This window comes from Thalassophryne amazonica, chromosome 9, assembly GCF_902500255.1.
Source record: "Thalassophryne amazonica chromosome 9, fThaAma1.1, whole genome shotgun sequence".
In the NCBI taxonomy this organism is placed as follows: Eukaryota; Metazoa; Chordata; class Actinopteri; order Batrachoidiformes; family Batrachoididae; genus Thalassophryne; species Thalassophryne amazonica.
The window spans coordinates 15588369-15649316 of NC_047111.1; the positions used below are offsets into that span (position 1 = coordinate 15588369).

General features: G+C 41.3%; 5 protein-coding genes across 6 annotated transcripts; 3 read left to right on the forward strand and 2 right to left on the reverse strand.

Moving 5' to 3' along the window:
• Positions 1–15478: 15478 nt before the first annotated feature.
• Positions 15479–24816, reverse strand: LOC117516777. Its single transcript, XM_034177632.1, has 3 exons — positions 24684–24816; positions 18968–19078; positions 15479–18937 (listed from the first exon to the last, which is right to left on the reverse strand). Exon 3 carries the CDS (start codon positions 18928–18930, stop codon positions 16339–16341), a length of 2592 nt encoding a protein of 863 aa, XP_034033523.1. The 5' UTR covers positions 18931–18937; positions 18968–19078; positions 24684–24816; the 3' UTR covers positions 15479–16338.
• A 2932-nt stretch (positions 24817–27748) lies between these two features.
• Positions 27749–28189, forward strand: LOC117516791 (histone H4). Its single transcript, XM_034177647.1, has one exon. It carries the CDS (start codon positions 27752–27754, stop codon positions 28061–28063), a length of 312 nt encoding a protein of 103 aa, XP_034033538.1. The 5' UTR covers positions 27749–27751; the 3' UTR covers positions 28064–28189.
• A 638-nt stretch (positions 28190–28827) lies between these two features.
• Positions 28828–29270, forward strand: LOC117516787 (late histone H2B.L4-like). The gene has a single exon (XM_034177643.1). The coding sequence runs from the start codon at positions 28847–28849 to the stop codon at positions 29222–29224; it is 378 nt and encodes a 125-aa protein (XP_034033534.1). The 5' UTR covers positions 28828–28846; the 3' UTR covers positions 29225–29270.
• Positions 29271–32417: 3147 nt separating this feature from the next.
• On the reverse strand, positions 32418–59402 carry LOC117516796 (insulin-like). Of its 2 annotated transcripts, none has more exons than XM_034177651.1 (3): positions 59387–59402; positions 37720–37912; positions 32418–32883 (listed from the first exon to the last, which is right to left on the reverse strand). In XM_034177651.1, exons 2-3 carry the CDS (start codon positions 37892–37894, stop codon positions 32711–32713), a joined length of 348 nt encoding a protein of 115 aa, XP_034033542.1. In that variant the 5' UTR covers positions 37895–37912; positions 59387–59402; the 3' UTR covers positions 32418–32710. The 2 variants fall into 2 exon arrangements, with proteins under 2 accessions (XP_034033542.1, XP_034033541.1); XM_034177650.1 differs by lacking the exon at positions 59387–59402 and adding an exon at positions 45025–46241.
• Positions 53314–55000, forward strand: LOC117516795. Its single transcript, XM_034177649.1, has 2 exons — positions 53314–54498; positions 54571–55000. Exons 1-2 carry the CDS (start codon positions 53438–53440, stop codon positions 54944–54946), a joined length of 1437 nt encoding a protein of 478 aa, XP_034033540.1. The 5' UTR covers positions 53314–53437; the 3' UTR covers positions 54947–55000.
• Positions 59403–60948: the final 1546 nt, after the last annotated feature.

The following is a 60948-nucleotide window of genomic DNA, read 5'->3' on the forward strand; positions in this document are numbered from 1 at the left end:
TGATGGCTTTTAGAACTAACTAATTTAATTTTAACGATCAGCGTACGAGGTTGGACACAAAAGAAATTATTAATAGTGACTCACCAACAGATCGCGCCTCTTCATCGTGGCGCCGTGCCTTTTTCCACTCACACCTGGCTGCAGGTGTCTGTTTCCGTGTGACAAACACAGTTATGAGTAGTTGTTGGCGCTCTTTTTTCTTCTGGGCAAGAAGATTCTTATAAACAGACACGCAGAACACAGAACACTGTAAAAAAAAAAAAAAAGCATGCAAAATTGGACTAAAAACTCCGCGAAACTCCGAGGCCGCGAAATGTGAACCGCGTTATAGCGAGGGACCACTGTATTCTCTTTTCACATGTCAATAATTCTTGACGTGGATATTTGCTCGCTCAGTTAATAAGACATGCCTAATTTTTCAGATTTCTTTATTCTTAAAATGTATTTCTTTATTTATTTTATTGTGACAAACGAATGGAGACGACACACCCTGGTTGCAGCACGGGCGAAGGGAATGACAACACTATAGTTGTAATTATCAATTTCATTGTCTAAAACGATCACACCACATAAAGTTAAGCTCAGCGCTGCTCTGGCTCCAGGCTCGAAGTCTGGAGAAAAAGGCGAGCAGTGCTTTCTTTGCAGTCAGCGCTGTGGCCACGGATCGTGCTCGATAGACCAGCAATCCCGCAAAAGCAGGATTTGTATTAATTATTATGTAGTATAATCAGGAAAGTGTTATTTATGTAACATATGCATTGATTTATATGATGGCACTGTTTATCATGTTGATCATCTTCATTTCTATGTGGATTCCGGTGCTGGTTCATTTTGGTGTATAATTCACGCCACCTCTCGACCTGGTGTATATTTTCAGCGCAGCGTACACCAACAACCACATTGATAAATGCCAAGTGGCGCAGCCGTTTTGGCGTACACCCCATATACGCTCAAATATCGCTGTACGCACGTTCATACATGAGGCCTAATGTGTCAGATCAGTTTCCTCACTACATGCATTATATAACTGTGATTGTTCATCATATATTCACTATATATTATTAACATAGCTGTAATTCATACTGGGACATTTGTCATTTTTGGCCATTTTTGTTGCGGACGACAACGAACGCCCGCAATTTGTATACTCAATTCATGTGCAATTAATCCTCTCTCCAGTGGGACAAAGTTCCACCAACCAGAGGCCACGACACTCCACTGGCAGCTGATCAATTATCTTCATCGTCGACCTCAGTAGGTCCATAGTCGGTCTTGGTTGTGGAAGACTCCTTGACCAAAGTAGTTTGAGTGTATCTGGAGCAAAGACTGTAGAATCCACTGAACACTGACCTCACCACTAACTCCTGGTGTGGACAGTCTTCTTCACGTTGGGGCAAATGATATCTTCAGTCAGCAATCTGATGTTCTTTAAGTGGATTTCACTAATAAGCTTAAGAATGATGGGAAGCATGTTTTTCATGGGGATTTTTTTTCCCCTCCAGGATCCAAAGTCTGTTTATGTGGGACATGGGCAATTCCACAGTGACTGACATTACATTCAGAGAGGAAGCAGGTCTTTTGAAGGACTTAAAACATACAGCCCCTGAGTGTTCCTATGTTGTGGAAGACATAATAGGGACAAGGTCTACTTTGTAGGGGAAGGAAACTTTGTTGGTGCTTAATGCAAGTTGGTGGTAATCAATACTATGAGTGTGACTGATGTTACAAAAAAAGAACCATTAACAAAATTCAGAAACTTTATTGCAACTTTGTCTTCAATCTATACAGGGTTAACTACTCTTTTTATTCTAGGATATAAGGTAGCAAGCAACTGTCATTCTGCTGCTCTTTGCCATGTTACAAATCAAAGGCATAACCTGAATGACTGCATAATTGTGTGACTGACATTACAGTATGTCACTCTATATTTAAAGATACAAAAAACAAATTTCTGCTGATAAAACAATATACCTTGATTGCCAATTGCCATATTCTGTAATTTGACATCTTAATTTATTTTTCTGATTGCTGGGCCAAAGCAGGTGAAGTGCTGGCAAACAATTTCTCACTTCAACTCAGGTGTGAAATGTTCTCATTAACACAAAACAATAATATGCTTATGCAGAGGATGAAAAATCAGTTTATGCGATAGATAGAAAATGAGCCCAAATCACTCACATTTTGATGGGAGGAAAACATGAAAAAAAAAACCCTGCTTTGACATGGTACCTGTTCAGTCAGTTGACCTGTTGATCTTCTCAAAGGGTCCAAACATTCTCTATCAACAACTGATGTCAGCTGAGATCAACCACTACCCATAATGCACTACAGTTTAGACAGTGAAACCAATGAGCCGTCAGCATTTCGTCCATCCGTCCACCAATCCCGCTGGTCTGTGTCGTCCATGTAGCGGTCCTCACTGCTCGCCAGCTGGCCTCTGATGACTCTGGATAAATGGTGGCAGACGTTGCATCAAATCACATCATCACAGTAAATTACCCACGAGTCTCTGCTCATTTGTGTTCCGCTGTGTCAGATCTGTTCGTCTGACTCCGGCGCTCCCTGTGGTCTCCACTGTCAGGCCTGACTGGTTTCTTTAGCTTTCTAACTGGACCCCCCAAAAATATTAAATCGAGAATCCTCTGAGTGGGACACTGAGGGGTTAAAAGCGTTAAATCCCTGTTTGAGTTTGTGTCTGTGTCATTGCTAAGCGTCGCCGCGAGGCAGTAAGACAAAGTGTGAAGACAAACTGAGTCTAAATACTCTAAGTGGGTCACATGTCCCGGGTCTGTGCTCCTTTAAACAACACTGATGCATAGTGAAAGAAACAAAACCACAACCAGCCTGAGCCCGGTCTCAGAACAACCCACCCAAGACATCACACTCCACACCATCGCTACGTGCTCCTGTTTGTCAGCGGGAGCGCTAAAAACAACAAACACAGCAACAAAAACTATTGATTCCTGCCGCTGAGAACACCTTCTGTTTACTGGCTGAAAAAGACGAAACACACAAATAACCAGGTGGGTTTACCAGGACTGACTGCCCCTTGAAGACGGGGACCCGCGGCCCCATTGAGACGAGGACCCGCGGCCCCGTTGAGACGAGGACTCACTGACATCATGGATAAGCATGAAAACTTATTACTATAATAAATAATATTAAATAATAACTATTATCATATAATAATTATTTTTATCATATGATAATTATAATAATAATAGTTATCAATAGCAAATGTGTGATTTTTCATATATAAGTTATTCTGGAGTATAAGTCGCAGTGCCTCCTAAACTAGTAAAAAAAAATGCAACTTATACTCCAGTAGATGTGATACTTTATTTGTGGTTATCGTCTTATTTAAAACGTATTAGATTTTTTATTTCGGAATACGCCACGGGTTACAAAGGAGGTGGAAACACGTTGGTCTGCGAACCTCGGAAAATTCAAGCAAAAACAAATGTTGCACCCCCTGTGGCGGTACATAAGAATCTATATGCGGCAGGAAAAATTATTATTTGCATATGTTAAGAAATAAAACTCTACACCATCATTAGGCTGGTTTGCATCTCGTCTCTCTGAATATTGTTTGTTTCTTCCTTCGGGCCACATGTGTTCTGAAGTTCATTCCAGCCTTCACTTTGTATTTTGCGAACCTCCACATCTTCATCCTCCTCACCCTCAGGCCACGCAGCTGCAGATTAAAAGGCACGGTGACCTCTGACCTCCAATCTCTGATCATTTTAAGGCACACCGACCAGACAGCAGTGACCCGACCCTCAGTTCTCCTTACTTACGTACTCACTTGGACTGAGAAAGCATTTGTGCGTATCAGATCCAGAAGAACATGTTGTCCAGATCGTTTTAATTATTTAGAACAGGCCTGTTTTTTATTTCAAGGCTCAGTGCCTCTACATGGCACGTGTTCCTTTTCTAGGTCAAAGGTTGCACAGAATCACATCATTAAAATCTGACCTCCACAGCACAGATCCTCATTAAAGGGACGCAGATGCTGTTTCTTCTAATTAACACTGATGGATGTCTCAGACCAGATTTGGATTAAATTAAACATGAATGCAATAATGTGAAGCTCAGATCAGCCGCGCCAACAAACAAAACAGGAACAAAAAAATCTCACCTGTACTAAAATACAGATTTGTGCTGGTTATGATGACGCCACACTTTGGTTTCTGACATTTCACTATGCTAGAACCTCCAAACCACTGAGCATAGTCCCACTGCAAAGATGGGACAATAAAGTCCTCACAAACGTTTATCCGCCTCGGACAGGTTCATCGATGCTCTGAAGAGCTTTTAGTACCAGTCAGGAACTCTGAATAGATCCAGTCAGCAGCATGTTCACCACCTCATGGAGCCATCTCAGGGTTCTCCGGTGGCTCCTCTCTGAAGAACGGCAAGATGGGGAGAAAAAGAACTCACTGAAAAGAGAGAATATATAGCAAAAAAAAGAAAAAATTCAAACTAGAGGTGAAAGAAATATGAACCTGAAATGATGAAATAAATCTGAGGTCTGAAGTGAAGTGTCATGATCCACCACAGAAGACCGAAAGGAGAATAACACCAAACCTGACAACCCATCAGAGAGGAGCGAGTTTGACGGAAGTGAAAAGCTGATGTGAGAGAATGAACACGAGTCCAACTGATGAGAGTGAACTGAATGAGGTGTAGACAGACAAACCAGGTCACCAACACATCCCAACCCACAACCAGACCTTCCATCCCAACATTCCAACGTCTTCTATACCGGGTTCCCCAAACACCTCTGGATGAACACTGTCAGAATTCATCCCAGTCAGAGGCCTGGACCATCTCAGCAGGTCCTCTAACATCTACAAAACATGACAGATAGAGTCCACCTTATGATGTCACAAAGACCCTGGTGCTCTCTCTAATTGGCCTGTTGTTCTTAAGGTGTAATAAAGGCTAAATCAGGCCAATCAAGTTCTTGGAAATGCATCAAAGGACAAACTACACACAGATTTCTGATTTACTGTCTGTGACTGTAGAATACTGAGATTTGGTGGAGTACAGGGACTTTGTGTCTCGTCCCCTGAGGACTGAGATTAGCTGCGTCTCTTGCTCTTCCTGGCAGTCAGTTTGAATTTACTGATTAGCCTTCAGCTAACCTGTGGATGACAGGATCCACTGGCCCACGTCTGAGTGGATTAGCGTCATCTGAATTCACACTGTTGCTTAAAGGTTTTTTTTTTTTTCAAAGAAAGAAATCCGTGTAGTTAATATGTGACCTCAAACCTCTCTATGTTCATACTGTTTTTAAAACATTTTATTAATCTTGTGTGTCTCTTTAAGTTTCACACTCAGTGACATTAAAGGCAAAGTTTCCAAGATGTCGCTGAAATGGTAAAATATGAGTCTGTGTTCAATTCAAATCTGGTACAGACTGAATTTTGCAGAGTAAAATTTACTCTGCCAGGATAACATTTAGTTCCAGTCCAAATAAAGTTGTATATACTCTATCACAGTGCTAAATTTAGTCCCAGTCCAAATAAAGATGAATATACTCTATCACAGTGCTAAATCAGTTCTATCACAGGGTAAAAATCAACTCTCTGCTGTCAGTGAGTCTTATTGGAGATGAAAATTGTGATTTGACAAGACAGAAGAGCTGATTTCACTCTATAATAGAGAGTATTTAACTCTGGACTGGGACCAAATGTTGTCCTGGCAGAGTAAATTTTACTCTGCAAAATTTACTCTGTACCACATACACAAAATCATGGAACCACCCCGGGTCCTGGATGGCAACCACCCAGGCAGACAACCAAGAGGCCCACACACAAAATACAGCACCGCATGTCAGCAATTCGAAAATAAAATAAAGCACATGAAAGCACCATAACTGCAAAAATGAGCTTATCAAGCATAAAAACTGTTTCCATTAATTTTCTTAAAATATTTTTTCTTTGCATCTGTTTTTATTTATTTATTTATTTTGACTGGAGGGGGAGATGTGCTCCCTCCTCCCCCAGATCCATCCCTGGTTACAGTGTTTCCAGAAACAGGATCAGTGCTGACCTGACTCCTTATTAAATGATGTTACAAACATTTTATCTCTTCTATTATTTTTTTATCTGCTCCATAAAACACTTTTAAGTTCCAGCGCTCATGTACAGATCACCCCCCCCACACACACACACGTCAGCTGATAGAGCAGCTCAGCAGTCCTCACATCACAGATCACAGTCCATCTAAAACATTTGGTGTGAATCTCAGTATATTCTCTTTGTGAGGATCAGCTGAGAGTCATCATGTGTGTAAAGTCTTCAGGAGCAGAAAAACAAAAAGAACCTGCCTGCAAGGTACATTTTTCAAAGATGTGAAATTTTGGTCTGAGTCTGACTTACCTTGAGTCGGTTCATCCTGGCTCAGGTTGTCTGCAGTCGGGATCCTCCGGTGTGCGCCACCAGCACCTGTCAATCACCAGGACGAGCTGTCACCTGGCCCAAGGCTCGAAGGAGACGGATGACGATGACCATCTGCAAGTCACAGGATTTTGATAAGCTATGAGATCTCATCGCAATTATAAACGCTGCCCCACACGGGGCACACCATGTTAGATTATCCACGGCCACATCACTGCAGAATGAAGTGTCAGTAACGGAAACAAGCTTTAAATATGACTGTAAACAGAACAGTTGATCGATACACACAAAATATATGACTGTGCAACAAGTTGAATCAAAGAAAAACATACTATTTATGTTATCTAACAGCAGAATGGACTCAGACAGAGAGGGTGGCATACGGATGGTAACTACATGTGAAGAGTATCATTTATGTTAAACCAGTGCATTGGGAATGCCAGTCCCAACCCTGGAAAACTGAGGTGGATTATGTCAGGAAGGACATCCGGTGTGAACTTTGCCAAACCAAACAAGCAGGTCACAAACAGCACCACCATAGGGGATGGGTCGAGGCCCGGGTTACAGTGAACGCCAACAGTGCTGCTGTCCAACAGCGTACCAGCAGACAGAGGGTTAATGCTGGATGAAGGAGAGGAAGAGAGAACATAGACAGTGGGAGAGGAGGAAAGTTACAAATGTGGAGTTGAGCAGCCTGGTAGCCTGTCCAAGCTGCACCCGGCCTGTTGTCCAAAGCCTGCTTGGAAAGGCTCCAGCTCAGCCCGACTTTTAACTGGAATCAGTGGGTTGAGAAAATCAATGAAATGTCAGAATCAGAACATCTTTATTGTCAATGTGACAGTGTGCAACAAAATTTGGCTGCCGTCTCCACAGTGCAGGTATGTACAAAATATAAAGAGGTAGACAGATAAAAAAATGGGAATGAAAACCTAGACTATGTTCATACAACCATCCAGTCAAACATTTGTCAGAAAAATGTTGCACATTCAGAAAATATATGAAAAAGTGGTACATCTTGCACATGGTGATGATTTATTGCATGTGATACACTATTTAGCAGCATTTAGGATTCAATTTAAGATTTTATTGATGGCATTTAAGGCTGTTAACTCTCTGTACCCCATATAGCTGATCTCATCCATTTCAAGGTAGCGCTTACAGCCAAGGTCTCCTTCATGTCCCATGGTGCCGGCCTACACAAAAAGGTGACGGACGTTTTGCGGTTGTTGGAAATTAGAAATGCCCCCTCATTCAGTTTTTAAATGCCAGGCTCAAAACACATCTTCCTCTGGCTCGTCTTACCTTGTTATGTCTGTACTTAACTGTTGTCTCTCGATGTCAGTTGAATTTAGATTGTTGTAAGTGTACTTTTTAGTATTATTTTCTTACTTAATGGACTCTGTACAGTGTCTGTCCAGTGTTTGATGAGGCTCAATACGCTGTCACTGAACACCTCCAGGTCTGGATGTTGAAAAATACCCCAGTCAGCTCTCCTGAAAGTGTCTTGTAGCTGCGGAGAGGTTCTCTCTGGCCATCTTTAGACTGTCTTTATGGTGGTGGGAGCATCTCTCCTGAGTGGGCTGTACACTGGGATTAGAAAGAGTGATATGTGATCAGACTGGCCAGGATGCGGTAATGATTTAGCCTGTAGTCCTGCTTGATCTTCGTGAAGACCTTATCCAATGTGATGGCTCCTACTTCACATGCTGGTGGAATTTTGGGAGCACTGGTTCAATATCCACATGGTTAAAGTTCCCTGCGACGATATGCCAGGCATCAGGGTGCTTGGTTAGCTGACTGCTAATGCCACGGTGTACAAGTCCGGTGGCTGTGCTAGTATTAGCATATGGTGCTATATAAAGAACGGCAATCAGAACCGCGGTAGACTCTCTGAGAAGATATATGGGTCTGCATTTAACAGTCACATACTCCAAGTCTGCTGTGTTTGTACATCAGTTGTTGTCCATGTACAGACACAGCCCCCCACCTCGGCTCTTCTCAGAGTCGCTGGTCCTATCCTGGCGCTGTATAGTGTAACCTGTTAGCTCTATAGCAGAGTCTGGAATTGATGACCTGTAGCCTCAGTTCATCAATTTTGTTGACTAGGGATGTGGCATTGGTAATGAAAGTATTTGGAAGCGGTGGTTTAACAGGCTACCTCCATCGTATCGCTAGCACACCAGCCTATGGGTGATTCTTAGACTACGGGCACTTATGTCCTTTGATCATATTGTATGAAAAACAGAAAAAAAGGGGAAATTTCACACTTTTATGGTTATCTTTACAATGAAAGTGTGTTAAGAACTTTGTTCTAGTAGTCTATGATAACTTTTTCACCTTTTTCAGCATCATTATATGCAAATATTGCCGTTTTGTGCTTGTCCCACACGCAGACTTTTGATCTTCAATGATAAAAATGAATGGTAAAGAAACGTTTTTTTCTAATGTTTTAAAATATCTCTGAATAAAATATCAGTAAAATAATCAAAACATAACTGGGCTATTCAATGTCATACAACTGTTGTGATTTTTTTTTAAACAAAATGTAGTTGTCCCACACTATTGCCGTAATTTCCACCACAACACTGAAATGTCCCTTTAAACAGTTTGTATGAAAGATTGTTTGGGTAGTTTCTATGGAGATAAACTGTGACATCAGAGCACATGTATATAGCGCCAAATCACAACAAACAGTTGCCCCAAGGCACTTTATATTGTAAGGCAATGGTGTGGTGGAAATTACATTTACAAGGCCAATAGTGCCCGCAGTTAAAGAATCACCCCTATACACTCTCACTTTTGCTTCCTCTCCCTTTGCTGTCTCCATCGACTGCCCATGGTGACCCATGGTTCCCACCCTGACACATTTTTCCATGTAATGTGGAGTTGCGTCAGAAATGGCATCTGGCATAAAACTGTGCCAAATCAACATGCAGATCTGCCTTGGATCTGCTGTGGCGACCCCGAGTGAAAACAAGGGAGCAGTCGAAAGGACTTTCTTACCATATAGTTCAAAAAATAAGATGAATCTGATTATAAAACACTCCCCTCTCTACCCCCATTCAAGATATATGTTTAGAATTTTTTTCTGAAAAACTCTTTTTAATAATAATAAAAATGTTTTCCTGTCACACTGTTGTTTCTTGGCTGTTTGAGAGTTGTGTGATTGTTTGATGTCTCTGGTGTATTTATCACCATGAGCTTTAAGTCTGCATCATTAACTTCTCCTCACACACCCTGTGTTTAAAGAAGGTCCCACCTTTTCAAGGGTCTGTGTCTGTTGTTGAGACCTTAAAAAAAAAAAAAAAAAAAAAATCAGAATTCACCAAAACTGTTGCCATGACAACAGCTTCCCACTTTCTCCTCCATTGTGACTGGTTGCTTGCAGACACATAATGAATAAAGTGAGCGTCACTGAGCTGAACCGGTCCAAACCGACGCCGTACGCCCGACTGAAAATGACTCAAATCATCCTTTCAGGTGTCGACACACTTCAACTGATCAACACTGTTTGTTTTTTCTCTGACTCTTAACAGTGTGTGTGCGTGTGTGTGTGTGTGGGGGGGGGGGGGTCCTGATTCTTACTTAGAGACCAAGAAAAATTTCTTTGATTCCGTTTTTCCTCCAGTTCAGCATCACTGACAACAGTGTTTTCAGATTACAACGGGAAAAAAAAATAAATAAAATAAAAAAATCAGACATCCAGCTGTAACCATGGTAACCAGCAGCCTCCGGATGTTCAGATACAGTCTAATGAGTTGAATCATTAGATGGAAAAATTGCTTTTCTCAGCTGTTTTTTTCGTACTTTTTCAAGGCCACATGTCTGAGATAATAATCTGGTTGTTTTGGGGGAATTTTGTCAAAATGCTGTGGCCTTCTCGCTGGTTGTCCTCCTGATCACTGCGGGTGGGCTGATGACAAGAGTCACTGAGCCCAAATGAAAACTAACTACAGTGTCAGTGAAAGACAGGATTTTATCCGGTGTGAGCAGATAATCCATTAAATAATGCGTTTTAATTCAGATCATTTTGAGATTGTGCAGCTGCATCCTGGATCATGAACAGAGAAACGGACCACAGGTCCAAATGTGGTGTCTGACACTCCCTCACAGCGGGATCCAAAGATCCTGACCTCGCCCCACTGGTTCAATCCCAAATCTAACAACCAGACCACAATCTGAATGATGGACCGTTTGGAAATTAACAAAGTTGGATATTGAAGAAAAACATTTTACGCTCTTTTATCCGGATTAATTTTGGAACTTAATGGTTCGTTTTCCATGTCTGAATCAATGTTTGTGTTTAACTTTGAATAATCCTCATAGACTGTTTCTATCCGGTCTCTGCCTGACGACAGGTCGAGGTTTTCTATACAGACCCGGATCAGCTGATATGAGGCACGTATCCGGGCGTCGCTGTGTTGGCAGCAGCAGCGCTGATTCACGATTAACTCATTAATGCACAAAAGGGTGGAGCCTGGGTGGCTCTATGCGTGATGAAAATGTTTGAACACGCCCCTCTCTTCCATTCCGAACCAGCTAACAGGCTAACCTGGATTCAGGTGTTAATTAAATCATATTTTTGGGGACTGGTTCTCATAACGGTTTGCTTTAGTTTGGACAGTTAATTAATGGGACCAAATGATGACGCTACTGACAGCTGCTACGAGTGCTAACACTGTTAGCACACAACATTAAACCCACTAAGAGTTTCACTCAGAGTGAATATTCAACCAGACACGTCTTTGATGACCTGTTAGGACATTTTACCACAAGACAAATTATTGCAGGTGTTCGCAATAAAATGCAACAAACAAAGAGACGCAACAACAACACAACTGCTAGCAGACGCACCGAGTGGACTCTGAGCTACCGATGTTATGAGAGGTGGAGACACTAAGAACACTCAAGACAACCACCCCGTTTAAATAAAACAGTATGGTTTAAAATGTTTTAAATTAAGAAGTTTGAAAAAATTCACCCCCTATCCAGTTTTCATGGAGGAAACTATCTACAGAGAACAAAACTGTTTTTATGTACCAGGCTGTAAACATGCTTATTTCTACTCTAAAGCTGGACATTTTAACATGGACTTGAATGGGAACCTGTTCGCTTTTGGGGCCTCAAGTGGCCAGTCAAGGAACTGCAAGTTTTGTTTCTTCTGGGTAGAGTTCCATCGAAGACCATTGAAGATCGCAGCTTGACAACACTGCTCAGAAAACAGTAGCACACTCTAGACAAGGACAACGTGGTCACTCGGTAACCGTGACGGATGGGTTAGTTTGCAGGTATTATTAGTATTTGGAATTGCATTTATTTTCCAACAGTTTAACAGTTGTGTTAAACCGGACAGAAGGACATAAATCAGGATTTCAGTCCGGATGATGTGTTGAGGATCTGATCCTCCTTGGGTTCCTCCTGGGCACTGGGAGCCGGTGTTGTCCCTTTCCCGGACAAAAACAGGTTTGTCAGTATTTGGACGTGCTGTGGTGAAGGAAGCTGGTCCCGTTGGATGATGTCAGCTGAGAATCTGAGCAGATGATGAATCAGGGATCTGTGTGGGAGCGCTGAGGAGGTGATGAGTGTGTGTGTGTCCATATGTCAGTGCAGATGAGGCTCTCCGCGGAGCCACAGTGCCGCTGCCTCCGGAGCTCAGGCTTCTCTTGGAAATTGAAGACAGTTTGTCAGTTTTTTCACCATCTGCAGTACAGAAAAAGAAGATCTTCATGCCATTAAAACTGAGTCAGTCTCAGGCTCCACCAGTCCCGTCAGTTTAATGACTTTTTGACCTTCTAGCAACAAATTACTTCATGAGCCAAGTGGGTCAGTTTCAGTTTGTACAGCAGTCAAAAGTTTAAATAGCCTAAATTTGAGTAAAGGTTTTTGCAAATTATTGGTAAATAGGATTAATTAATACATGAAAAGTTTTGTTAGATGTTTGGTCTCCAAAGTAAAGGTCAAACAAGGTCAACATCCACTGGATTGACACCTGTTACCCGCTAATGTGTTAACATGACACACTTTTACACTTTATGAAATTGACCATCACAATTTATTGCTGTTTTTACCCCATAACTCCAGAACATTCAGTCATAGACAGTACAAACAATATTTTTTAAGAATGTTTGTAATTTGACTAATAATGTAGTATAGTTTTTAACATGATTGGAGCACTTTTAAATTTTGACCCCTATGTAATTTTACATTGTCCTCCTGCCTGACTACAGCTGCCACCCTGGATGGCCACCATACATTTATGTGTCAGCTGTGATACACTGAGGCTGAAGTCATTTAGTCCCCTTAAGTGGAACCAATTACATCAAAATGGGCTGATGTCAGGTGATCAGGCTCCGCCCTGTGCCCACAGTAGGGCGGCCATGAACTTTGGTTTGCAAAATTTAAATAAAACTTCATGTTCTACATCCAGTGTCAAAGCCAAGTAAAACATGGAAATCCTGCATTTTGATCATTAATATTTAGGACCGCCCTCATTGTGTTGCTAGGTAATACATGCAGCCCTCCTGTCCACCGTTATGTGGAACCAGTATGACCAACAACTTTTCAATACCTATTGAAGTTTAATGCAAGTTTACCGCCAAAGAACAAGAAAGACAAATGTTTTCATATTCTTGTGGTTGTGTCAATGCCTCAGTGGTGAGGAAGAACGTCTTTTTCTAAAGTCACCCGTGTGTGGATTTGTTTTAACATGAGAATGTCTTTGCATGCAAACAAACACATGGTGCTTGACAGATCCTTAGCCTGGTCCAATGACTGGAAAAAGCCCACAGGCGATCGAGGTCTGAGGACCTGCAGCAGCCTTCATAGTCTTTGGGTTACATGCCATCACTTCCTCCACCTGATCCGCCACTGAGGACTTCCTGTATCACCAAAGCCCCGTTAGCGATCTGGTGTTCATGGTTCCTGTTGGGCCTTCACGGCTCCCGTTCCAGCCACAGAAGGTCTCCTTTAGGACCTTATTAGTAGCATTATGTTAGGACCATGTGCTCATTAAAACTAAACCATGAAGATTAAAACCAACTCGAAGAGTTTAGACCAAACAACCCATCATATCGGCTCTTTTAACCAGATGTTCTCTGTGATGCACCTGTTTCTGTTTCAGCTCCGTCTCCTATTAAACAGTTGTGTTGTCGGTCTAGTGGTTAAGGCGTTGGGCTTGAGACCAGAGAATCCTTGGTTCAAATCCCAGCCTGACGGAAAATCACTAAGGGCCCTTGGGCAAGGTCCTTCCGGTGTGTAGTGAGCGCCTTGTGTGGCAGCACCCTGACATCAGGGTGAATGTGAGGCATTATTGTAAAGCGCTTTGAGCATCTGATGCAGATGGAAAAGCATTTAATCCTGTGAAAATCCAAGAGTGAGAGTAGAGGAAACAGATCCTGATTGGTGGCCGTGGAAACGACGGCACTTGTGATGACAGAACTTCCAAACTAATCTGTGTCCGAGTGCTGCTGCACTCCGGTTTTCTGTGCCAGCATCAGCGTGCATTAGAGTGCTGTGCGCTATTCACTTAGAGAATCCTCGACGGTCCAGGAGCACCCATCAACAAACTGGTTTGTTGATGACTGGGAGCGCTGCCACTCAACAAGACACAATCCAGACAACCACGTGACAGCTTCCGTTTCCCATGTTTGGTGGTCTGGGAACGCACATAAACCAGAGTGCCGGCATGAATGGAAATATGCCTCTTTGCTCATAAGTATTTGGACAGCAGCACCAAATTCTTGGGGGGGGGGGGGGCAGACTGTTTCCTCACTGTTTTCACAACAGACCAGAGCAGCGCAGCCCTACGCGCCCTCTTATTTGACCCATCATGATGCTTACAGCAAGAGATGTTTTGTTTTTTGGTTTTTATTTCTCGCTGCAGTTCCATATCTGACCAGAATTTTACATGTAGAAATTGTGTGGCGCTGCTGAGTTTCTGCGACATCAGTTCTTTAAAGTGAACACTGCCATTTGGTGGCCTCAAAAAAAAAAAAAAAAAAAAAAAAATCCATCAAATTCTTGATGAGGCCTGTTTGGTCGTCACGCTACAGTCACATTAGCTACAAATGACGGCAACAAGCATCTTAATTATTTGCTCCATGGGTGTTCTGGGAGTGTGCACGCCAACGTCTCCATAAGACGCCTTGTAAATCACTTTAGAGATGTTATCTGGTTACAGGAACAGTACATTTAGATTTAGAAGTGTTTGTTCTCTCAAACTTTTATTAGATCTATGAGAAATAGATTTATTCAGAAATAAGATGTTCTGGGAGCGTTTTACGTCATCTTGGATTATTTTGTTCGCGTGAGCAGCCAGCTAACCTCACGCTGCCTTTGTAGTCAGATTAGCAGTTACTGCGTCGCTCAGCATTAGCATGAAATGGATTTCTGGTTTATTTTGGCCCCGCCTAGCTGGTGGTAAAGGAACCGTTGTCTTGTTGCTCCACTGATTGAAAATGAACGTTAAGTCGCTGCTTTGCCTGTCGCTTGTTGCTAATGTGAGCATAGCACAAGTCACTGATAAATACTATGTGAGGTGTATTTCATGTTTATCTAGTTATCCAGTACTAATTTGTTACTGCATGTTGTCATTTTTTCCAAGCTTCAGCTAAATTTTCACAGCAAAAAGGGGGAAAATCCAGCTGTGTTCAAGAACACCTCATGTGCACATTTTCTTTTTGTCTTGTTCCGTTTATTATCACTGCAGTCTGCACAGGAACAAAATACTGATAACAGACACAACTTTATTATACTGGAATTTAGTTTTACATGTCAAATGTTAGTAACATCATGTACTTTGCCATAACATTAAAATGTATATTTGTGGCCTATGCGCCTCCACACAGGTTCATTTTTGGCCTCTCGTGTGAACAGATTTATGCATTGCTCATTTTAGAGCAAATCCAGGGTTTTTTTTTTCCACATCCAGTCACCTCCAAACTAGAAAATTGTTACTGAAAATGTACATGATGTAAAGAATTGAAACTGCTTTTCTTTAAACCTTCCAAAAAGCAAAAAATGGGGTGGTCCCTGGCGCCATCTAGTGATGAGAATTGAACTACTAAAATTTAATTGATTTAAAATGATCAGCTGCTTGGCGGGTAAATGATTGTAACACTTTTGACTCACAGTCAGGCTGAAAATATGGCAACACGGACAAACTTCTATAACATCAAATAATTCATGTAGACGTCACCTTTAATTTGAGGCAAATTACATGAAAATCAAGACAACAGCACTAGTGTTTAAAGGATGTTAAGGACAAATTTCATATCCAGATGTGCATCAAATCCCATTAAATCAGCTGATGATATAGTCACGGGTGATTTTAAGCATTTTCATACACCACACCAACTTCAGGGTCACAATTTTTTTTTTTAATGACCATGTCCATGCTTGCATTTTAAATCATATACCATACTTTTCAGAGTATAAGTCACCTTTTTGTTTGACATATACACAGAAAAAAAAAAAAAAAAACATTTGTCAATAATAGTTACAACTATTTAAATCTGACTTTCCCAGCAATTAAACCACTAAAAGTAAACTAACAATTAAAGAATAAATGACAATAATAAAGAGTACACAACAGCAAAATTAAACCCCTACCACTCGCCTCATTTTGGCTTGTCAGTATCACACAAATAAAGTGAAATTTCCAATCGATGGGATATACAGGCTTAGAAGGGGTTAAAGAGCAAATACAGGGAAAAAAAATAAAATAAAAAATACCACACACCTTATACACAATATACTCCGGAAACAAACCCAAGATGTGTTTACTGTCATATGACTCAGTGGGAAATCGAACAGCCGTCTCGTTTAACTGTGAACTAGCAGAGTTAGTTTTCTTGTACTTCTTTAAACCTACAAACCTGATGAATCCAAACAGAAAAAGAGTTGTTCTGTGCAGCATTTCCCATTTATTTCGGGATTACTCCACCTCCACCTCGATGTCGACAGGCTTCAGTTCTCTGACAAACATGACATCATCACCGCCGTCCAGGTGGGCGTGGTCATTCTCCGGCTCCTCTTTGCAGATGAGTTCAGCCGAGGCGGAAATCTCAAAGGGCAACTCGAACACTTTGTTCAGATATTCCCCTTTGCCGATGAGGGAACATCTCTGCTTCCCCACCATGGCGATCACCTGAGATGCCACAGACCAAGCAAACTCCACCTTCCGGTGGCACTGAGAGCTCAGATCAAAGTTGTACTCCAGAATCTCATACAGTGCCGGCACATACCGGTTGCAGTTGAGCCCCACATAGCGGTGCATCTCAAAGAGCACCCCTCTGGTCAGCACCCCCAGATCCAGCTTCGCTTTGGACTTGGATCTTGAGTGGATGTCAAGATCCAACCCGATTTCATTGCAGATCCGATAGCTGGACTGCTCGGCTGCTTTGCCCCGTTCCACATTGCCACAGGTAGGTCCCCAGTCTGGTTTTGATGGTGGCTCCTCCTTATCCTCTGCACTCTCTGCAGGGAGCTCTGGCTGAGCAAGGCAAGTTTTGTTTGAAGGCGTGTCCCATAAGACACTTTGGTTGAGCCACTTAATCATCACGGCCGACGTGCCCGGCCTTCTCATCCAAACCTTGTGGGTTGCGTGCCATTTCAGAATCACCCGCGCAGCATTACTAGACGTGTTCTTTAGATCGAGATTGAAATTGTGCTCTAGGAGGTCACTGACGATCTCCCAGACTGTCCCACACAAATCTTTGACGAAACCAACAATTTCCAGCACAGCACCATTTGTCAAGACAGTCAACTCAAGCTTCTCGCTCAACGGACGCTCTTCAGTCAACCAAAGATCAATGCCTAGCTTCTTACAGTAGGGGTGTGTCTCTGGACTGGTCTGCTGGCTAACAGTCACCTCTGGCTCCTCAGACATAGCGACATTTTCAGGGAGAAACTCGCTGGTCACGTCCACCATGTTGTAAACTTCAGGCAGCTGAAAACTGCTGCTGAGGAACTTGTCCATTTTCCTCCCAGGATAGTTCTGAATAACCTTCTCTTTAGTTATGAAGTAAATAAGAAAATTGCGCCGATGCACCTCACCCTGAATGACGAGGTTAAAGTTATTGTCAAGGATGGCGAATAAGAACTTGTGTATCGTCTTTCTCAAAGCTGATGCAAATTTGTAAACTTCGAACAATACACCATTACTCAACAGACGCAGGTCGAGATTCTGTTTACGGCCCGAGCCGACGTTAAAATCGAAACCGATGTTCCTGCAGCGCTTGAACATGTCGTTTACTCGGCTACAACCCAAGATTTCCTTCGAGCGAGGGCTGCGTCTCACCCAGAGCCTCTGCTTCATCGTTTTTGCATTCGCGGTTTCATCTGAATCTCCAGAAAACACAGCAGAGAGCAATTCTGCCGTCGTGGGTGGTGCACCGGTCTTAGTGTCGACCGGGGAAATAAAAAACTCCTCTTTCGGTTTTACGTCCAGCGAATCCAGTGATTTTACACTTGCTGCTGCACCCGACAAGATGTTTCTGGGTCTCAGCTCTGAACCAGACTGTACCTCCATCTCAAAATCCACGGGACACATGTAGGACATCTCGATGTCCTGCCAGGCAGCGTTCCCCTCGCTCTCCACCTGCTGCGGCATCACTATTCTCTTAACATCCTCTTTGAGTTGCTCGACTTCGGCGAGACGCTTTTTTAGGAACCTTGGTCGATCTTGGACGGGCTGGGTTTTGAAAGGCTCTTTCCGGAGAGCAGCCTTCGCTTCAGCGGAGTGACACAGGTGTACTCGTTGCAGCACTTTGTCGATTTGTATATTGCAGTATGTGCCTCCAAATGTCACATCAAAGTTGTGAGTGACAACTTCCTGAATAATCCGTCCGCGCGAGGAACAAATCACTCTGGTGAAGGCTACTACTTCCATCATGGCACCATTGGTTAGCAGATCGAGGCTGAGCTTCTCTTTTCGCAACTCTTCCTGAACAACAAGTCGCAAACCGGCAGCCTTGCAGAACGGGTAAAGCTCCTCCGTGAGCTTTACTCGACGTCCTCCTGGCTTCATAATAGACAGTTCCTTGCACTCTGCGCCATCATTCACACTCCCCTCATCCCTGTGGATTTTCCCAATTCGAGGCCACTTTTGCCCCGACTGTTCTGATCCAGCAGAGGTCTTCACAGACCTGAGTTCGGGTAGCACAAACTTATCCTTCCACCGATTAAATTTTGTCTTGACTTGATCCCGCATCAACTTGGCTTTCGTGCAAATACGCGCCGCAAAGTCAGCGCGCTGTTCCTCGCTCTCCACGTCAAAGTCGAAATTAAATTCCATGATTTCGTACATGATGTATTTCTCAGATCTGGTTACAGCTTTAGCAAAGTCACAAATGTCAAGTACCACTCCATTAGTCAGCAAACTGGAATCTAACTTTTCCTTCCTTTCAAATGCCACGTGGAATTCCACACCGATTTCACTGGAATCCGGGAAGGGGACCGCACCTTTCTGATTCCACATCCCATAATGCACGCGGCGCTGCCAGACGTAGTTACTGTCGATGCTCATTTTGACGTCCAAATGCCCAAACGTGGCAGTTCAGGCGGTCCTGTTAGGACAGGTATGGAAGTCTCCTCAATTCATAGCAGTGTTGATGCCCACAATGAAAGATTCCCAGCATGCTTCTGTGCAGACGAACCGCTGTGATGTCACCAGTCTGTTGGCAGAGACAGAACAGAGTCCAAGTTATTCACCCTTTAAGCAATTCCATGTCACTCACGGTATAGTTTTGGTCACTTTAAGTTATTTTTTGTGTACCGCCCACACATACATTTTTAGACGCTATTTTTTGCGTGCATGTGACAAATGAAAAGTAAGACAAATCTTTAATTACTTATATCAGCGTAACTCGCATTACATTAAATGTCCTTTGTTTCCTGAAAAAAGTCAAAAATGCAAGAGAAATACTGTTAAAATCATCTTGCGTAGTTTTCCTATTCAGCATGGAAATGTCTCTTTGCCAATTTTAAAAAATATTCAGTGTTGAGTCTAGGGCTGCTACAAACGATTATTTTTATAGTCACCAATTATTTTGCGATTAGTCGACTAATTGGATCATATGTAAATTGTGGCTTATGGCACCAGCTCTTATATAACCATCATTCAAAGTTTACTTGATAAAGTCGTCCATTGAAGAGGAATGTATTTTTAGCACTGTAACATAGCGTTATCACATTTGCTATTCAAACATGACATCACTGTTATAATGTTACAGCAAACTCACGTGTGCTAAGACTAACGAAATTGTCATTGTTAATGTTAACATTTACAGCTCTCAATATAAGTAGCTCACTATAGATGTTAATGTTAGTGGCTAACTAGCCAATTAGCTTACCGAGACAACTCTCGCTTCATCAGAATCAGCCACGTTGTTTCTTTCTCAGATGTTCTTGCATCACCGTTGTACCACCGCAGAAGGCAAGTTTTGCACTGCATGTTTTTCTCTTTGATTTGGTTAAAATGCTCCCAAACTTATGAGCTCTGTTGCCAGCTGGCCAGGATATTGATTGGGCATAACTTTTCCAGTGACATAATGGCTGACCTCGATTACCGCTACTGTGCATGTCCGTCAAGAACAGAAAGGCAGCGGTACAGCAGCAGCTTTGAGAGAAAAACAAAGTTCCAAAAAACAAACAATGACATTTATTATTAAATTAAGCCTGGTTCACACAGCAAGATTTTAAAATCTGTAGATTTCCAAAACCTGAGAGGCCACATACATGGAGATAAAAACAAATCACAGATCTAATTGGTTTGGTCATGGTGTGGTGTTCAACCACACGGTTAAAAACAACACCACACACGAACAGATTTCACACATGAACATTCCCAGGTCAGACAGGAAATCTCGCAAAATCTCTCGAGATTAAACGTGACTTCAGGAGTAAACAAACAGAGATACTTTGTGGACTATTTACAACAGAGGGAAAAAAAAAACGATACAAAAAGAAAAGGCGTTCTTTACAGGAGTGGAGACAGCGTGACCACTGGACGTCTCATAAGCCATAACAGCTGTTTTGATTTTAGATTTCGCTCCGTGCGTCCATCACCTCGCTTTCTGATTGGCTGCAAGTCACATTCAGCAGGCTGCGTGCTCGTTTGTGGTTGGAGAACACAACACACACTGCGATATCGGGCCAAGACAATCCAACATGTTGAATATCCCCAATTTGCAATCAGAGCGCCCCTGACATCAGGGCTGTGAAATGAAAATAGTGAAATCTGAGGAAAATTTGCAGGGGGTCTGGAGGCGCAGGGGGTCTGGAGGCGCAGCTCCCCAGGAGCTGGGGTCTAGGGCCTTGTGGGACCCCAGAAACCAAATTAAATTTTCATCTACTGATACATTTTCAACATTTCCTGGAAGAACAAATCTCAAAATTAGTGCATATTTAAATGATCCTAGATTCAACCTTTCAGATGAACCATCAATGATCATGCTGAAATAACAGAATATGACGTGGAAGTAGGATCTGGTATGATTTTCCTTTTAAATGTAAACCAAATTATGCATTAACTCAGAACAATTAAACTACATGAAATTCATGAAGACTGAAAAGACTGTTAAACGATGTCAAAAGCCACAGCTAAAGCTTGGGGAATATTTTGAAAATCATGGTAAAATATCAATAACATACCTTATAGTAAAAAGCCACACATTCTTGTGTAAATTCCTGTAAATCCACTCAAAGCCACAGTGTCTTTTTTCCCCATGAAAAAAGTCTACATTAATAAAAACTAATTTACATTGTTGTGTAAATTAATGTAGCCTAAATTCATTCAAAGCCACAATGTCTTTTTTCAATGAAAGAAAGTCTAGATTAATGTAAGAAAAAAGGCACAATCTTTTCTGATATCCTGTTTGAACAGCACAATGGTTATCTTCCAGAGAGAAAAAAAATTCTTACCAGTTCGCTTTTCCCGTTTATCTTTCAGGTGTGTTGATGAAGCCAGCAACAATTCCACGGATTCTTGTCCTTATCAGACTTTTTCAAACCGTCTTTCTCGCCATCTTCGCTCTGTCTGATGTCGCTCCATGACACAGACATGCTGCAAAATTCTTCTTTTAAAAACTTGAAAGTTCTAAAAGTTTGCGATGTCCACATGCTATGTTTAGCTAAGCTTCGCATAGGAGCCACACGGTGTCACCGCAGCAACCAACCAGTCCCACTTTACGACAACTGTCGTAACAGCTACGCTTTGAGTGGCATTTATTCTCCTCGAATCTCCGCGGATCCGAGGAAACTGATATGTATCTGTAACACACAGATCAGTGTCCGCGGACTTATAAAACTTACACGATGTCGTAAAAAAGAGAATGCTTTGCGATAAGCATTTTAAAAACTCAGTAATGATCACGATCAAAGAGTACAACACTAACACCCCCCCTCCCCATGATGAAATCTGCGGAATCCCGCAGAGCCACGGAGTTTTCACCACCTGTGACATCCTTCTGAGCAGATCAGAGCGCTCTGAACAGACCACACACAGCAGGAATATCTGATAAGATTTTCTTTAGCATCATCACGACAATCAGGGCATCCTTAAGATTGTCGGAAGGGGAAGATCGTGTCAGATATTGGCCCAATTATCTTGCCGTGTGAACCAGGCATTAGTCGCTGATGATTTTGATAGCTGACATAATCGTGGCAGCCCTAGGTGAAATAAGCACCAAATTCTGCACAAATACTCCTTAGACATTCCTCTTTATATAAAAAAAACACAAAACAAAACACTGATTGGACACTTGTATTTTCAATAGACAGCCAGGCAGGGGTCAACTGAAGACACAGGAGGATTTTCTTAAATAGAAGACCTGAAAGTTCAGCTAGAATTTGCCAGGAGGTACATCTGAGATGCAAGCCTAGATTTGATGTTTTGGTAAAAGAAAATCCTCCTCTATACCACTTCATCATGAAGCTGTACAACTGCTGATACAAAATGCAAAACAATGTCTCCAATCACAGCCACAGAAGCCTGTAACTTCTTCTGGGTTGTCTGGGTATCTTGGCGGCTTTCCTCACTCTTCTCCTTGCACAGTCACTCAGTGTTTGAGAATTACATTTCTTCATAATTGATGTAAGTAAAGTTTAAGACATATTCAGTGACTTGGAAATGTTCATGTATCCATCCCCTGACTTGTCTGAAGAAAAAAAACAAAAACAAAAAAAGAACCTGGCAATTAAACTGATTATTTACAGGGATTATACCAAAGTGCTCCATTACTTATGCAATCCATCATCTTGGCATTTAGATCTTTTATTAATTTATATCAAGTTGTATAGATTTGTTTTCACGTTGAGTTTAAGGAAGATAAATTTAGAACATTTAATTTTTGTATTTTTGGGGGGATCTGAAATGGCATAAACAAATTAAAATGTGTGAAATACCAAGTGTTCCAACACTTTTAGATGGCACTGTAGACAGTTAAAACTACAGTAAAACTCACATATAATGGATTCAAGTGGACCAGCAAATTTTGTTTGTTTGTCTGCTATATGTATAAAATGGACAAAAAAACGTTATATGTATGTAACGGATTAGTTACAGTCAGGAGGTGCTGAACGATCTACGGGGAATCCCCAGCACCAATTACTCTTACGTATTTCCTTGATTAAAAGCCTGACCTTGAATAGCACCTGCTTCATTTAATAGCCATGTCAAAACTTCATCTGAAAAAAATAAATAAATAAATGCCTGCCTTAAATAAGCACTGGGTATTATGTGCATTAAAAGGATTATATTTGGATAAGTCACTCTTTTTTCTACATCTGCTGCGGAGTGGTACCTTAAAATCTTAAAGCCTGATTTATGCTTATACAGCTCCGTACCTCTGTGGCCATGCAATGACATCGACGTGGGCATGACCCTTTTAAAGTTCTCTGTCACATCTTCATGCAATTTACCACAGAACAGAGGCATTTTCTGGATTAATTTATCCTTCAACAAGTTCCACTTCTTTATACAATCATCAACCTCCAAACCACCATTATGGTATGCATAATTTCTCTCCATGAATTGTGGGTCACTTGAGGGTCTTTTTCTGACTCTGTGATGTAAAGTTGGTCATATTTGTGGACTTTTCAGCCAAACATATCTGATCGATGACTGAAATGTAATCAGCGGGCACAATGCAAAAACTTTTAAAATATGACAAGACAGGAAGGAGTGAAACCAGAAAAGTGACAAATCACAGCCCTTTGCGGTATCAGTCATTTAGCAGCTGCGCATCTATGGGGAGAGTACGGCTATGGGGAGGGTTCTCAGCCACGCAGAGGGGCTCTGATCTAAAGCTCTTTGGTTCGTCACACCAAGAGATATGTGTGAAACTTAAAACCACATTAGAGTGCAGACAACAAGCAGCATGTTGTTAGTAAACACCAGCCTTGAATTACACTCTGCCTCATTTAGGTGCAGTGTCTGAGCACGGTTTAAAAAAATAAATGCCCGGGCTTTTAATAACAGAAATGCAGTCCCACTTTCCTCAAATTGGTGAGTGTGAGGGCTGAACTTCATTTTGTGCCTCTGTTACTGGGCACATCCAGACTGCTCTAACTGGTACATGCAAGGGGTTTTTAATGGAAATACACTGCAATGGGGTGGGATGTTTTGTCCGGTATATACGGTGTTTATTATATACAAAAACATTGGGGCTTTTGCTTTTGCCTGGTGAGTGCGAGTATCTGGACGATATAATGACAGTTTAAGCGAGTTTTACTGTACACCTTTATGGAATATTTGCGATCAGACAAATAATGTGGTAGAATTTTCAATATTGTGTAATTCGTCAATTGACCCCTACCTGACTGCCTATTAAAAAAACTCAACTAGCCAATCAGTTTTGTAAAAGAGTTCCATGTCTGACAAGAATGTGCCAATTTTGGTGCTTGATTCCAGAAATGCAAGACTGTAAGGTATCTGTTCCAGTAATGCAACTACATTTCCCAGATGCCCTCACTATCCTCCAGCTCAGAGGGGGCGCTATTGCGCCCACAAGATGTCTCGCCAATCAAAAAACCCAGATGAAGACTTAAAGTTGAGGCGGAAAGAAATCAAACATGACTCCACCAAACAGATTTCTTCTTAAAATTAACAATTGGTGCACAATTGTTTTCCTTCTGTGATATTAATGAAACGTCCCAGAATTTGAACACTTGGTGACTTGTGACAAGCTTCAACTTTATCAAATTGATGCTAATGCTAATGTTAGCAACAACAGAGAAACTCGGCGATAAACCGACGAAAGATAAATTGTGAAATCTTACCGCACTTCAGACACCAAAGCTGGATAAAGGCGCTCCTAAAATAGTTTCCAAAGTAGCTGCTTAAAAAAGAGACTTTACCAAACTAATGAATCGCAGAAAGCTAACAGTTGCAGGTCAGAACGAGGTAAAACTCTTCTTCTTTTATATTTCAAGTAGCTAACACACTTCTGAAATGTAATTCTGCCATCTACAGGGCGAAAAGTCAAACCGCAGATTACTACATTTTGTTCTTTTTTTAAACTGCAGATTACTACTTTTAAAATGCGCCGTCACACGTCATGTTTTTATTTACGCACTAAAATTATTTAGACATGTTGTGACCTGAGCAGAGATGTTTAGGAAACTATTTATATTCATGCATATTTTCAGTTAATTAAAAGGCCTCAGAGGACTTGAAATTCACTTGATGAAATTTGTGGTTAATATTTGTTGAAGAACACTGTAAAGTAAAAATAGCTGTAAATTAAGTTTGGCACTTGTGTCCAAAGATAATTCATAATCATAAGTTATACTTTATGTATTAATGTGATTTTAAAAAGTGTACGATAGTACATAAAAAGTACATCATCCATAAATAGAAATATAAAAATTGTCCAGAAATACCCAAAAAATGTCAGAAATATAGAACTTTTACTAATTCATTTTAAACAAAACAACATCTGGTGACTGACTTGGTTAAACTCACCTGGTTGGCCCATCCAGTTTTACATCCAAACTGCTGGCACATCAGCCCACAGTAGAGCAAGAGAGTCTAAAATAATGCAATGTGTTTGGTCCAGAGAAGTGTGCTATGTGTTTACAATATTTGTGTTTGGTCTGAAAAATTGTATAGTTTGTCATTTATGCACACATATGTGACGCGGCTTTGAACTTGTCATCTACGATTAGTGGAAGAATATTGGTGTAACTTTTTTTTAAATCCATGGCCTCCAGTTATAGCTTGTGATGGCAATTTGAAAAGATTGAGGATATGTCAGTGACAGTGAAAATTTTTTCCAACATTTACTTAGATCTGCATGGATGAGCCTTGCTTTGACAGAATATTAGTATTGTAGTTGATAAGATTAAAGTTGTTTAGGGCCTCATTGGTATAGTCCATGGGCCAAGCAGGTTTTTGGTACCACTTAAGGTGATAAAATGACACTTAGAATCCAGCCTCAGTGTACCATGGCCTACACAAAAATGTATGCTAACCATCACAGGGTGGTAGCTGTAGCCCACTAGGGGTCATTGAAGAATTACACAGAGGTCAAAATGTAAAAATGCTCCAATCATGTTAAAAACTATACTACATTATTTGTCTGATAATGATTCCAAAAAGGTATAGTTTGGACTATCTATGGCTGAATGTTCTGGAGTTATGGGGTAAAAACAGCAAAAATGGTGACAAAGGTCATTCAGTTTTGTACAGGGGTCAAAAGTTAAAGTAGCTCCAATTTCAGCAAAAAAATTATGTAAATTATTGTTTGAGTTAATAGGGTTTTAAAAAGGAATAGTTTGTATCATCTGTCATGCTTAGTTATCATGTTACGGGGTAACATATGTCACATGTCATAGAATCCAATGGACATCGACCTTGTTTGACCTTTACTTGGGAGACCAAACATTCAACACAGTCAAAACTATTTCATTTATTAATCCTTTTGTTTCAACCAATAACTTGCTGGGATGGTCATCATACATTTTTGTGTAGGCCGTGGTACACTGAGGTTGGATTCTAAGTGTCGCTGGCAATGATCTTAGTATTTTTTCCTCTTTCCTGTCTATTTAGTGCTGATGAATTAAACCTTAGGTGTAGTTTTTCTGGCTGACTGATTCTGCCTTTTTTTTCCCTCTCTGTCCAAGGTGCAGAGAGAATGCGTGGTAGTAGAATCTGTGGACAACGGGACTCTGGACTGACCGTGAGATGCCTGAAGCTGATGATAGAGGTTTTCCCGCCTCCCGGTAGTTTAAAGTGGGGAGCGAACTTCCGCATCAAACTCCATTGTGTTAATGTTTACAGTGTGCTTGAGTGATAATGAAATTGCTCCAAAACTTTCAATTTTGTAAATATTTATTACAGCCGCTATTAAAACTTCAGTTATCTTTAGAATTTTATTACTAGTAAATTTTAGAATTGATTCAGATGAGATATACTCATTATCTCACAGGAATATATCACAATTATCTGGGAACTACTTTTTGCGCAGGAATTCATCAGGCACATCGGCCGCGGGTGCGTAGTAACACAGAATATACAGAAACTGGATAGTTGTTCGGCCAAAACGAGAGCGTCCACTGTCCGAACTAGTGGTGCGTGTAAGTATGGTGAGTTACAATACTGAACATGGAGCTTCCCCAAAGGAGGTCTGTTTTTAAAAAACTGTGGCTTATATTGGAAAATATAGGGAGTGCTATCTCTATCTCAATAACGTTTAAAGAGTGTTATATGTCTTATGACCTGAGGGGGCAGCAATGCACTGACCGTGCCTAGACTGCTGACAACCAAGAAGAAGAAGTATGGCGAGCTGCTTTTGCTTTGAGTCACTGTTTAATGTCGCCATCTAGTGTTCAACCACATAATAGAGTCACCACATTTTAAAACTGACCAAAAACATTGAAATGATGTATTCTGCAGGGTCTCCTATCATGATGATTTGTCGAAAACTTTTCGCTCGACATTGTAATTTCTTAAGATGCGACAATGAGGAAAATATCTGTAAAACTCGGTATATTTGTTGTAAATTTTTATAATTCGGCGTTACAGCTTGGTGAACACGACAACGGGGAAATAGATGTAAATAACTGCAAAATTTAACTTATAAATGTGTAGAAACGGATCTTGTCCGTCTTCTCTGATTGGTTAAGCGGTTGGACGGTTGAGTTTCGCCCCGCCCGTAAATTTAACTTCGGCTCTCTTGTCCAATCATAGTATCTGTTCAGACTGTCAGAGACGGTTGAGTTTCGCCCCGCCCAGCACAGTTCGCGCCCTCGGTCCTCTCTTACGTCCGCAGATGATCTTTAAATACAGGAGCTGCGAGCATTTCCGACGTTTTTCTGTTTAAATTTCTGGACTTCGTATCTACAAAATGAGCGGTCGCGGAAAAGGTGGTAAAGGACTCGGTAAAGGAGGCGCTAAGCGACACCGTAAAGTGCTCCGTGATAATATCCAGGGAATCACCAAACCGGCTATCCGCCGTTTGGCTCGTCGCGGCGGCGTGAAGCGGATCTCCGGTCTGATCTACGAGGAGACCCGCGGCGTGCTGAAGGTCTTCCTGGAGAACGTGATCCGTGATGCCGTCACCTACACCGAGCACGCTAAGAGGAAGACTGTGACCGCCATGGATGTGGTGTACGCCCTGAAGAGGCAGGGCCGAACCCTGTACGGCTTCGGCGGCTAAAACCCGAACAACAACACAAAGGCTCTTTTAAGAGCCAACAATCTGCACCATAAAGAGCTGATTTGTTTTAACGAAACTACAATGAATATGGGAACTACGTATTTAAAAATATTTCATAAGAACTACATTAACACACTTTTTCTTGCACGGACGATTGCCGTGTAAGAAATGACATACTGAAATATACCCTAGACATAATGAAAGAAACGTGTTTTTACATGTTCATACAATACATAATGCTTCAGCTGAACTGTTTCTTTTTTTTCCTCCCTTGTTTCAGAAGCCATAACTGGCAACTGTCTTCTAGTGTTAGCGGAGGTTAGCCTGTAAGCTCGCCGTCGTGCTGATAATCATTCGAGTACATTTGTTTAATGAAGCTGTGCTAAATTAAGAAATTCATCAAAATATCGACATAAATTGCGAAGGTGTTTTGCTTCTTTCATCATCCATCCACCTCAAGTTCCAAGCGCTGTTTTCTAAGCGAGGCGGAAAGAATTGTACGTGACACCTGATTGGCTGATTATACTCGGGTGGTATGAAAAATATTACCCGTCCGCGAAAAGGGTGTATTGCTATTTATATTGCTATTTTAGTGTTTGATCCAATCATATTGGCGTATCATTTATAGGTATATGATAAATCTAAAATACACAGGTAGTTTTTTAGAAGAACAAACAGCTCAACCAATCACAGACGTGGATCTACACAGTCTGATTTGCATACAGGGTGAATAAGAGCACCGGCTCGAGATGAAACGTAATTTTCAGTCAGCTGAGAGACAACATGCCCGAGCAGCAACAACCCAAGGCCCCGAAGAAGGGCGCTAAGAAGTCGGTGGCAAAGAAAACTCTTAAAGGAGGGAAGAGGAGAAAGAAGGCCAGGAAGCAGACCTATGGCATCTACGTGTACAAGGTGCTGAAGCAGGTCCACCCCGACACCGGGATCTCCTCCAAGGCCATGAGTATCATGAACTCGTTCGTCAACGACATCTTCGAGCGCATCGCCAGTGAGGCGTCTCGTCTGGCTCACTACAACAAGCGCTCCACCATCAGCTCCAGAGAGATTCAGACCGCCGTCCGCCTGCTGCTGCCCGGTGAGCTGGCCAAGCACGCCGTGTCCGAGGGCACCAAGGCCGTGACCAAGTACACCAGCTCCAAGTGAACAGCTGCTTGTGCGGCAACACAACGGCTCTTTTAAGAGCCACACACGCAACCGAACAGCAAAGTGTCCTGATTTTGTTTTGTGTTTATAAATGGACTGCTTTAACATTTAAAACGTGTCGGTACCGGCGCGCCCGTCTACCTGGCGGCTGTAATGGAATATGACCGCTGAGATCCTGGAGCTGGCTGGAAACGCTGCCCGCGACAACAAGAAAACTCGTATCATCCCGCGTCATCTGCAGCTGGCTGTCCGCAACGACAAGGAGCTCAACAAGCTGCTGGGTGGAGTGACGATCGCTCAGGGCGGCGTGCTGCCCAAGAAGAGCAAACCCAAGAAAAACTCATCGCTCTGACAACAAAACCTCTTTTCAGAGCTAACCGTTCTCATTTCTCTTAATTTTTGTCTAATCAACCAGTGATTCACACTAAACGTGTAGTGATTTTTTTTTTTTTTTTCCATTCTCCTTTTCTCTATAACTAAAACCAGCTGGGGTGAATGCAATGCAGTTAAAAACTCTTCTGTTAATTTTTGTATAGTTCGACGCGGGAAAGAAACCGTTAAAGAGCAGATTTCCAAACAGCTGAAGCCCGCCTGAAATTGAATAAAGCGGCGGAAGTTTTAACCAATCATATGCGCGGAACGGCACAGTCTAATTTGCATACAACGTGTCAAATCTGGAACGGTCTTCCTGCGACCGTGAGGCAGTTGGAGTCTGTGGACATTTTTAATTCATGCCTTAAAGCTTATTTTTATTCTCTTTCTTATGAATAGTTTTTATTTTTTATCTGTTTTATTCTTTTACTTCTGCTTTTAATTATATATTTGAATTTTTATTTATTTATTTTAATTTTTTATATTGAACTGTTGTAGGTGAGGTGCCTTGAGATGGCTTTTGTTGTGATTTGGCACTTTATAAGCCGGTTAAATTGAAATTGAATTGAACAACATTTTATTGAGTCTTAAAGTACATGTACAAGTACAAGTGTGAAATTGGTCACTGGATACTTAAACTTTGGACATAATAAACTCTACATGGTGGATCCTTGATCTCTGGACATAAATAGAAATAAACAAAATCTGTAGTTTTTGTCAAAAGCATTTCCTTTCAGACATTTTGGCATGAATGTCTTTCCATATATCTGAGCTGAGCTCTTACAGCTGACTGTGCTGTATGTCAGCATCAGTTTAATTCATAAAGAACACAGGACGTCTCATTTTGGGAAGACAACACGTTTTAGTCGATTGTAGTTTATTTTCTGTATTACAGCGTTTGGAAAGAGATGTCATTTTATTTAAAGCGGCAATTTTGTGTCAACGGAAGGGAGGACGATTCTTGTTTGTTGACTACAACATGACAAGAGTAACCAGTTAGTGACTTCAATCCACACAAAAGCGACTCACAATATTTTAATGGCTTTGAGAGGGGTTAAACCGGCGTAAAACCTGTGCCAGTTAAACATGCAGAGCCACCTTGGATTTTCTGTGTCGACCCTGAGTGCAAAAACAAGGGAGCAGCTGAAGGGACTTACAGTCAGGTAGATGTCAACTGAAGAATTACACAGGGGTCAAAATTAAAAGATGCTCCAATCATTTTGAACACTGTACCATATTTGTCTGATCACAAACATTCCTAAAAGGTATAGTTTGGACTGTTTGTGACTGAATGTTGTGGAGATGTGGGGTGAAACCAGCAAGAATGATTTTGTGGAACATATTAGATTAGATTAGATAAGCCTTTATTCATCCCTCAATGTGGAAATTTCAGATTTCCACACTCACGTTCCAAATACAAACAGCAATTGATCTACAATTATTACTTGTTTACCGTAATAATGGCACACATCAGAATTAGGACAACACATATACATTTGACACTGTTTATGTGCACTAAACTTGAAACAGTCCGTTTTCCAATTGAGGCGATGTGAGTGTGCTGGTAGCCGCTGCAACTATCAAGTCGCGCTGCCTGCCAGCTTGGGAAAGAACGGAGGCCTGCCACAGGAAGGGAGGGGCAGGAAAGAGGTGAGAGGAGAAAACTGGAGCATGCTTCAGTCCATGTGTAAGTCTGTCAGTTTATTGTCCTTGTGGAGCCGAATAATCTCACCAGAGCCTGGATAAATTCCTCTGGAGGTAAACAGTGGGCAATTGACCTTGATGCTAGATAGCCTGTAGTGTTGCAGCCGACCAGTGAAAAACACTATTAACAGTTCCACTCGCACAGCCAAATCCCAATTATGAATTAAGAATATTCCCAATATTGAATTAAGAATATTCACCGGCCTCCGAAACCTTCAGCTTCAACTGCAAGGCACGCATCAGCTCCAAGGTGTCATCCAATTTGCATCTGAGTTCAAGAGTCATCGCAGTCTGAGAATGCACTGACAGAGACCAGCTGATCAATTCCATGGTTAATCCAATAGTAGTCCATTAGATCCAGAATCCAATATAGTTTTGAGGAATTCACAGTCTGGTGGAGTAGGGACTTGAAGGTTAAAAGCAGAGATAAGGGAGAATGGAGGAGATGCAACTGCCCTCGTCGGAGTCCCAAGCTGAAAACCAAACTGAAAACAAACAATATGCTGTAGGGTTTTTTTTTTTTTTTACTTACAGAAAGCATTCTATACCATAAATCATACTTCATTATTAGATAAATTATGGAAGTATGGCATCAGAGGATTAGCTCATGATTGGATAGCAAGTTATTTGTACAATAGGCATCAATGTGTTCATATTGGTGGGATAAATTGTGAATTTTTGAGGTGTGCGCGTCAGAGGCTCTGTGCAGCGCCCTGTAACACAGCTGAATGAGATGTCACCACTGTAAAAAAGTAGAAAAGGGGGTGTTCACAATAATAGTAGTGTGGCATTCAGTCAGTGAGTTTGTCAATTTTGTGGAACAAACAGGTGTGAATCAGGTGTCCCCTATGTAAGGATGAAGCCAGCACCTGTTGAACATGCTTTTCTCTTTGAAAGCCTGAGGAAAATGGTGATGTTCAAGACATTGTTCAGAAGAACAGCGTAGTTTGATTAAAAAGTTGATTGGAGAGGGGAAAACTTATTCGCAGGTGCAAAAAATTATAGGCTGTTCATCTACAATGATCTCCAATGCTTTAAAATGGACCAAAAAAAAACAGACACGCGTGGAAGAAAATGGAAAACAATCATCAAAATGGATAAAAGAATAACCAGAATGGCAAAAGGCTCACCCATTGATCAGCACATCAACTGGCCTAAAGAGAAATGGAGGAATATTTTGTGGACTAATGAGAGTAAAATTGTTCTTTTTGGTTCAGAATTTCTTCAGTGTGTTCAGAAGTGTTTGTGGGTGTGAAGGTCTTCATCCCCTGACTGAAGGACAGTAAAGCAAGAACATTAAAAAAAATCAAAGATAACATTTTTATTCCCTCACTTCATTTTATTCTCTCACTTCATTTTATTCCCTCACTCGCGAGGCAACTCATCCAGCGAGCTAAGTGACAGAACAGTTCAGTTGCAGTAGCTCTGCAGGTCAAAGATGTTGCAGGGTCTGTGACAGCACCGCTCCACAATGCCGTCACGCTTCACCATCATCGCCATCTGGTCCTTCAAAGCAAACTCTGCCGCCTCGTTCTCTCCACCAGGGCCCACTGCTGTGCCATCACCTTTTGGAGACAGGAAGCCTGACAGACAGTTACAAATGTTATTAATTTCCTTTAGTGGCAGAATTTGTGAACTCAGCCACATGGAGTGTGCAGCCAGTACATTCTGAGTGCCGGTCCCAAGCCCAGATAAATGAGAAGGGTTGCGACAGGAAGCGCATCCGGCGTAAAACAAGCCAACCCAACTATGCAGACTAAGAATCGAATTTCCATACCGGATCGGTATGGAAATTCCAGGTTAACAACGTCCGGGTTAACAACATCCGCCACGGTTCTGTTGCCCAACAGGGTGCCAGTGGAAATTGGGCTACTGCTGGGTGAAGACAACGAAGAAGAGGAGAATGTTTCCACAAACAGAAGAAAACAAGAAGGGTGGAAATGAGAGTGGGGAGAATATTTTACAAGATCATGAAATTTAAGCAATTTTGATTGCATAAAAAGATTATTGCTATGTTCTAAAAATCCAACTTTATGTATGATCCTTATTGCTCGTTTTTGTAGTATAAATAGTGGTTGTGTTGAACATTGATAGTTGTTACCCCACACTTCAACACAATATGTTAAGTATGGGAGAACTAAGGAACAGTATAATGTACGGAGTGCATTATGATCAAGAAATTGCTTTACCTTATTCATAATAGAGAGGCTTTTTGAAATTTTCATTTTTATGTGTCTGATGTGGGCTTTCCATGTTAATTTACTGTCTATTATTACTCCTAAAAATTTGTTTTCAGCTGAATTTTCAATTTGGACACTGCCTATGCATATTTGTAATTTAGATTTAACCTTATAATTACCAAATATCATTGCTTTTGTTTTATTTAAATTTAATGATAATTTGTTACTGTCCGTCCATTTTTTTATTTTACTTAGTTCGTCATTTACAGTATTTATAAGTTCATTATAATTGTCACTACTGTAGAATATATTTGTATCATCAGCGAATATTAGTTTCAGTGATCTAGATGCATTAAAAATGTCATTAATATACATATTAAACAATTTGGGACCCAACACTGCCCCCTGGGGGACACCACAAGCAATGCCAAGACATTCAGATTTGTAATTTCCCATTTCCACGTATTGGACCCTATCAGTAAGATAACATTTTATCCAATTTCCTGCAACTCCTCTGATACCATAATTCTCAAATTTGTTGATTAAAATTGAATGGTTAATTGTATCAAATGCTTTTTTAAGATCAATGAATATTCCAACAGCATATCTTTTTCTGTCCAATGCATTAGTAATTTCTTCTATTGCCTCAATAACAGCCATTGAAGTGGTTCTTTTCTTTCTAAAGCCATATTGACCTTCGTTTATTAACTGATATTTTTCTATGAATTTTTCCAAACGAGAGTCAAACAATTTTTCTAGGATTTTTGAAAACTGTGGGAGTAAAGAAATTGGTCTATAATTGGTAAAAATATGTTTGTTGTCATTTTTGTACAGTGGTATAACTTTTGCAATTTTCATTTTTTTCGGAACACATCCACTTTGGAATGACAAATTACAGATATAGGTCAGAGGTTTTGAAATGTTGTTGATGACTTTTTTTGACTAATACCATGTCTATATCGTGACAGTCTGTAGACAGTTTGTTTCTGCATTTATTAACAATGTCTTTTATTTCCTGTTCATTTGTTGCTGAAAGAAAAATTGAATTTATGTTTCTTTTTATAGTTTCATTAGACTGCTGAATTCCTGGATTTGGGATTTCAGCTGCCAAATCAGGGCCAACATGTACAAAAAATTCATTAAAACCATTCACTATATTATTCATGTTGTAATCATGAACATTTTTATCAATAAAATAATCTGGATATCTTGTATTGGAAGATCCTGGTTTAATTAGGTTGTTCAAAATGTTCCAAGTTTCTTTGATGTTGTTTTTATTTTTTTGTAGAATTTCATCATAGTACAACTTTTTACTTATTCGGATGACATCTGTTAATTTGTTTTTATATACTTTATATCTTATTTCAGCTTCTTTTGTTTTTGAATTAATAAATTTTTTATAAAGGCTGTTTTTTTTTTTGCAGGCTTTTAATATTCCTTTAGTTAGCCAAGGACATTTATTGTATCTTTTATTTTTATAGTATTCTTTAAGGGGACAATGTTTTTTATACAACGTGCAGAAAATATCTATAAAATTGCTATATGCACCATCTACATCTGACTCACTGTAGACTGTACTCCAGTCTTGTGTACTTAAACTGCTGTTGAAGGCATTCATTGTTTCTTCTGTTCTTATTTGTTTATGGACTACTTCTCTGTCATGATTAGTTTTGTAAAGTCACAGTCATAAACAATAAAAACAGGTAAGTGATCAGTGATATCACATATGAACAGGCCACTTATAACTTGATTTTCAATAATATTCGTAAAGATATTATCGATTATTGTGGCACTGTGAGATGTTATTCTACTTGGTTTTGTAATTGCTGGATAAAGGGACATACTATACATTGTGTCAGAAAAAGCATCTATTGATTTCAGTTTTTCAGGATTCAAAAGATCTATATTAAAATCCCCACAGACAAATATATTTTTAGTACTTATTTCCGAGAACATTTTTTCCATTTGTTCGTTAAAAATGTCAATACTTGAACCAGGTGACCGATATACACAACTTACAATAATATTTTTTCTCTTTTTGTTGTCTATTTCGACTGTCAGACATTCCATTACTCCATCTATTGTTACTGACATACTTTCTACAACCGTAAACTGAATTGTTTTATGAATATATAATGCGACACCACCTCCTGTTTTGTATTTCCTGTTTACATAATGCAACTCATAATCATCTAAATCAAAATCAATACTCTTTTCCTTTTGTAACCAGGATTCTGATATGGCAATAATACTAAATGGTGATATAAACTGTTGCAAATATTCCTTTATAGAGTTAAAATTAGTGTACAAACTTCGGCTGTTGAAATGTATGATTGACAATTTGTCGTCCGAAGTCGTAACATTTGTATACTGGTCTTGTGTATAGTAATCACAGTTGTAATCACAGAAGGTTGTTGACCGGGTCAGTTTCATTTTCCTGATCTTGTGTGTTGTGCTCAGTATATTTAAATGTTTCCAGTTCCTTTTGTTTAAATTGTAAGATTCTCTGTAACAAATCTGTATCTTTGTTGTTCTTTGGTGTGAATATGTTTGTTGTAATGTTCATGGTGGTGTATAGAGTCTCACATTGTTACCTTTATCTTTCAGTTATATTTGTCAAGCTCTTCTATATTTCTCACCACCATAACTTTTGCTTCTTCTGGTGTACCATTCAGTTTGATGAGAATCCTACAATTTGTTACCCACGTTTGCTGAATTCTTTGCTGTTTCTTTAGGTTTCTTGCTTTCTTGGCTATATCGGCATTCTTTTTGGTTAAGTGATCATTCATGAATACATTTATTCCTTTTAGTTTGAATCTTTGCTTCAAGAGTGCCCTTTTGTTTCTTCTGTTGGCAAATCTTACGATGACGGTTGGCCTCTCTCCGGTTTGTCTCAGAGTGTGACACGCCTCAATGTGCTCCAGGTCCAACTCTATCCCTCTACTCTGGAGGTAGGATGCCACCTGTTGCTCCACAGAGAGCGTCTCCTGCTCACTGGGCTCCTCACCACCACCAACAACCGCACGCGCGTACGAGCGCGGCTTAATTTGGATTCCTGAGATGACCACATCGTTCATACGAGAATGTTGCTCCAGTTCCTCCACTCGCTGCTCCAGCTCTGTGATGCGCCGGTTTTTCTCCTCATTCTGGAGGCGCAGCTGTTTAACCTCCTCCAAAAGTTCCAAAAGAGCTGGCTGATATGATGAAGAGGAGAAAGGTAGACATATTGTGTGTGGAAGAGACCAAGTGGAAGGGAAGTAAGAGCAGGAGCATCGGCGGTGGGTACAAGTTGTTGTACCATGGTGAGGACAGGAAGAGAAATGGTGTTCGGGTCATTTTAAAAGAAGAGTATGTTAAAAGTGTGTTGGAGGTTAAGCGAGTGTGTGATAGGGTGATGAGTGTGAATTTGGAAATTGAAGGCGTGATGATGAATATCATCAGTGCATAGGCCCCAGAGGTAGGTTGTGAGATGAAGGAGAAAGAAGACTTCTGGAGTCTGTTAGATGAGGTGGTGGAGAGTGTGCCCAAGCATGAAAGAGTGGTGATAGGAGCGAACTTCAATGGGTATGTTGGTGAAGGGAACAGAGGTGATGAGGAAGTAATGGGTAGATATGGTATCTACCCATATATATATATATATATATATATATATATATATATATATATATATATATATATATATATATATATATATATATATATATATATATATATACACACACTATTATCACCACAAATACACAATGTAGCACTCTATGCTGAACCACACCACAAACTATAGAACAATAAGTACACTTTGTCCTTGAAGATGGCAATTTCCAACCTTCTGAAACACTTTTGAAATATTTTAATTGTTTGAAAAATTTAAAATTTCATGTGTGCTTATCAGAACAGTGTATGCATTTATGAAAACATCTTAATGAAAGTTAACATGTGACAGTGTTTCCAAGTACATCTTTAAATCCTGTGTGGCTCCATGGAAACTTGAATGTGTTCAAAATAAATCAAATCTATTTTTCTCTACTGCTGATGATGATATTTGGCTTTTGCTAAAATTATTCCCCAAAATCTAAAAATTTTATTTCAGGATTTAAAAGAAAACATGGTGGTGTGAAAAACATTTAGTGTGTGTGTGTGTGTGTGTGTGTGTGTGTGTGTGTGTGTGTGTGTGTGTGTGTGTGTGTGTGTGTGTGTGTGTGTGTGTGTGTGTGTGTGTGTGTGTGTGTGTGTGTGTCTCACCCAGCAGGGGGTCCACCTCTCTCTCGAAGAGGCCTCGGTCCCCACAGACCAGGTAGAGGGCGTCGACCAAGTGGGACCCGCACAGGTGCTGTGGGGGGGCCATGGCCCGAGACCCTGGACAAGACACGACCAGCAAGACCAGCAGGGACAGAGACTGGAGCCACAGCGCAGCCATGTGAAGCTGTTTTTTTTACTGAATACAAATAAAAACAAACAATAAAACTATGTTAAATCAAATAAATTAACTGGATTGTCAGACTAGAGCACAAAACTAAATTTGCTCAAGTCTTAAAATTAAATTCACTATTTATAATATTTGTGTTAGTCAGTCATATTTGTTTAGTCTAGGAAGGAAATGATTAATAAAAGTGCAAAAGTGCCTATCTCATGAGGGGAAAATCTCTCTTCGTCCAGGAGCTGGGTGACTTTTATTCAACAAGAAAGGTGCGGAAGGTCTGTAGTATCAGAAATGCTTATGAGGCTAAATTGTGCCAGGAAATGCGATTCTTAAGTTTCGCAAGTGGTGGGTGTAGCTCGGGGCCACACCCAAATTACCCACCAAAATGGGTTTATTTAACATGGGAGGTGCAGACTTTGTTCCAATGCCAGTTGATGCAGGTGTATTTACTGAATGGAAAAATCCAACCTAAGAAGATTTTTTTTGGTGGAAGCACTAATTAAGAACACAATTAATTAGTGCTAATTAGAGTTTTATTTAACATGAAAGGTGCACCGTTGAAACAAACTTCATTACATAGTGTCACATCTCAGTAGTTAGAAAAATAAACTTAAGAAGAAAAATGATGGTAGAAAGACCCCTTAAGAAGGGCCACATCTAGCCCCAGCTCCAAAAATGGATTTATTTAACATGTGAAGTGCAGACTTTATTTCAGTGCCAATTGATGTGGGACTGTTCACTGAATGGAAAAACACATTTATTTAATTATAAATGTTTGATATATACCTACTACATTTCAACAGTTCAAAGAATAGCAATTTATGTACTGTGCATGGAGTTAAGCCATCTGGATCTTATATCCATATAGAATGTAGGCTACAATTATGTAATCACATCAAGATACCAGGTATACACTTCGTGGGATGCAGAACACACTAATGCAGCATCCTCCGCCAGATGATGGATGGGACCTGAAGGACGGACATTATGAAGTCATTTGGTTTGACCTTGCTGAAGAAGACTCCAATGAAAACTTTGAGATTTCATCCTCTGATGAAGAAAGCTGCCTATCGTCAGATGAAGAGTAAGAATGTCTTCAGCTGCATTATGGGGAAACGAACATTCACCAGACAGGGCACTGTGTAGAAAACTGAAAGCTAGTATAGTTAATACCATATGCTAAGGCAGTATAATATTGATTGACTGATTTATTATATCCTTTTGGGAGTTCTCCGCATTATATCAGGGTTATTTGTAGCTGTCTACATGTATTTTGATCCTTGCTGCTGGTGTAGGTTTAACATTCAGTATTGAGGATGGTTGTATATCTTCACCCTTTCTCACTATGAAAATCATTCTGAAATGGTCATGTTACTAAGTGGATTTGCTTAATGATATCAAATTGATGCATTTTACACTTTATATAGATGTATTCGAACTTTGAAAAGTGGTTACAAAACTTAAACTGTGTTTTTCCATCTTGATCATAGTGTAAAAGTGCAATTTAGTACAGGTGTAATATAAATTCAATAATTTGTTGTCCTAGTAATTACATGCTGTAATCAGAATGGAGCAAACCAAAAACACAACTTATTAACTAATTTTGATTGTGATTATGTTGTTGAGACTCGGAGACAAATGTATTCTGAGATATTTTGATTGTGAATATGTTGTTGCATCAAATGTATTATTAGATAGCTTGCATATGCCTATATTTACGTAGATGGCTTTAGTTACAGTCATACACATTTCATGTCAATCTACAATGCAAAAGGATGGAAGACTATCAAATTTGGCTTCTGAACAAAGCATATTTTGCCCAAAATAGTAGTTATACCTTTTTTCCTCTGATTACCCAACATGTTTTAGAAAGTATAGCATTTGAATATACCAATTGCACAGGTAGGAGCATTATGATGTCTGCTATTTAATACTTTAAGGGTGATGATTTGTATAAAAGCATATATTATATATTCTATATTATACCTTTTGCTTTTATACTAATCATCCTCCTTATTTTATTTGTCAGGAATGACTTTTGGCATTACTTTTCCCTTACACCCTGAGATGTGGTATTATGTAATGAAGTAGGTTTCAACTGTGACCTTCCAAAAGGATTTAACAATAGGGTTTCAGTGAATACCCCCTTCAGTGATTGAAATTAAGTGTAAACCTATTGTGTTATACAATACCATTTGGGGGTATCTTGGTATGACCATTCTAAAGGGGTCTTTCTGCTGTCATTTTTGTTCTTAAGTTCTTTTTTCTGACTACTGAGATGTGGCACGAAATAATGAAGTTTGTTTCAACTGCGCACCTTTTATGTTAAATAAAACTCTAATTAGCACTAATTAATTGTGTTCTTAATTAGTGCTTCCACCAAAATAAATGTTCTCAACTTGGGTTTTTCCATTCAGTGAACAGTCCCGCATCAACTGGCACTGAAATAAAGTCTGCACTTCACATGTTAAATAAATCCATTTTTGGAGCTGGGGCTAGATGTGGCCCTTCTTAAGGGGTCTTTCTACCATCATTTTTCTTCTTAAGTTTATTTGTCTAACTACTGAGATGTGACACTATGTAATGAAGTTTGTTTCAATGGTGCACCTTTCATGTTAAATAAAACTCTAATTAGCACTAATTAATTGTGTTCTTAATTAGTGCTTCCACCAAAAAAAATCTTCTTAGGTTGGATTTTTCCATTCAGTAAATACACCTGCATCAACTGGCATTGGAACAAAGTCTGCACCTCCCATGTTAAATAAACCCATTTTTGGGGGTAATTTGGGTGTGGCCCCTAGCCAAACCCACCACTTGCGAAACTTAAGAATCGCATTTCCTGGCACAATTTAGCCTCATAAGCATTTCTGATACTACAGACCTTCTGCACCTTTCATGTTGAATAAAAGTCACCCAGCTCCTGGAATCTCTATCTATCTAACTATATACATATATACATATATATATATATATACATATATACATATATATATATATATATATATATATATATATATATATATATATATATATATATATATATATATATATATATATATATATATATATATATATATATATATACCAGGACCAGGAGGCAGAGCTGTGGTCTTATACACCTCTCTGCAGCTTCTCTCCCCCTGCCATCCCCTTATTACCCCATCCCCGTAGAGACGGTGCCTGCTCCCAGACCACCAATAACTAGCAAAAATCTATTTAAGCATAAAAATTCAAAAAGAAAAAATAATATAGCACCTTCAATTGCACCACAGACTAAAACAGTTAAATGTGGTCTATTAAACATTAGGTCTCTTTCTTGTAAGTCCCTGTTGGTAAATGATATAATAATTGATCAACGTATTGATTTATTCTGCCTAACAGAAACCTGGTTACAGCAGGATGAATATGTTAGTTTAAATGAGTCAACACCCCCGAGTCACACTAACTGTCAGAATGCTCGTAGCACGGGCCGGGGCGGAGGATTAGCAGCAATCTTCCATTCCAGCTTATTAATTAATCAAAAACCTAGACAGAGCTTTAATTCATTTGAAAGCTTGTCTCTTAGTCTTGTCCATCCAAATTGGAAGTCCCAAAAACCAGTTTTATTTGTTATTATCTATCGTCCACCTGGTCGTTACTGAGTTTCTCTGTGAATTTTCAGACCTTTTATCTGACTTAGTGCTTAGCTCAGATAAGATAATTATAGTGGGCGATTTTAACATCCACACAGATGCTGAGAATGACAGCCTCAACACTGCATTTAATCTATTATTAGACTCTATCGGCTTTGCTCAAAAAGTAAATGAGTCCACCCACCACTTTAATCATATCTTAGATCTTGTTCTGACTTATGGTATGGAAATAGAAGACTTAACAGTATTCCCTGAAAACTCCCTTCTGTCTGATCATTTTTTAATAACATTTACATTTACCCTGATGGACTACCCTGCAGTGGGGAATAAGTTTCATTACACTAGAAGTCTTTCAGAAAGCGCTGTAACTAGGTTTAAGGATATGATTCCTTCTTTATGTTCTCTAATGTCATATACCAACACAGAGCAGAGTAGCTACCTAAACTCTGTAAGGGAGCTAGAGTATCTCGTCAATAGTTTTACATCCTCATTGAAGACAACTTTGGATGCTGTAGCTCCTCTGAAAAAGAGAGCTTTAAATCAGAAGTGTCTGACTCCGTGGTATAACTCACAAACTCGTAGCTTAAAGCAGATAACCCGTAAGTTGGAGAGGAAATGGCGTCTCACTAATTTAGAAGATCTTCACTTAGCCTGGAAAAAGAGTTTGTTGCTCTATAAGAAAGCCCTCCGTGAAGCTAGGACATCTTTCTACTCATCACTAATTGAAGAAAATAAGAACAACCCCAGGTTTCTTTTCAGCACTGTAGCCAGGCTGACAAAGAGTCAGAGCTCTATTGAGCTGAGTATTCCATTAACTTTAACTAGTAATGACTTCATGACTTTCTTTGCTAACAAAATTTTGACTATTAGAGAAAAAATTACTCATAACCATCCCAAAGATGTATCGTTATCTTTGGCTGCTTTCAGTGATGCTGGTATTTGGTTAGACTCTTTCTCTCCGATTGTTCTGTCTGAGTTATTTTCATTAGTTACTTCATCCAAACCATCAACATGCTTATTAGACCCCATTCCTGCCAGGCTGCTCAAGGAAGTCCTACCATTATTTAATGCTTCAATCTTAAATATGATCAATCTATCTTTGTTAGTTGGTTATGTACCACAGGCCTTTAAGGTGGCAGTAATTAAACCATTACTTAAAAAGCCATCACTTGACCCAGCTATCTTAGCTAATTATAGGCCAATCTCCAACCTTCCTTTTCTCTCAAAGATTCTTGAGAGGGTAGTTGTAAAACAGCTAACTGATCACCTGCAGAGGAATGGTCTATTTGAAGAGTTTCAGTCAGGTTTTAGAATTAATCATAGTACAGAAACAGCATTAGTGAAGGTTACAAATGATCTTCTTATGGCTTCGGACAGTGGACTTATCTCTGTGCTTGTTCTGTTGGACCTCAGTGCTGCTTTTGATACTGTTGACCATAAAATTTTATTACAGAGATTAGAGCATGTCATAGGTATTAAAGGCACTGCGCTGCGGTGGTTTGAATCATATTTGTCTAATAGATTACAGTTTGTTCATGTAAATGGGGAATCTTCTTCACAGACTAAAGTTAATTATGGAGTTCCACAAGGTTCTGTGCTAGGACCAATTTTATTCACTTTATACATGCTTCCCTTGGGCAGTATTATTAGACGGTATTGCTTAAATTTTCATTGTTACGCAGATGATACCCAGCTTTATCTATCCATGAAGCCAGAGGATACACACCAATTAGCTAAACTGCAGGATTGTCTTACAGACATAAAGACATGGATGACCTCTAATTTCCTGCTTTTAAACTCAGATAAAACTGAAGTTATTGTACTTGGCCCCACAAATCTTAGAAGCATGGTGTCTAACCAGATCGTTACTCTGGATGGCATTTCCCTGATCTCTGGTAATACTGTGAGAAATCTTGGAGTTATTTTTGATCAGGATATGTCATTCAAAGCGCATATTAAACAAATATGTAGGACTGCCTTTTTGCATTTACGCAATATCTCTAAAATCAGAAAGGTCTTGTCTCAGAGTGATGCTGAAAAACTAATTCATGCATTTATTTCCTCTAGGCTGGACTATTGTAATTCATTATTATCAGGTTGTCCTAAAAGTTCCCTAAAAAGCCTTCAGTTGGTTCAGAATGCTGCAGCTAGAGTACTGACGGGGACTAGCAGGAGAGAGCATATCTCACCCGTGTTGGCCTCTCTTCATTGGCTTCCTGTTAATTCTAGAATAGAATTTAAAATTCTTCTTCTTACTTATAAGGTTTTGAATAATCAGGTCCCATCTTATCTTAGGGACCTCGTAGTACCATATTACCCCATTAGAGCGCTTCGCTCTCAGACTGCGGGCTTACTTGTAGTTCCTAGGGTTTGTAAGAGTAGAATGGGAGGCAGAGCCTTCAGCTTTCAGGCTCCTCTCCTGTGGAACCAGCTCCCAATTCAGATCAGGGAGACAGATACCCTCTCTACTTTTAAGATTAGGCTTAAAACTTTCCTTTTCGCTAAGGCTTATAGTTAGGGCTGGATCGGGTGACCCTGGACCATCCCTTGGTTATGTTGCTTTTGACGTAGACTGTGGGGGGTTCCCATGATGCACTGTTTCTTTCTTTTTTTGCTCCGTGTGCATCACTCTGCATTTAATCATTAGTGATCGATCTCTGCCCCCCTCCACAGCATGTCTTTCTCCTGGTTCTTTCCCTCAGCCCCAACCAGTCTCAGCAGAAGACTGCCCCTCCCTGAGCCTGGTTCTGCTGGAGGTTTCTTCCTGTTAAAAGGGAGTTTTTCCTTCCCACTGTGGCCAAGTGCTTGCTCATAGGGGGTCGTTTTGACCGTTGGGGTTTTTCATGGTTATTGTATGGCCTTGCCTTGCAATATGGAGCGCCTTGGGGCAACTGTTTGTTGTGATTTGGCGCTATATAAGAAAAAAGTTGATTGATTGATATATATATATATATATATACACATTAAATATTAGAGACCTGAACAAATATTTCCCAAATCCACCACAAAAGCACATTTTAAACTTTAAAATTTCACATCACAGCAGCGTCCACTTGTCAGATGACCAACGTTTAACTTGGTCATGAAGATAATTACAAATCACTATTTAAAAAAATAACAATAAATAAACAAATGTTGTGCCCATATCAAAAGTATTTCATTGGGATTCATTTTTAGAAACATGCACCACTTTATTTGATGTTATCTGAAATTTTAAGGTGAAGTTGTGGGGAAACATCATCTGCACACGTTGATATCAAATCTTCTTTCAAATGTCCATCAATTCAAATATTATATTTCAAAAAAACACAAACTCTCCGAATGCAGAAAGAAAAATATTCCATTCAAATAAAGACAACAAAGTAAAGAAAAAAGTAATTAAAAAAGAAAAGTGTAAAAAAAAAAAAAAAAACCCCATCAAAATAACAAAAGAATGAAAAAGTGAAACGAAGGAAGATGAGGAGAAGATACAGCAGGAAGAGGAGAACATCAAACCTGAGGAGAAAGTAGATGAAAAGTCCAAAGCTGGAGACACAGCAGGAGGAGGAGTTGGACGGTGCACCTGTAGAGTCATAATGTTAGAAGAACTCACCTGCAGACACACAGAAGGAGGAGGAGAGCTCACCTTTAGAGGCTGAGGAGGAGGAAGAGGAGATGAATGAAGCAACCTGGTGTTGAAGAACAGGAGCTGCAGAGATCTAAGTGGTGTGAGGAAGAACAGAGGGCCTCCTCTTTCTTTATACCCCAGGAGCAGCAGCAGGCCACGCCCCCTCTTGAGTGTCAGCGCAAAGACGGGCGGCGTCAGTGCTGCGGTTCTGTTTCTGATTGAGCGCTCTTCAAACATTTGCATCAACAAAACAACCTGAAGTAATGAGGCGAGATGATCCAATCACCTCCAAACATTCTCAGCCACTTCTGCTGAGCAAAGCACTCCGTCCATTAGTGATCATCTCATGGACGCGTGGACACTAAGTGATCGCGTCCATCACCTTCACACAGCTCAAAACAAATAATCAACCAAGTGGAAGAATGAAAGGTTTCATTGTTTCATGGCTCCGTGGCATCGGAGTTGGACCACCAACCTGTAGACTCCAGGTGTGTCCTTCAGGACACCTGTCTGTGTCCTTTGGAAGGACATGTCCTCAGCACTGTCCCTGTCCACACAGCTGTAACTGGGTCCTGATGAGCATGTAATGGACTGGAGTCCGATCCAGAGGGAGTCAGTGACTCGTCTGCTTCACGTCACGGTCTCCGTGGACAAACGCCGGCCTGATGGACTTCAGGGCCTCTAATGGGACGAAATCTACTGACCTCAGGTTTTCCACTCATTTATTTTTGGCTTTTCCCACTTTGTTAAGGAACATCCAGTATGGATCCTCGTGTTGATTTGGCACAAGTTTTACACCAAGTGGTCTTCTTGATGCAACTCCACATATAGAGAGAGAGACTGGGGCACTGGTGGGCTTTGAACCAAGGACCTTCTTCTTGTGAGGCAACTCTGTCTTCTTTGCTTGCTGGTTGTTGCTGTGTTCATAGTAGCTGGACTCCCCATCCAGTCTAGAATTTGTTGGATTGAGTCTGAGGGATGTTTAGGATTCAGTGACTTGCTCAAAGACACACTGACATGTGACACTTCTTGATCCACCAACCTTTTGATTTCTGGACATGATCCACAACGTCCTAGGTTGAGTGGTGAAACGTGCCAATATCTGAGCAAGACATCCAGTTGCTTTTGTAAACTTCTTGAAATCAGCCTGGATGATGGAAAACCAAACTGATTTTTTTGTGGAAATTATTTCAGTGTATCATAAATAAAGTGAAATTACCTTGAGTGTAACTCACGGGTGGGCAGCGAGGGCCAAGACACTGCAGGTTTTCCTTGCAACCAATCACCTCAAGTGGGTTTTCTGATGAGCTTCTCCCCTGAACATAAACACCTGATCATTAATGAAATCACCTGCTGAGGTGATTGGTTGTAAGGAAAACCTGCAGTATCTCTGCCCTTCATGGCACCTGATTGTCCACCCCTGGTGTAACCAGATCGGATGAGTAGACTTAAATCTGCTATCCAATGAGTGGACCTGTTCCTACAGCGGAGTCCGTCCCGCATCCACCACAGAAATCATCTAATCCAGCACATGGATTCAGCTGCATCTCAGACAGACAGAAAAATAAAACAGAATCAATTGGCCAGAAAAACTACACTTAAGGTTTAATTCATCAGCATTAATCAACAGGGAAGCAGAAGAAATACTAAGGTGATCACCGTCCACTAACCCTAAGCTTCACTAACAGACCCAGACTTTAGATAAAGTTGAGGCCGTGGCCCGCTTTGTTTACTAAAAAAAAGGAATTAAAAGAGTAAAAAGCATAGTAACATACTATGCCAGTATGCTAGCCATACGAAAGGGAAAATAAGAGTCTTAAGTCTGAACTTGAAAGTCTCTACAGAATCAGAGCTTCAATTTTGACATTTTATGATGCATTTCTCTATGCAAAAGCTCAAGGACACGCCCACATTTCACCTTTTGGCAGCAGATAGATCAATACTTGGGAGAAGTGGGATTGACCAGTTGTCTGCCTGAGTGGTTGCCATCCAGGAACTAAAGCAGTTCTGTGGAGTGGTGGATTCGGCAAAGCACGGCACCAGCACACGCTACCAGACTGGACTTTGCTAACAGACCTCACAAATATGTTGGATGGAAAAAGTTTATTATTCATCAATGTTCTTTTAAAGACAAAAATATAAACAAATAAAAACCTCTCCAATTTATCTGATTGCTTCCAGTCACTGAAGTAACCATGAAGGTGTAAACGAAGAGAAAATAAAACATGTTCCTTGAAATGTTTTTAAAGTGAAGTTTGTTTGGTGGTGAATTGTAGCAGATGGGTCTTCTTGAAACATCTGAACATGAGTAGATGTCACAAAACGTGTTTCCTTTCTGTCACCTCCAGTAATAACCTGTTGCCATGGAAACACCTTTTCATGGAAAGTTGAGTTTTGCTGCTAAGTGACAAACAGACTGAAATGAGCTGCGATCAGCAGAACATCACCTTCTGTCAGGAAACGAGATGTCGTCACCTCCACAGGAGGACTCGTCACTCTACGTTCATCCAGAAGATTCTCCTTCCACCTGCACCTGTCTGTTTGCTCGTTAGCACAATTACACCCCAAACTAACAAACTCATATGACTGAAATCATTGTTGGACAAACGTTTTTGAATTCTCTAGTGATTCAATTTTACCTTCTGGATGAAAATGCAAGTCACTTTTATGAAAGTGTAACTGATCATTGTTGTTCAGTTACACGTGATCAGTAACACATGAGCTCCACTACATCAACAGTCAACACATTATGAATCTTTCAAGCTTTTTTTCCTCCTAACAGGTATGAACAGACGTCCTTATTTTAGCATCAAAGTGTGCACCAGTGTTGGAGGTCTCAAGGCCTTTTTGATCCCTCGGTCTCGCTATGACTCTGTCTCAGTCTCACTATGACTCTGCATGTGTCTTGCTTTGACTCTGTCTCAGTCTCACTATGACTCTGCCTGTGTCTTGCTTTGACTCTGTCTCAGTCTCACTATGACTCTGCATGTGTCTTGCTATGACTCTGCCTGTGTCTTGCTTTGACTCTGTCTCAGTCTCACTATGACTCTGCCTGTGTCTTGCTTTCACTCTGTCTCAGTCTCACTATGACTCTGCCTCACTATGACTCTGTCCCGGTCTCACTATGACTCTGCCTGTGTCTCACTATGACTCAGTCCTGGTCTCGCTAAGACTCTGCCTCGCTATGACTCTGTCCTGGTCTCCCTATGACTCTGCCTCTGTCTCGCTATGACTCTGTCTCGGTTTCGCTATGACTCTGTCTCTGTCTCGCTATGACTCTGCCTCTGTCTCGCTATGACTCTGCCTCTGTCTCGCTATGACTCTGTCTCGGTTTTGCCATGACTCTGCCTCAGTCTCTCCATGACTCTGTCTCGCTATGACTCTGCCAGTGTCTCGCTATGACTCTGCCAGTGTCTCGCTATGACTCTGCCAGTGTCTCGCTATGACTCTGCATGTGTCTCGCTATAACTCTGCTTGTGTCTCGCTATGACTCTGGCCGTGTCTCGCAATCACTGCCTGTGTCTCGCTATGATTCTGCCCGTGTCTCACTATGACTCTGTCTCAGTCTCACTATGACTCTGCCTCGGTGTCTCTATGACTCTGCCTCTGTCTCGCTATGACTCTGCCTTGCCATGACTCTGTCTCTGCCTCGCTATGACTCTGTCTCAGTCTCGCTAAGACTCTGCCTCGGCCTCGCTACGACTCTGCCTTGGCCTCGCTATGACTCTGTCTCTGTCTCGCTATGACTCTGTCTCTGTCTCGCTATGACTCTGTCTCAGCCTCTTTATGACTCTGCCTTGGCCTCGCTACGACTCTGCCTTGGCCTCACTATGACTCTGTCTCGGCCTCGCTATGACTCTGTCTCAGTCTCACAATAACTGCCTGTGTCTCGCTATGATTCTGCCTCTGCCTCGCTATGACTCTGTCCTGGTCTTGCTAAGACTCTGCCTCGCTATGACTCTGTCCTGGTCTCCCTATGACTCTGCATGTGTCTCGCTATGACTCTGTCTGTGTCTCTCTTTGACTCTGTCTCAGTCTCACTATGACTCTGCCTGTGTCTCGCTTTGACTCTGTCTCAGTCTCACTATGACTCTGCCTCCCTATGACTCTGTCTCAGTCTCACTATGACTCTGCATGTGTCTCGCTATGACTCTGTGTCTCGCTATGACTCTGTCCTGGTCTCGCTAAGATTCTGCCTCGCTATGACTCTGTCCCGGTCTCCCTATGACTCTGCCTCTGTCTCGCTATGACTCTGTCTCGGTCTCGCTATGACTCTGTCTCAGTTTCGCTATGACTCTGCCTCTGTCTCGCTATGACTCTGTCTCGGTTTTGCCATGACTCTGCCTCGGTCTCTCCATGACTCTGCCTCAGTCTCTCCATGACTCTGCCTCGCTATGACTCCGCCTCTGCCTTGCTATGACTCTGCATGTGTCTCGCTATGACTCTGCATGTGTCTCGCTATGACTCTGCCTGTGTCTCGCTATGACTCTGCCTGTGTCTTGCTATGACTCTGCATGTGTCTCGCTATGACTCTGCCTGTGTCTTGCTATGACTCTGCCTGTGTCTCGCTATGACTCTGGCCGTGTCTTGCAATCACTACCTGTGTCTCGCTATGACTCTGCCCGTGTCTTGCTATGACTCTGTCTCAGTCTCACTATGGCTCTGTCTCAGTCTCACTATGACTCTGCCTCGCTATGACTCTGCCTCGGTGTCTCTATGACTCTGCCTCTGTCTCGCTATGACTCTGCCTTGCTATGACTCTGTCTCAGTCTTGCTAAGACTCTGCCTCGGCCTCTTTATGACTCTGCCTTGGCCTCGCTATGACTCTGCCTTGGCCTGACTATGACTCTGTCTCTGTCTCGCTATGACTCTGTCTCAGCCTCGGTATGACTCTGTCTCTGCCTTGCTAAGACTCTGCCTCGGCCTCTTTATGACTCTGCCTTGGCCTCGCTACAACTCTGCCTCGGTCTCACTATGACTCGGCCTCAGTATGACTCTGTCTCGGCCTCGCTATGACTCTGTCTCAGTCTCACTATGACTCTGCATGTGTCTCACTATGACTCTGCCTGTGTCTTGCTTTGACTCTGTCTCAGTCTCACTATGACTCTGCATGTGTCTCGCTATGACTCTGCCTGTGTCTTGCTTTGACGCTGTCTCAGTCTCACTATGACTCTGCATGTGTCTCGCTATGACTCTGCCTGTGTCTTGCTTTGACGCTGTCTCAGTCTCACTATGACTGCATGTGTCTCTCTATGACTCTGTCTCAGTCTCACTATGACTCTGCATGTGTCTCGCTATGACTCTGCCTGTGTCTCGCTATGACTCTGCCTGTGTCTCACTATGACTCTGCATGTGTCTCGCTTTGACTCTGTCTCAGTCTCACTATGACTCTGCCTCCCTATGACTCTGTCTCAGTCTCGCTATGACTCTGCATGTGTCTCGCTATGACTCTGCATGTGTCTCGCTATGACTCTGCATGTGTCTCGCTATGACTCTGTCTCAGTCTCACTATGACTCTGTCTCAGTCTCACTATGACTCTGCCTCCCTATGACTCTGTCTCAGTCTCACTGTGACTCTGCATGTGTCTTGCTATGACTCTGCCTGTGTCTCGCTATGACTCTGTCTCAGTCTCACTATGACTCTGCCTCGCTATGACTCTGCCTCAGTCTCACAATGACTGCCTGTGTCTCTCTATGACTCTGCCTCTGTCTCGCTATGACTCTGTCTCGGTCTCCCTATGACTCTGTCTCGGTTTCGCTATGACTCTGCCTCTGTCTCGCTATGACTCTGCCTCGGTTTCGCCATGACTCTGCCTGGGTCTCTCCATGACTCTGCCTCGCTATGACTCTGCCTCTGCCTCACTATGACTCTGCATGTGTCTCGCTATGACTCTGCCTGTGTCTTGCTATGACTCTGCATGTGTCTCGCTATGACTCTGCCCGTGTCTCGCTATGACTCTGTCTCAGTCTCACTATGACTTTGTCTCAGTCTCACTATGACTCTGCCTCGCTATGACTCTGCCTCGGTGTCTCTATGACTCTGCCTCTGTCTCGCTATGACTCTGCCTTGCCATGACTCTGTCTCCGCCTCGCTATGACTCTGTCTCAGCCTCGCTATGACTCTGTCTCAGCCTCGCTATGACTCTGTCTCAGCCTCGCTATGACTCTGTCTCAGCCTCGCTATGACTCTGTCTCAGCCTCGCTATGACTCTGCTTTGGCCTCGCTACAACTCTGCCTCGGTCTCACTATGACTCGACCTCAGTACGACTCAGTCTCAGCCTCGCTATGACTCTGTCTCAGTCTCGCTAAGACTCTGTGTCTGCCTCTTTATGACTCTGCCTTGGCTTCACTATGACTCTGTCTCGACCTTGCTATGACTCAGCCTCTATATGACTCAGCCTCGCTGTGACTCAGTCTGCATCCCACAAAAATAAAAAAAGTCCCTGTGGGAACATAACATGTAACTAAAAATCTATGTGATACAGTGAAGACTTTTTTGGGGGGGGGGGGGGGTCTTTCCTGAGTCCTTCTGTTGGTCCAACAAAATTATTCAGCGCCATCTTGTGTTTTGGATGGCTTCAATTTTTTTTTTTTTTTTTTTTTTGCTTAACTGAGTTTAGACATAAAACACTGGTGGAGATCCTGAAAGAGGAAACCTGACCAGGTGTCAGGTCCAGGCTCCGTATTTATAGTATTCATGTGATATTTCCTCTTATTTTCTGACTGTATTTATCTCCCGCCTCCTCCGTGTACAGCAGCAAAGTTACCTCACATCCAGGCAGATAGGTTGTTCAGACATTTATTTACTTTTTTCTGCTTTCATTTTGTGTGGCCGTGAAAAACGCTTAACACGTAAGCTAAGAACTATTTGTAAATTGTCATGCATAAATAAAAATAAAATTAATATGCATTAAAACAGAGCACAGTAGCAAAGAAGGAGGTAGGAACCAGCATAGCCATTATATACATAGATGCCTCATGACTTGCTGCAAAGTCATCAGGTGTCGCCGCCATATTGGATAGGTCTCTTTACAATAGGCTCGCACCAGAGTCAACCGGAGTCATATGCTAGTATTTTGTGCTGCTTATGGTTGCAACCAGATCGCGTGGGATTACCTTTCACAAGTACTATCGCAATTCTTATGCAAATTTTTGTTAATGCAGCAAAAGGAAGAGTGCATTTGTGCGTATTTCCATCCACTTGTTATGCGCTTTTGTTTCACAATTCTTTGGAATTGACTGAGAACCATCATTTCATGCTTCAGTCATGTGGTGTCTGTATTTCACAAAGTAAAACTGCACCACATCACAAAATTAACTCCACTGGAGTTACAGAGAAACAGCACATGCAAGAAGCTGTGAAAAACAGTTCTTATTCAAGGCTTTTATCTCTCCTGCCCCAGTTCCAAACCTAACCTAAGAATGAAGTTTAAGACCCTGGAATGACCCAGAACTTTATTTTCCTCTTTTCCTGGCCTTGAAAAAAAAATTTCATCTTTGTAACAAAACCTGCTGAGCAAAGCAGAGGAAATTAAAGTGATGTCCTGTGTGTGTGTGTGTGTGTGTGTTTTTCAAATGAAAAATCCAAGCTTGTTTCTTTACTAAACTATAAAATTAAATCATTTATATATTTATCTATATGCCATTGCATATGTTTTTGTTAAAGAGCATAAGACAAAGTCAGCATGAAAGTACGTATTTTTATTGTGTGACAGCATTCTGTATCGTAGCTGAATATCTGCTGTTTCAAACAAACCAAACCGAGGGAAAATCGGGTAAAAGTTCGGGGAGTTATGGATTATTGTAGTTGGGGGAAAACCTTCCTCAGTACAAATAAATACACTGGGGTCACAATAGGGACCCATCCAACATGGCGGCCGCGCTGATGCAGCGGCAGTTCATGAAGAGTCGACGTAAAAAATGTCTATGGGAACCAGCCTGTCTTACGTCTGTGTGACGTCTGTGTGAGCCAATCAGTCGCGCTCTCCCGCTGATGACACGGTAGAACTTACCGCTGGTTGCCCGCCTCCTTTTCCGCGTGCGAGGAGGAGGCGGAGGCCAGCAGAGCAGAATGAAGGTTGTTCACGGGAAACTTGAGTAGCTCGTCCAATCACGTGCGTGGATCGACACACTTTAATTTGCATTCAATGTTTATAAGAACCCCGGCCCTTCTCTTCTCCCCTTTTTTTTTTATTGCTCACCTATTACGCCGGAAGTTAACGCAGCATCGCAGAAAGGATCTCAGTCGTATTTATAAATTCCTCAGTCCAGCAATCATTTGTCATCAGACATCAAGCGATATGAACCTTAGAGAAGAAGTGCAGATGCTGCTGGATGAGGACCCCAACCTGGATGAGGACCAGGCTGAGGTGCTGAAGGCTGCAGCATGTGTCCTTGCTGTAGCTGCAATCAAGAAGGCCAAAGCCAGAGAAAGGACAGCCAGAAGGGAAAGGATGGTCAGAAAAGAAACGACAGTCAGAAAAGAAAGGAGTTTCAGAAGAAAAAGACAAAGGAAGAGTGTGTGGGTCAGAGAATGGCTCTTGAAGAGACAAGAGTACGGCATGTACGAGAAGCTCATGAAGCACCTTGGAGCAGGAGACATCAAGTCCTTCAGCAACTTTGTTGGAACAGACCCAGAGATGTTCAATCAGATTTTGGAAGACCTGACCCTGAGGCTTCAGAAGAAAACGACCAACTGTAGAAAGCCTCTGTCCCCTGGACTCAAGCTGGCCATCACGCTGAGGTATCTGGCCACTGGGGACTCTTACAAGTCACTGGCCAGTGGGTTCCGGGTGGCCCCCAACACCATCGTCACTGTTGTGCCAGAAGTGTGCCAAGTCATCTACGACCACTACCACAAGATGGCCTTCAAGTGTCCCACAACAGAAGAGGAGTGGAAGGAGGTGGCCCAGGGTTTCTCAGACAAATGGGACTTCCATCACTGCTGTGGCTGCATAGATGGAAAGCATGTGAGGGTGCTAGCGCCACCTCATTCTGGCAGTCTGTACTACAACTACAAAGGCTTCTACTCCATCATCATGCTGGCGCTGGTGGATGCCAACTACAAGTTTATGTATGTGGATGTGGGAGCGTGTGGAGCTGATGCTGGAGCTTTCACGCGCTGTGGACTGCATCTTGCTCTGGAGCAGGACAAAGCTGGTCTGCCACCAAGTGAACCCTTGCCAGGTGGAGACACTAACATCCCCTACTTCCTTGTTGGCGAGGACTCATTTTCCCTCAAAAGCTGGATGATGAGGCCACATTCCAAGAGAAATATGATGACAGCAGAGCGCATCTTCAACTACAGGTTGTCCAGGGCCCGTAGGACTGTGGAGAATGCTTTTGGCATCTTGGCCAACAGGTATGTTCATGAAAACTTTGTGACTTTGCAGTTTTAGTTTTGTAATGATGCAGTGACGTCACTATTTTTCAGGTTCACGTGTCTCCACTCATGCATGATGCAGAGACCGCAGACTGTCGCCAAGATCGTCTTGGCAGCCTGTGCCCTACACAACCTGCTGGCTGACAAGAATCCTGCCAGAATGCAAGAAGCAGCAGACAAAGAGGATCCAACCACACATGAAGTGCAACCAGGAGAATGGAGACGACAAGCCCAGGAGAACCCTCTGCATGGAATCCAGAGGCAAACGGGCAACTCTGCAGCAGCTGGTAAACGAGTGAGAGAGCGTCTGACTGAGTACTACAGTGGTGTGGGAGCCATGCCATGGCAGGACAGCGTGGTGGGTCACAGGATGATACCCACCAAGACTGAGTGTTCAAAGACACGGCAAGGTATCTTAGAAAAATAAATATTTGACTCACGGAAACTAAATTAAGAAGGGCTCCAGATGCACGACAATTCTTCTGAGACAAAATTTGTCACGTCATTTTTTTTTTTTTTTTTGTGGTGGTGATGGTGGTGGGGGGGTCATGTTGAAGATACCAGCGACAGGAAAGCGAGGCCCTGTGACTCATGCAAGGAAATTGAGAACCTCAGCAAAGATGCACCATCAGCTCCAGAGAGATTCAGACCGCCGTCCGCCTGCTGCTGCCCGGTGAGCTGGCCAAGCACGCCGTGTCCGAGGGCACCAAGGCCGTGACCAAGTACACCAGCTCCAAGTGAACAGCTGCTTGTGTGGCAACACAACGGCTCTTTTAAGAGCCACACGCACACAACCGAACAGCAAAGCGTCCTCCTCTAAAAACTGTAAATCAAGTGTTTATAAGTATTAATATTGTCGGGTGGAAGTTACAACTTACAACTACTGAAGTTACTGTATTTGATCTAATTCATTGTATGAAGTTGTATACAATAGCATGATAGTAAAAGGATAAACGCAAAGTACAAGCACTTATTTCCTTTGTGGTCGAGTGTGCAATATTGCAAGATTTGGTATTGATTCAATACCAAGTAAATACAGGGCCAGTATCACCGATACTGATACTTAAAAATCACAGATACTGATACTTAACAGTCAAGGTGGATGCATCACCAAATGATTAAATCTGAATGAATTTTTGTGACCTTTAAGTGTTTTTCTGGCCCCCCGGATTACTAATTAGTAAAAACCCAGTACAAAATCTGGGGAAAGTTTATAGGTAAATACAAAGTACTTTCTTTTCATTACACTCAAAAAACTGACTCATTGGATGAACTCATTCAACTGTGTGCAGGATTTCCATCTAATAAATGCATTAGTGTTCAGAATAATAGTAGTGCTATGTGACTAAAAAGATTAATTCAGGTTTTGAGTATATTTCTTATTGTTACATGGGAAACAAGGTACCAGTAGATTCAGTAGTTTCTCACAAATCCAACAAGACCAAGCATTCATGATATGCACACTCTTAAGGCTATGAAATTGGGCTATTAGTAAAAAAAAAAGTAGAAAAGGGGGTGTTCACAATAATAGTAGCATCTGCTGTTGACGCTACAAACTCAAAACTATTATGTTCAAACTGCTTTTTTAGCAATCCTGTGAATCACTAAACTAGCATTTAGTTGTATAACAACAGTTTTTCATGATTTCTTCACATCTGCGAAGCATTAATTTTATTGGTTTGGAACCAAGATTCAGCTCGTTTACTAGTGTGCTTGGGGTCATTGTCTTGTTGAAACACCCATTTCAAGGGCATGTCCTCTTCAGCATAAGGCAACATGACCTCTTCAAGTATTTTGACATATCCAAACTGATCCATGATACCTGGTATGTGATATATAGGCCCAACACCATAGTAGGAGAAACATGCCCATATCATGATGCTTGCACCACCATGCTTCACTGTCTTCACTGTGAACTGTGGCTTGAATTCAGAGTTTGGGGGTCATCTCACAAACTGTCTGCAGCCCTTGGACCCAAAAAGAACAATTTTACTCTCATCAGTCCACAAAATATTCCTCCATTTCTCTTTAGGCCAGTTGATGTGTTCTTTGGCAAAATGTAACCGCTTCTGCAAGTCTTTTATTTAACAGAGGGACTTTGCGGGGGATTCTTGCAAATAAATTAGCTTCACAGAGGCGTCTTCTAACTGTCACAGCACTTACAGGTAACTCCAGACTGTCTTTGATCATCCTGGAGCTGATCAATGAGTGAGCCTTTGCCATTCTGATTATTCTTCTATCCATTTTGATGGTTGTTTTCCGTTTTCTTCCACGTCTCTGCTTTTTTGTCCATTTTAAAGCACTGGAAATCATTGTAGATGAACAGCCTATAATTTTTCGCACCTGTGTATAAGTTTTCCCCTCTCCAATCAACTTTTTAATCAAACTACGCTGTTCTTCTGAACAATGTCTTGATCATCCCATTTTCCTCAGGCTTTCAAAGAGAAAAGCATGTTCAACAGGTGCTGGCTTCATCCTTAAATAGGGGACACCTGATTCACACCTGTTTGTTCCACAAAATTGACGAACTCACTGACTGAATGCCACACTATTATTATTGTGAACACCCCCTTTTCTACTTTTTTTTTTTTTTTACTAATAGCCCAATTTCATAGCCTTAAGAGTGTGCATATCATGAATGCTTGGTCTTGTTGGATTTGTGAGAATCTACTGAATCTACTGGTACCTTGTTTCCCATGTAACAATAAGAAATATACTCAAAACCTGGATTAATCTTTTTAGTCACATAGCACTACTATTATTCTGAACACTACTGTAAATAATACACAAAACAGTCTGAGAGATATGTAAGTTACAGACAGACAGACGCTTCTTGCTTTATTATCACAAGGTGGAATGTTTCCACGCGCCATTTAAAAAAAAAAAAAATCCACTTTGTTGATGTTAAAGTGTGACGTCAGGCTGCACAATGAATTGCACTGCAGTTTAAAGTATGAAAAGGTGCAAGTTAAATACCAGATCCTCTGGAATATCAGTCAGGATTTTTTTTTTTACTAGTTTGGAAGGTCCTGTGACTTCGACACTGAAAAACCACACATTTTCATTCGTAATAATAATAATAACTATTCATAAGCTGACTTTCACATGAACCAAACATGAAACAAAATAAACAAAGGAATAAAAGGAAATACGAGGGCTGTCAATAAAGTAACGGTCCTTTTTATTTTTTTCAAAAACTATATGGATTTCATTCATATGTTTTTACGTCAGACATGCTTGAACCCTCGTGCGCATGCATGAGTTTTTCCACGCCTGTCGGTGACGTCATTCGCCTGTGAGCACTCCTTGTGGGAGGAGTCGTCCAGCCCCTCGTCGGAATTCCTTTGTCTGAGAAGTTGCTGAGAGACTGGCGCTTTGTTTGATCAAAATTTTTTCTAAACCTGTGAGACACATCGAAGTGGACACGGTTCGAAAAATTAAGCTGGTTTTCAGTGAAAATTTTAACGGCTGATGAGAGATTTTGAGGTGAGACTGTCGCTTTAAGGACTTCCCACAGTGCGAGACGTCGCGCAGCGCTCTCAGGCACCGTCGTCAGCTTGTTTCAAGCTGAAAACCTCCACATTTCAGGCTCTATTGATCCAGGACGTCGTGAGAGAACAGAGAAGTTTCAGAAGAGGTCTGTTTCAGCATTTTATCCGGATATTCCACTGTTAAAGGAGATTTTTTTAATGAAAGACGTGCGGACGGATTGCAGCGTCGGCTCGCAGCCGCCGCAACGCTCCGCCACAGGAAAAACACCTCCGTTGGAAGCCTTAAGGACAAGTTGGAACATGTCCAGCTGTTAAACAATTTCTCATATACTCACTCCACTGAAAGCCATCAAAAGCCGCCTCGATTTTACAAATGGTTATCAACACGGAGGTGTTTTTCCTGTGCCGCCGCACCGCGCCGGCTGCGTCCCGACGCACAGACCCGTCTGCACGTCTTTCATTAAAAAAATCTCCTTTAACAGTGGAATATCCGGATAAAATGCTGAAACCGACTTCTTCTGAAACTTCTCTGTTCTCTCACGACGTCCTGGATCAATAGAGCCTGAAATGTGGAGGTTTTCAGCTTGAACAGGCTGATGACGGCGCCTGAGAGCGCTGAAAACCAGCTTAATTTTTCGAACCATGTCCACTTCGATGTGTCTCACAGGTTTAGAAAAAATTCTGATCAAACAAAGCGCCAGTCTCTCAGCAACTTCTCAGACAAAGGAATTCCGACGAGGGGCTGGATGACTCCTCCCACAAGGAGTGTTCACAGGCGGATGATGTCACCGACAGGCGTGGAAAAACTCACGCATGCGCACGAGGGTTCAAGCATGTCTGACGTAAAAACATATGAATGAAATCCATGTAGTTTTTGAAAAAAATAAAAAGGACCTATACTTTATTGACAGACCTCGTAAGTGTATGAAAACAATGCACAAAAACACCAAATTAAAGAGCTGATAATACAGAAAAAAGGTGTGACGTATAAATGGATTTTTGCCCCTTCAAGAGGCTTTTTTTTAAACACGTGTGACATACTCTGGAAAACACGGTAAATAAACTGTTCTCACACGCTGCCCTGAGTTCCACCGTGGCGTCCGCGACGCCAACCATTAAAATGCAGATTTCTTTTCTCCATCAGAAGTAGATTTTCTACACATCTGGTGAAGATAAATGTGTCAGTGGAGTTTAGCCCCTTTGACTTAAAAAAAAAAGAAAGGTCACAGCTCTGCTCTTACCTGTTCTGCTGTACAGCGCATGCATGTGAGCATGTGCCTTCTGATAACTTTTCACTAATGCTAATGCTAATGCTAATGACTAAACTCAAGTTTCACATGAGGGCAGAAGTGTCTATCTCGGCTTTCAGTGCTTACCAGTCGAGTGAGTATAAAAGAACTTGTGGAGAGCTGGACATGTCCCAACTTGTCCTCTAACACTCCGAAATGGAGGTGTTTCTTTGTCTCGCTTCATCAGCTAATCGGTCGTGACGCGCGAAGCCTCCGCGCGGCTTTCCATGACAAAATCTCTTGTTAAAAGTGAAATCTGCCAGAAAATGGCTGATGTCCAGGTCTTGTGATAACCAGAGAAAGAGCACACGACGGTCTCGTATCCACAGAGCCATCAGCTTAGAAATGATCCAGTGGTTTGTGCCGCATTGTCGCAGCTCGCAGCGCGGCGCACCGACCGTCCTTTAAAGGGGTCCTTAAACCTGTAGTTAACGTCCTTATTCTCTGTGAAGCCCGTAAAATTTTCACTGAAAGCCAGATAAATTTTTCTAATGGTTTCCAGGTGCCAGTCTCTAACAGCTTCTGAAAAAATTCTGATGGAAAAAAAGTCCTTTTCATTCCGCCATTTCCAGACAATGAAAATCCGACGAGGGGGCGGGACCACTCCTTCCACAAGGCGTGCTCACAGGCGAATGACGTCACCGACAGGCGTGGAAAAACTCACGCATGCGCACGAGGGTTCAAGCATGTCTGACGTAAAAACATATGAATGAAATCCATATAGTTTTTGAAAAAAATAAAAAAGGTACGATACCTTACGGACAGACCTCGTATATGTTTTAAAGCCTTCCAAACATATTTATAATATTTCTTGAACCATACATGGCAGCCATTTTCCAATATGGCTACCAGAATATAGTTAATACCAGTTTTTACCATGTACTGTCATATTTTTATGCTGTTTGTGTCCAAGTATGGCTATTTGGGTCTTTTTGATATGATCTTATTACAACCCCTGGCAAAAATTATGGAATCACCGGCCTCAGAGGATGTTCATTCAGTTGTTTAATTTTGTAGAAAAAAAAGCAGATCACAGACATGACACAAAACTAAAGTCATTTCAAATGGCAACTTTCTGGCTTTAAGAAACACTATAAGAAATCAAGAAAAAAAGATTGTGGCAGTCAGTAACGGTTACTTTTTTAGACCAAGGAGAGGAAAAAATATGGAATCACTCAATTCTGAGGAAAAAATTATGGAATCACCCTGTAAATTTTCATCTCCCAAATTAACACCTGCATCAAATCAGATCTGCTCGTTGACATTGACCCTATGTGTCTTTTTGCAAGGAATGTTTTTGCAGTTTTTGCTCTATGGCAAGATGCATTATCATCTTGAAAAATTATTTCATCATCCCCAAACATCCTTTCAATTGTCCAAAATATCAACATAAACTTGTGCATTTATTGATGATGTAATGACAGCCATCTCCCCAGTGCCTTTACCTGACATGCAGCCCCATATCATCAATGACTGTTGAAATTTATATGTTCTCTTCAGCAGTGTTGCCACAGTTACTTTCAAAAAGTAATCCAATTACTGATTACTGATTACTCCTTGAAAAAGTAACTTAGTTACTTTACTGATTACTCAATTGTAAAAGTAACTAAGTTAGATTACTAGTTACTTTTTTAGTTACTTTTCCCAGC

Coding starts and splice junctions, on each gene's coding strand:
- LOC117516796 (XM_034177651.1), bottom strand. CDS start 37,894: ATGGCTGCGCTGTGGCTCCAGTCTCTGTCCCTGCTGGTCTTGCTGGTC. Junction 32,884..37,719: donor AGAGGTGGACCCCCTGCTGG/GTGAGACACACA, acceptor ACTGTCTGTCAG/GCTTCCTGTCTCCAAAAGGT.
- LOC117516791 (XM_034177647.1), top strand. CDS start 27,752: ATGAGCGGTCGCGGAAAAGGTGGTAAAGGACTCGGTAAAGGAGGCGCT.
- LOC117516795 (XM_034177649.1), top strand. CDS start 53,438: ATGAACCTTAGAGAAGAAGTGCAGATGCTGCTGGATGAGGACCCCAAC. Junction 54,499..54,570: donor TTTGGCATCTTGGCCAACAG/GTATGTTCATGA, acceptor ACTATTTTTCAG/GTTCACGTGTCTCCACTCAT.
- LOC117516777 (XM_034177632.1), bottom strand. CDS start 18,930: ATGAGCATCGACAGTAACTACGTCTGGCAGCGCCGCGTGCATTATGGG.
- LOC117516787 (XM_034177643.1), top strand. CDS start 28,847: ATGCCCGAGCAGCAACAACCCAAGGCCCCGAAGAAGGGCGCTAAGAAG.